Here is a 72089-nt window from a genome sequence, read left to right on the forward strand (position 1 = left end):
ATGCGAATGTAAACATCTATCAAAGAATTAGTACTATTTTACTTGCATGACTGCCTCAGTTCAGTGAGTTTTCAGTTTTGCATTTTCTTCCATAGGCTATTGGTCCATAATAAAACATAGAGAGAAAAATTTGCAAAAGAGAGTTGTCCAAAATTGCTACTATGGATCCAGTCTGCAGAGAACGTACAGCGCTGCTAAGACATGCACATCCTTCTGAACTCTGGTTCTCTATTCATCTTGTGAAGAAAAGGTAAATGTCACCGCTAGAGGAGCCTAGAGGTACCTGTCTGTATTTAATCCCGTCTCCCCGTATGCCCTATCTAACAGCATAAAAGTGAGGAATCTAGCTGTGACTCAGAATCGGGGAAAAAAAAATATCGTAAGACCTATTTGAAGAGCTGAATGGAAAGAATATGTAGTAGTAGGAGGGCAATTCCTCCACATCCCTTTTAGGACTTGAGAAAGAAGTATGCATTACAGATTTGGGAAACATCGACAATGACCCCAAGGTACTTCCCTAGTAGCAGAAGTTTAGATACCCAGAGATAAATAAAAGTTTTGTGAATACAATATAATGTGTTCTACAGCTGCAGTATGACCTGAACCTATTTAAAATGTTTTTTAAAATCTTGCAGAACACGGAGCCCCATGCATGGAGATATGCATGGAGATACATTTCCAAGGCAGACAATTATAATTACCTTTGTGCTGTCTGAGCAGCTCTTCTTACAGGACCAGCACTGGTACTGTTCTCTACTAGTTTTGGTCAGGTGATTTTCCTAATATAAACTTTAAATTCGCTGTAAGGCGTAGAAGAAATCTCTGAATGTGAGTCATGTGACAGTTATATTGAAAAAGCTTTTAGCATTGGTGACGTAGCCACTGTCTCTCCACCCCACTTCCTCATTAATTTGCCATTGCTGTAGCAGGCAAGAGGTGAAGATTTGTTTCCAGCAGCCAAAACAAAGCGTGACAAAAACCTCTGTGTTTTCTGGGCCAAATTCAGTCGTCTGTTTGTTGACAGTTATAACAGTGAAAAGCAGTATGGGAAGTAAGTCTTCAGAAAGACAAATAGTCCAAGGGAAAGGTTTCATTTATTATAATTTTCAAAATTCCCTAATTAAAATATAGACAATCTATTAAAATCATCTAAATGAATAAGGACTTCATTAAAAAAGCACAAATTGGAGTGAATTTGCCAAGATGGCCTTCTTTCAAAAGAGAAGGCAATCAACTGGTCAGCAAGGAGTGGCCATTAGTTACATGGATTTTTTGTGTTGTCAAGGCTTTCAGGCAGTCACGCTGGCTCCATGATGCTAGTTATATGAACTCAAAAACAAAGACTGTGTGTGAGTGGGCTTGTATCTAAACATAAAATGAGAGGTAACAAATGAAGGGGGAGAAATTGTGGGAGGATGAATATAAAGTGAAATGATCATTTAAGTAAGGGTTTTCTTATGTGATTGGATTAATTTGTGTTTTCTATATGTAAAAAGTTATTTGGGCAAACAAAAACAAAGAAAAATGAATACTTCAAGAAGAGAATCACCCTTGTTGAAAATACAGTATTTATTTTTCATTAAAAATACATGCAAAGTGTAAGGAAATTACAAAGTTGATTCTGTTTCATTGCAATTAATTAGGACTCTGAAGAAACTCACTGTGGGGTTTTATATTTAAGAAAAATACTAAGCCTGTCTAGCTGGATGCCAGTGTTTATTTCCTTTAAACAAGAGTCCTATTGCCACCTTTCCACGAGCTCTTTCAGAGTAAAGACTGTTTAAGAACCTTCCTGGTAATTTACTGCTGTAAAATTACTTGTAAAATAACTTTTAACCATTGAATCTCTGAACATTGTTTTAATCTTGCCTATATGATTATAAAACTGCATAGGCATTGATAAATGAAAAATATGAACTTTCAGACAGACTTACCTGCTAAAATATTTTTCCTGAGGCAAAGCCAATAACTAAAACTTTGCCATACAGTTGGCAAATGGGGATGGAGAACAAGTCTGCCAAGCCTGCTTAGCTTTCAAGAAATGAACAAACCACTTATGATTGATTTTTTTTTTTTATAATTGATCTGCTTGTTGGTTTTTTTTTCCCCCTTTGGCTTTATTCAGTGCACAAAGTTATTTTGTACTTTTGGAGTAGTAATGTGTTCCATTTTTTTAATACACAGCTATAAACCTATTACTTAATAGCTATCACTTCTTTTTATTTATTAATGCTCACAGTATTTTTTATTTTATTTTACTGTTAATATTTTACATACTAAAATGGTGCTTATGTAGAATTAAGTTTCAGCCATAACCAGCACCATTAAGATAGCAAGCATAATGTGGATCATTTGCTGCACTGGAAGCTTACTGCTATTCTGGTTCAGGTGCAAAATTCTGTTCAACAGGAGGCTCACAAATATTCCAGGGTAATTTGTTTGTAGCGTGATTTACTGAAATGCTGTTGGACCTTACCTAACAAGACTATTATGCCAAATGAATATTGTGTTTCATTCACCAGTCCCTTGGAAAAAGATGTTGAGTTTTGGTACAGTGTGATGAAGCTGCCACTGACTCATAACTATACAAAGAGTAATGTTATCCACAAAATCCACGTGAGGATTCTTGACTTTAATAAGCTCTTGATATACAAACCATTAATAATTTTTATTGATTATAACAAAATCCTTCTCTAATGCCTGGCTCTGCAAAACCCCAGTTGCAACATAGTCACATTTTCTCATGAAGTTATAGATAGAATTTTAACATTTACATTTCTATTTCTTTGCTTTATTCTACCCTGCCCTTCCTTCCAATACTTTCACATCTTCTAAAACACTAAGTTGGCTTGTGTGAGCATTAACCCTGATTTTTTTTGAACAGCAGTATTTTCTGCAGGGTTTTGTTAATAGTTCCTAGTTTAATAGGCATTTTGTAACACTGGAAAGTAAACTGCTGTAACTGATGAGAACCCGGATATGGGTTAAAGCCTAGCAGGGTGAGGGTGATAGTAATGCCACTTTATTCCATCAGCAGAATTACTAGCCTTTTATATACTCAAATGCTAATCAGCATCAATCTCTTAGATGTCTATTTTCAGATATTGCAAGTCTAGAAACACTGTTCTGAAATCTAGCTTTATTGTACTTGCACCATTACATTTCCTCATTAGCCTGCATTTGTGCTTTTTCCTGGTTAATCAGCATCTGACTGTTGCAGGAAACAAAGGCGTTTGGCACATGCAGATTGCACCTTCATCATTTTTCTTCATGGAAGACTGTAGTAATTTCACATGTCCAAATAGGTTTCTCCTCCCTTCTACAGGGCTGATAGTTCATACAGAGAAGCGTGAGGGATTTCAAGTAGAATGTAAAGGGTATAACATCATGCCACAATTTAAGTCCATGTACAGACAAATTTTAAAACACCTTTTTCAAGCCTCATCATCAATTTTCATAAGACATGCTAAGGAGATAGGTAGATAGAGAAAGAAATTCCAAGTACCAGATCTCCAGCAAAATGATACCGACAAGAATCTAGTTCTGTGACTGCACTTGGGTGGGAGCTTTAAGAAACTGGAAAATAGTATCTAGCAGGTCTTCCATAGAAGCCCACTCCCATCTGTGTAAAAAATGCTAAAAATGCTAAAGATGCAACAGACATTGTAAATGTTTTCTTCATTATTATTGTTTTGCTTGTATATGATCTGTGTTAGGACCAATACAAATTCTGAAGCAAAGATTATTTGTCTGGACTAGCTTCAATATCCATAGGAATGTAACAGGGAGAAGAAAGGCAACAAATTAAACTTACAGGCCATACGTATTCTACAAAATGAAGACACTGGCATAATTTTTACTTCCAGAAGGAAGAGAGATTTCATAAGACTAAGTATTAAGAGAAAATATGGAGCAATTTTTATCAAAGTGTCTAGGTTTCTTTCAACACCTGTGCTGTTAGTAAGGTGTTGGGGAAATTGTGAGCATTACTTTGGCGTATTACATTTTTAAGGACTATTAAAGTACCTAGCATTTGAAATAGAATAGTATACCTCATTAGCAGTATAAACTAGAGGGAAAGAAATACCTGAACAAAAAGAGAAAAGAATACACCTTCTCATGGTTGATTTCTCCTAAAAAGTGGCAACCTTTGTTAGAAAATGTATGGTCAGATTTTTAGCAGCAATTTTGGTTAATTAAATGCTATAGCCAGTGGAGCAAATACCACTTCACAAGAATACAGGTTACATTTTGACTCTCATAAAGTTTCCCAGCTCTGTTTAGTTGTTTGTGTGGATAAGTCCTTAGACATGTAAGATGTACTGTCTGAAGTTTTTCAAAGAGTATATATTTTTAAAATAGAGTTTATCATTTCCCTAAATAGCACACACAACAGATCAGTTTCAATTAAAAATATATATATTTTTGTACCTAAGCCATTTTATAATTTTCTTCAGTGACTACTATTTGACTGCTGTTCTTATGGGAAACACTGAAAAAATAAAAATGGAGCAGATGCATCATGAGAAGTAACTGATCTTTAAGTGATGTTAGGAATATAATAATTCTATAAATTACAATAAAAATTGTAATAAAAATGATAGCTGATTTCTCTAAGGAGTCATTTTTATCTCAATATTTTTTATATTAGGAAAGATGCTGCTTTGAAAACAATCTCTTCAGAAGTCTATACCAGAAGAAAAAAACCTCAAGTTGTAAAATTGGCCCAAACATAATAAGCTGTTATTTATTTCTTCATTATTTCAGTATCACTTAAATAATCCTGCCATTCTGCAGCCAACTAGCAACTTTGAATAATTCAGAGAACTCTACAAATTGCTATTTAAATTCATGTATTCTTGAATTATCTTAGTAGAAAATTAATATGCGTGTTGCAAATTATATGCTTTTTTTTCTTTCTTTTTTTTTTTTCTTTTTGGTAAAATCTTCATACTTTAGTCTTAAGCAAAAGACTTTTTACATTTATTTTGCAAAATGCTCCCCATGAGCATAATACAGGACTTTTAGAGTTCACCGAGATCAGTGATTTATTAAGTTTGACAGTGGCTACAATAGAAATTTCTGAAGAAGATGGAACAAACTATTCTGCAAATATCTCGATTGCTCATGGGAGAACTTTTCCCTTGCCTTCCATCATTGGGTTTTGATATGAAACATAGATCTGATGAAACTAAATGTTCTCTGTAGTCAGCAACCCTAATTTGAAAATTTCTCCTTTGAAGATGCAATTCAAAGACTTGCTTATCAAACTGGAGTCATATTCAAATGTTTCTAATTTCTTTGCAAATCTGATGGGAAAGATGAACAAAGAGAAAGTTAGGGTGTTTGGAAAATATTGAAACTGGAGGATAAGAAGGCTGGTGCTGAAGTGAAAAAGATAGAAATAGACAGGGGAGTTGTGTGTTTCCTCTCTGCAACACAGAAACTTTGTTTCTCTGCCGACTATAAGCTTTGAGATGTGTTTCCATTTTGTGTTGGTTAGGCATGACTATTCAGGTATGATTTCATGTAGAACAGCCCCAAATTCTCTTCTCTGCTCTGTTCTCTCATTTTGCCCCAAAGAGTGTTCAAACTTTTAGTTTGTCTATGTCTCACAACAAAATTCTGGAGGAGATTCTAATTTTGTTCAATTTTCTTTCTTTTACTGAAGCAGTATGAAAAATGGAGACCATGCAAATGTGCTTTCTTCAGATACTGTGCTACTTTCTTTAGTGAGTCCTTGTAGGATAAGGAGATTACCTTAAAAATGAGAAGATATATAGTGTACAATCATTTGTGGTTTAAATTAAAAATATATTATAAAATTTTATATTAATGTGATCATCCCTTGTGTTTTCAAAATCATCAGTGTGGAGATCACGGACATAAGGAAATTTGATCACCTGTGAAAGGTAGTATTCCGTAAATATTGTCTTATAGGACAGGTAGACAGTAAATTTACACTACTAAATTACATTGGGCAGAAAAAAATCCATATTTGTTTGTGTTTTTAACAGATTTATCCAGTTTGTATTGGCTTTATTGTCAGTTATCTGGAGACGTGCTTATTTCAGTCAGCTGACAAGGTTGACAAAGCTGAGATGAGAAAGTTGTTTGAGAATATCGCAAAGGACATGATTTTGAAAATTACTGTTCTTTTCAATGAAAGGACTTCTTTTTTTTCTGAATTACTGTTTAGCTATTTGTCTAAATCAAGAGAAGCTTTTATTCTTGCTAGGTCTCCTCTACTAGTGCAATTTCAATGTACAATTCAGCAAGGACTTGCCTACATTGTTGTTTATGCATGTTTAGGAAATATGACAGGTAATTTTTTTAATATATAAGATACTGCATGAATAAGGAGTACAAAGATTTTAATCCCTTCTGGAAGCCCAAAATGTCAAAAAAAAAAGGAAAAAAAGAGCAATTTGGCGTTGGATTGAATCTTTAATTCTGTTACCTTGGTTCTTGGTCCTGAAAAATGCTGAACATTGAAGTTGGCAGAAGCAGAGCATGTGTTTAGCAGGACTGGGTTTGACTGTTACAGATGTAAACTGAAAAGCAGTGGGTTGACTCAGCCAAGAAATAAAAATTCAATTTTTCAAATAACCTTCATACTAAGCGGGAATGATTCTGTCAACATCTTTTTGTACATGATTAATCTTTCTCCCCCCTTCCTATCAGCAGAATCAACTTGTCTTGCTACAGTCATATAAATCCGTGACGCTAGAATTGCTTGTGTGATGGCAGGGAAAGTTAGCAACCTAGATGCTAGCTCATTAGGATAATAAGTAAGGAACAGTTAGGAAAGCATTAATGTGGTTGAGCTGTGTTCTGAACTTTTATCGTGAATCAGTTGTGAAATATGCTGGATCTCTGCCACAAGAAAAAAAGCAATTTCACTTAAGCCTATAAACCTATTCTGAGTGATGGAGGTTTTTAAATTGTAAAAATCACAATCAGGGAACGATCAATCAGCATGCTTTCAGCAGAAGAGAGAGCACCAAATATAGTTAACTTGACAATTTTTTAAAATAAAATCACTCCTGACCAAAATTTCAAGAAGTACGATGTTTGTTTGCTAGCTAAAGCAGAATTGTTTGGTCACGGTGGTTTCAGAGAAGCTCCAAGTAGTATACTTACAGAACAACACAATTCATTTGCGTTACAATTCGTCGTCAGCAGGACAAATGAAGGAAAGTGAGCTAGGTCTGTCAAACTAAACAGTCAAAAGGGGAGGAAAGTGCCTCCAAAGAGTGATCTATAATGTATCAGAAGAGCTCTACAAATCAGCAGAAGGATCCTCAAAAATCCATAGTAATCAGCAAGCCATCTAAAAGCACAGGTGAGCCTGACCTACTGTCACTCCCTGAAGTACAAGCACTTGTCTCTGGTTAAATAGTAGCCATCTCTATTCACTCAGGATACAGCCTCATGCAATCCAGAATCTAGAGTTTGTGAAATACCTTGTAATTAGAGAACTATCCCAGGAAGGGAAAAAACCTGATTCTTAGGCTCATCTTTACTCAAAAATAGTTAAATACACCTGGCTGACTTTTCAGGAGAAGTCATGCATTCTGAGCTAGCAACCTATTGAAGCAGCTGAACAGAGGCAGTTTATCTTCCTCCTAGTGGTTTTTAGAAGGAAACTGGAATTCATTGCTGCCTCTTTCGAAAGTGCTTACGTGATACTGAGCACATAAGAAATGGTCACAAAGTGTGACAACCCTTCCTCTTTATGATGCAAATACGAAGCTGTGCTGTGAGTAGCAGAAGAGCTAAGTATTTAATGAATGACATTGAAGGTGTCTCACATTAAGATCCTGCTTTTATTTAAGAGGACCTCAGTGTATCTGTGCTTTGGTTGAGTATAGGATAATTTTATATAGTCAGCTAACAGGCTGTTGGCAAGTTCAAGAAATATTTGTGTACTTTGGCAAAGAATATCATAAGACAATGTTATAAAAAAGAATAATTCTGTCTTCATAACAAACTAAATGAAAAAAAAATCTCCATCATTGTGGTAGGGCTTTACCTTGGACATAATGAAGCAAAATTATGGGTACTTGTTAACTGAATTAGTACCAGTCATTCTATGCAATGGATGAAACAGGAAACAATCTAATTAAATACTAGATCGTGGTGAATATTTACAGTCATCTGTATCCGTGCTAATGGTTAGCTTGTGAGTTCTATTTTGCAAAGCTTTATAATCTTTTAATATTTTTGGTAAGTACCCATAATACTTTGAGCTCATATACAATTACTGTCCTACTTTCAGCATATATTTGCAGTGTTAAGGTAAGGTTTTAATTCTTCTAAGTCTGGTTTTGTAGTTGTCCTTAATAAATACCCACTATTGGTGATGAAATTTGAAATTGTCTTGGGATTTTTGTTTGGTTGATCTTATAGCTATAACTCTTTGGTATTTTCCTGGCCGTTCCGTGAATCAAAACTGCTTGAATATAGTCGGAACACAAAATAGAACAAGAATTGAACTAGTGTCCTTTTCCTACTGTAGTTAGGAGGGCCTTATTCTTAGTCTGTAACATTCTCACATCCAAGATTGTTCTAGGTCTATTTCACACTCTGTGAAAGAAATTATTTCTGGAAATTATTTGCTGAAAATCTCTAAAGTAAGATGTATGTCATTTTTACTGATGACTGATAACAGAGATGCCATCTATGAAGCAACAGCACAACTTTTTCAGTCTAAAGGACAATATTTTAACTTAACACATAATCATATCCAGCACTGATGTTGTCAAAACAATAGATGATCTTCACTACAGTGCTCTCTGCAGATAATAGACTACAAATATCAAAATATCTAAGAAGCTATGTAGTTTTGTGATCACCACAGTATCCTAATTGTCTAATGCCTTCAGCTATAAAAAATATTTTGAAGGAAGGATATGCTTATTTTTATTTCAATCTCTAGTTTTCTGCCTTGTTTGCCTGACAAATCTGGTGGCCTTCTACGATGGGGTTACAGCATTGGTGGATAGGGGAAGAGCAACTGACATCTGCCTGGACTTGTGCAAAGCACTTGACACTGTCCCCCATGATATCCTTATCTCTAAATTGGAAAGACATGGATTTGATGGATGGACCACTCAGGGGATGAGTTGGTTCAATGGTCACAATCAAAGAATTGCAGTCAATGTCTCAATATCCAAGTGGAGATCAGTAACGAGTGGAATTCCTCAGGGGTCAGTACTGGGACCAGTGCTGTTTAGCATCTATCTTTGTTGGTGACATGGACACTGAGATTGAGGGCACCCTCAGCAAGTTTGCTGATGACACCAAGCTGTGTGGTGCAGTTGACATGCTGGAGGGAAGGGATGCCATCCAGAGGGACCTTGACAGGCTTGAGAGGTGGGCCTGTGTGAACCTCATTAAGTTCAAAAAGGCCAAGTGCCATTCCTGTATCTGTGCCAGGGCAATCCTAAGCACAAATACGGTCTGGGCAGAGAATGTATTGAAAGTATGAGAAGGACCTGGGGCTGTTGGTTGATGAGAAGCTCAGTATGAGCCAGTAATGTGTGCTTGCAGCCCAGAAAGCCAACTGTATCCTGGGCTGCATCAAAAGTGTGGCCAGCAGGTTGAGGGAGGTGATTATCTCCCTCTACTATGCTCTTGTGAGACCCCACCTGTGTTCAGCTCTGGGGTTCCCAGCAAAAGAAGGACATGGAAGTATTAGAATGAGTACAGCGGAGGTCCATGAAGATGAGCAGGAGGCTGTACTACCTCTCCTATGAGGACAGGCTGAAGGAGTTTGGCTTGTTCAGCCTGGAGAAGAGAAAGCTCCAGGGAGACCTTATAGTGATTTTCCAACACCTAAAGGGGGCCTACAAGAAAACTGGAGAGGGACTCTTTATCAGGGAGTATAGTGGTAGGACAAAGGGAAATGTCTTTAAACTGAAAAAAGGCAGATTTAGATCAGACATTAGAAAGAAATTCTTTACTGTGTGGGTGGTGAGATACTGGAACACGTTGTCTGGAGAAGTTGTGTTTGCCCCATCACTGGAAATGTTAAAAGGCCAGGTTGGATGGGGCTTCGCAAAACCTGGTCTATTGGAAGGTATCCCTGCCTATGACAGTGGGGTTGGGACTAAATGTTCTTTAAGGTCCCTTTCAACCCAAACCATTCTATGGTTCTATGAATCTGAGAAGGTTCTCCCAAAGCCTTCTCTTCTCCAGGCTAAACAATCCAACAATCCCTCCTTTTTTCATCTTCCCCTCATATGAGAGATGCTCCAACCCCTTAATCATTTTTTTTTTTTTTCCTGAGCCTTGCTCCAATATGCCCTTTCCTTTCCTGTACTGGTGATCCCAGCACTAGACACAACACTCTGGATTTGGTCTCACAAGGGTGAAGTAGAGGGGAAGGATCAACTTTCTGGTGATTCTCAGCATTATTCAGCCCAGGAAGCTCACGGCTTTCTTTGCTGCAAGAGCACATTGCTGGCTCACGATCAACTTAGTGTCCACCAGGACAGTAGGTCTGCTTCTGTAAAGTTGCTTTCTAGCCAGTCAGCCCCTAGGTTGTGCTGACATATGGGATTATTCCTCCTTTGATACAAGGCTTCAAATTTCTCTTTGTTGAACTCTATGAGATTGCTGGCAGCTGATCTCCAGCCTGTTGAGGTCCTTCCAGCACAAATATGTGGTGCATCAACCACCCTTCACAGCTTTGTATTATCTATAAACTTTCTGAGGATGCACTTTCTCCCAACTAGATCATTAATAACTTTTTTTTTTTTTTTTGATACCTTTAGTGCTTTCATCTCTCAGACAGGCAGAAGATTAGAACTGCAAAGTCATTCAAAAATACCTGCTGAAACGGCTCTTTTTCAGTTCAATGACTTGAAAGAAAGGAAAGATTTCTCCAGCCTCAATTTTGATAAAAAAAAAAAAATCTGCAATGTGCTATCAGCATAGAAGTCTTTTATATAGTCTCCAAATACTCTATCTGGCAGGCATTTTTGTCTTTCTTTCTAATAATGGCAGGGCAAAATGAAAATTGTGTCAACCACAGAAAAGAAATTTTCTGTGTATCAGCACAATGTTCTTTACTACAGGTGTTTTCATAATGATGATATATTATGAAAATTCATGGTGTTCAATGGCTCTCACACTCATACTTCCACCTCATCAGTCACATGTCACTGTAACACCACTGTGTGCTCTCAGTAATCTTGAAATTATGTTAATAATGCAAAACAACATTCTGAATTCTAATTTCATTTTCTTCACTAAATTTAATTGTATTAGCACATGGAAAATAGTCTTTTTATTAGGTGTCTATAAAACAGGAATTGTTTTTATATCTTCATATATGCTTCAGTGAAATTCCTTCAGTGAGAGTTGTGACAGGACAGCAGTACTCAAAATGATCAGCATCTACAGGCAAGTAGAAGACTTTCAAACAGTATCTCAAGGTAGTTAGTTGTACTTGGATAATCTAAACAAAAGCCAGGTGTCAATAACCTCTTGCAACTGGGATAAATTATCTCAAAATTATTCAAAATAATTTAACTCCTAGCAACTCAACATAGCCTGTGCAACAGAAATTTTCTTCTGGTATGTGCTTCATTTAGTATATTTTTAATATCTCAAGGTTTCTGATTTAAATGATATCAATTCCAGCATTTAATATAGGCCATCATATGAATTTGAACATCAGCAAAAATTGGAAGTCAATTAATATTAATTTTTGTGATCTTCTTGTCAGAGAGGCAGTATTTGTGAGCATTTAGTATATGAGAATATTTTTTTTCCTATCCACAAAATTATTAGCTTATAGCATTGAAGGTCTGATAATTGAGTAATAGCAGTGAACACTTTATGGAAACATATTCATGCCTGTTATTTAACAATATCATTTACAATAGCAATATGACAGCAAAATTTAGGTAACAAATAAAGGCATTAGGTATTTTAAGCCCAAATTTTTCAAACTAAACTCAAAATTTGATCAGTGCATTGTAAGAATCTTTTGTAGCATTTTACTTTGATTGTTCCAATGTTCTGCTTTAAGAACTTGTAAAAGAATTTTTGGTAAATGATTTTAAGTAAGTTTCATTTTTTTTAAAAAAATAAAAATAAAAAAAAAGGAAAAAAAAAGAATTGGAAAGGTGGTCTTAATTTGAGATCACTCACTTCAGGGGCATCCTGGAGAACATCAGAGCTGAATGAAGTAATACGTGACCAGCTGGCTACAAATCATTGTTATCATAATAAGAAAACAGAAAACCTGTCAAACAGTTATACAGAGACTTTTCAATAAGATTGATACTCACATTTATGGTTATTCAAAATGAAGGTAAATGCATTATGTTTAATATGATGCTTACTAGTTTAGGAAACATAATGCAAGATTAGGACTTAAAAATAACAACCTTATAAAAAAGTTGGTTAGTCTAAGAAGACAGTCTTCTGAGCACCAGTCCAAAGTTTGAATAAAATACATAAAGCAAATGACAGTATTGAGAGGATAATCCAAGGCACTTTCATTTTGTAAGAAATGATATATATATATTTAGTGATAAAACTTGTGACCCATTCTTGTATGAATTCTTGTATGACTCTATTTAGTGCTCATCTTCTTGTCCCCTACTTGTACTACTTGTCAACACTATATTTAGTGTTAAAGACGTAAATATTTTGAAGACATACTGATGAATATGAATTAAAATACATACAGAAATACAGTAATTTTCTTCAGTTTGATGGTACTGTTCCTTTTACATTCTGAATACTGATCTTTCATTTCAACAGCAAGTTCTTACAAAATATAATATTAAAAGTAGTAATAATTCAGAAAAAGTTGCCTTTTTCTTTGTTTTTGTTGCTACAGCACAAAAGCTGCTCTGAATTAACTAGAAACTGAAAAGTGCCAACAGACATTGATCAGACCTGGCGCTACCCTAATTAGAGTAACCAGGTTTCTAATGATACGAGCAATAACTAATCTCTTGACATAGAATAGCTAGTCAGTCTTGTATACAGGCCTGTACTCCAACCTGTACAAGGTAATAGAAATCAAATATCCTTTTTCAGATATTTATGAAAATGAAATATAGGTTTGTTTAGTACAAACTGGAAAGATTGACAATACCCACAGATTATTTCTAGAAGTTTCTAAATGCTTTTTGTGTGTGTCTTTCTGTGCCTTTGAGTTGGTCTTTGTGAATGTCTGTCTACAATCATTCAAAAGTATTCTTTTTTTAATGAAAAATAATATCCTTTATTATCACCAGTCTGCATAAGTATTAGATAAAAATACAATAGAAAATATCATAGCTAAGATTCATCAGTGTAGATTACTTCCTAAATATTTTGAGTCCAAAATATAAAACTTAGCTGTAGTTTCAGAAAAATGTGCAGATGATAGCTATGAACTTTTTGTGTTTTCATTGTAATTTAACATCATTCTGCTCTGCTTTTGTTACTCTATTATGTCCCCATGTAAGTTTTAGCTAATACTGCCTGTTTCTCCAGGCTGGGGTCACAGCCTTAAGGTTAGGCACATTTTTCACTTTTCTTTAGATAGGAATCTGGTGAGAATTTAATTCTCTCCTGACTTCTATGAGTGAAAGTGACTGCACAGAAGTGAGTGACTAAAATAAAGTTGTCAAATGAAAGACAGGTTTTTTTGTTGTTGTTGCTTTTGCTATCTATTCAATCTCTTTTTTTTATTTCCATATTTGTCATCATATAGTATATGTAATAAACACAGTTATGCATTTACTTAATGTACGGTACACTACAGGGACTTTTCCAAATGTGTATCTGTATCAAAGGTCTTTTATGCTTATGCTTGGTTTTAAGTTCTGAAGTTTTGTAAGATTTTATCATCGTGATTGAAAAAGTCAAATTCCTCAAGTTCTCTCTGAAATAATTTGTGCAAAATTACTTTTCAATTTTCTGTAGCTATATTACTCTAGAAGAGTGGGAAGAGATGTGATAGCAATCTTCAAAGAAAAAGCAAAAAACTGTCTTTTGTTTTTGTTCAGAATAGAAAGAACAGAAAATGATAACTTTAACTTCCAATAAAGATATTTAGGACTTTGGGAAAATATTTCTATATATAGACAGTTAAACACTGAACTAAATAGTCTGTTTCTTGTTGTAACTTTATCACTAGAATTTTCAAGTACAGCCTAGCTGAACTTCATAATCGTGAAGGGATAGCTAGTCCTGCCTTGGGGAGATGGATGTATGGTTTGAATTCTCAAGCTCCATATAGCCATAACTTTTGATTTCTGGTTGTTCACATTTCCCATAATTTGAGGATTTCAATATTTGAAAATATTCACCTGGTATTTTCTTTTTTGCTTGAACCCAAAGAACTAGTTCTTTATTCTGACAGTACCAGTGTTTTTTTTGTTGTTGTTGTTTTGTTTTGTTTTCTATAGTACATCTGTTATGTAGCCACACACTGACATTCCTTTGTTCTCATATATACAAAGAGGAAACAGTTACATTTATTCAGAATCATGTTTTAGGGTAAAGGAATAAGAAAACAAGGTGGGGAAAAAAAGAAATTCTGCACAAGAGAACACAGACTTTTTGTTAAACTCTGAGAACTTCAGCTTCGTTCTTTACGTTTTGTCAGTCATTTTCAGAGTAGAGTGTAGATTGTGAAACACAATCGTTCTGAGAGGTCAGGTTTTGCTTCTAATTTCCATTAGTCCAAAGCCAAGAGAGAATTATGTCCAAAATGTCTGGAAAACTCTGTAAACATTACAGGTGCCTAGAAATATGAAAAGGCACATATGAAAAGTACACAATATCAAATATACAGTGATTTCATTATATCATAAATGACAAGCAGAAACATTTTATTCAATTTTGTAAAATGGAGGTTTCATAAGAGTGGTAGGAAAGAAGGGTAATTTCAGGTGATTTTTTTAGAAAATGCATCTTAACTAAAAAGCTATGAAAATAATCTGTGACATGCTGTTCTCACAGAAATCACATATTCAGAACTGTATAAAGTAAGTGGTAGTGCATGTTGAACAATGCAGTTTTTAAAGATGTATGACAGATACTTCTTTTCCTTGCCTGAATGTGATAGTTTTGTGACTTTTATAATATATATATATATATATATATATATATATATATATATAATATAAGGGTTGGTGTGGGTCATGGCACACAGAAGGGAATAGCCTCAGAATGTTTCTGTTGATATAATTAATCACTTAATTTCTCACAGGTTTGTTATCTAAAGAGGCCTTGAAGTCTGTGACTTCTGCTCAGGAGATGTAATCTATATTGAAGAATTATTGTAAAAGATTAAGACCCATAGCTGGTGTAACTTGGGTTGATATAAGTTCTATTAGAGAAGTTTCCTAGTGCTTTGGCAATTTCCACGAGCAGAATATAACAGGTGAAAGTATCTAACTTTACTGAAAAAGCTTTCTACATAGTGCCTTAGGAGGTTAGATGAAAGAACCATTTCAGGACTTCCATTGCTGATGTGTTGAGTATATTTTTTCTGATGCAAAAAAGATCTCCTTGTCCAGAGCTTCAAATAGAAGGGAGTTTATGAATATTACTTTCTGAGAAAAAACACACAGCATGTGTTTATATATATATGTGTGTGTGTATGTGTATTAGAACAGAACCTGTCCATTCTGTTACTCTTTACACAAAAGAGGATTTTAAATTTTTCAATATGTAACCACCTAAATTTAAGATATAACAGACAATCATTTTGTTGATAACTGTAATGGATTAAAATGAAGATTTCTTTTTCAGCAGCTGAGCCACAGTAACCAATTATGTGAATGATCTCCATTCATTCCACTGCAAAATTTCACAACATTTGGGCTTTCTCCAGGTCACCACTAGCAGTTGGAATCACTCCTGCTTAAACTTCCCCATTTAAATCTGGAACAGACATCTGTGTATACATGTTTATTAGAAAACAAGTCAAAACAGAGTAACTGTAAAACTGTAAGTTTTCCTTTGAATAATAGAATATATGTACATATATATGTAATAGAGCCTGATCATAAAATAGGCTTATTACACCATATACCTGAGTTTCCAAACTATGTGCATTCTATGAGTAGCCAAACAGAAGTTATATTTGTTATAGTTTTACCAAAATATCTCATGTACACTTCATTATTTTAATGTACAGCTCTCCAAAAAAACAAACAAAAACAGACAAAAACAGAGGGATTAAATGCATATGGTGTCTGGTATTTTACAGCTCAAAACCCTTATGCAAAAACAAAGGCAATAAAATATTTGCAAATAGTTCATTTTCTTGCTATGGTTACCTAGGGCCTTTTATTCATGTTTTGATTTCTGTAAATGTGTAAGAGGAAAAGGGAAATGAAAAACTGAAAAGAAATAACAAATAGAAATCACAAAGCTTGATGTAGGAAGTGGAGGCTACAATGAAATAACCAACTGGGACGGTATCAAATGAAACATTAGTCTTACGTGGTAGGAATCAATTCTTGCAAAAAATGGAACCAGGCACCTTTGTATTCAAAAGCAGTAGGGCTACCTATTGAACTAAAAGATACCTCACTTTTCCTGTCAGCAGGTGTCCTGTTTTTAGTCTGTAAGCAGTCTGGTGTACAAAACATAAACATGTGCTATATGCTGCTTTCCCTTGGCAGTCTCTAGCAACTTTGTCTACTAGGAATTAAACAACTCTAGCAAGTATTGTCTTGTAGAGAAAGGAATTCAAACATATACATGAAACTCCTTTCATTAGGTTTTCTCTGGCAAAATACCAGTGACTTTTATACTTTTCTGAAGCTTTGCCACATCACTGAGGTTTTTAAAGCACACAGAAGAATTTTAAAAAGTCTATTATTATAACCAACCTGACCCTCTCTGACTTTTGAAAACAAAGATGGTCTGATATAGCTCTCTACTTTATGGCTGTGTTCTTTGGTGTACTCAACTAGTATTAGCTTTCCCTATTTGATTAGTGTATCACATCTATCACTAGCGAATATTGATTCTGAAATGCCCATTGCATAGAAATATTTATAAATAGAAGTCCCTCTACAATTGTTACTTTCCTACTTGCTTAATGTCGTTTCATAATATTATAAAAAATATATAAGCATAAAAATTAGAATTTAAAATTTAAGATCTACTTTTTCTAGAACATTTTTATCTAGTTGAATATGAATAGAAGACACGTTCTTTAGAGTATAAATCTTTGACCTACAATACTTACAAGATGGCTTTGTGACAAAGTCATTCAAACTAAAATTACAATTTGTAAAGATTTCCAGTGGACTAGCTACTTCAGAACAGTTGTTTGTCCCTATACTCATCTTCTGTGATAATAAAAAGCAACTTATTTCACTTACAGTGAGGAATTCACAGCCTCTAATTTTGTCTCATTTGCCATGACATAAGAACACACACAGAGTCAGTGCTACTTGTAAAGCCATCCACAGTCTGAATGCCTCATGTTAACTTCTTCATAGCACCATCCCCCTGGTGTTCCAATCTGGCTTCTCTGCTTTCTATACACAGCAGTGTTCCTCCACAATAATTATTTTCACAGTACAACTCGTCTAAAATATACATATTCAAATATCTGTCCTTGATATGTACATCAAAAAATATTTGATGGTTTTGTTCGCTCCAAAACCTCTGTTTTTATGAATTAAGCAGTCGGAAAACTTTAAAAAGCAGCTGAAGGGGGAAATAATTCTTAGAACAGAAACACTTCTAAAATCTTGTTTAAATACATGAATCTGTGATACAGATATATACATGAAGCAAGCCAATGTATACACTGAATATGATATACATATACATAATATGACTACTGAATATACGTGTATGTGATATATACATGAAGCAAGGCAATGTATACATTCCACATTCAAGATTACAAGTCAGCTCTTATTTTTTGAATCTTAATCTTCAGAAGTAAATAAAAACAATGAGATATTACAGTAATATTTTATTTTCTTATTCAGATAACAACGACAACAACAAAGACAGAATAGGACTAAGCATAAATAGTAGAAGCATACTAGCTTTAAAAGGGAAACTATAGCAAAAGTTCGTAGCAAAAACTTTTGAGGTTTAGCAAGAACAATATTAGGCATTAATCACTGCTTTAATATTAAACTTTAAGAATGTGTTATAACCCATCAAGTTCGTGGAACTTATGAATGTGTTTCTAGTTAAACATACGCTAAAGTGTTTTGCTGACTAGGGATGGCTTCCTAAATCAGAACCTGGTATAATAAATTCTCACCTTTTCTGTAAACTAATTAATTTCCTGCTGTTATCTTTTCGTTGTTGTTTCTCAAGTGCACGGTGACATTTTGTCATATTCACCTATTTTAGATGAAAAGATGGTTTCATTTTTAAAATCAATATTGGCTTTTTGGACTTATCTTTGCTTTCATTAATACCTTGCTGTGCAGAATATATGAAGATGGTCACAGCAGAACTCTCTTTAATCCTCACACTGGGTTATGTCTTTGATCATCTATTAACTGAGACTATAGTATATTAACTTTCAGCTGAGTCAAGATAAAAGGTTTCTGTGAGAGGAAAGTTTCCTTCTTTGCTATTCAGCACTCTTGGATATTAATAACAAGCAATATATGAGCTGTCTTTCCTTATAAACAATGTAGACCAGAGAGAACTAACGCTCAAACACATTTTTCTGTATAGACTTATTGTGTTTGATACATTGACAGAGGTTCATATCATATATCTCTTAAAAGAAGAAAGCCCTTGAAAAGGGCAAAAAGAGAAAAAGGAGGCGTAGGCTTTGAAGATGTAAGTAAACTGACGTCATTATAGATTAATATGAAAGAGCAATACTCCACACAATTTTGTGAAGTTTAACTTGAATGAGTAGTTTAAAAGTTACAATTAGTTCTTTTCAACCCTATACCATCTTTAAGACAGTAAGACAAAAGAACATAACTAGTGCCATATTTGAACAGACCAAAAGCCTGTTTAGTCCCTTATCTCTAATTATGGACAGGAGATAATATTTCACCGAATGACTTGGGTAAAATTGGCAGGTAGAATTAAATGTTCATATATTAAGCTTCCAAGTACATTTGTAGTTTACTATCTGTCTCAAAAATGTTAAAGGCATTATCATTGCTTTGACAATTCTGGATCTTCTAAATAAGTATCCTAATTTTTAATTTATTTTTTTTCACAATTCTTTGTATCAGCTACTTTCAATGACACTAAATGCCATAGGTTTATTACAAATTATGATTACAAAGACAAAATTTCTTTGGATTTATCAACTTGAATGTTTCCTTATTCATATTATAGAGGAGGATGTATGTGTGGCAGCTTAGTGCTTGGCTGTTAGCATTTAGTGTTTAGCTAAGATGCCAGAGCAATGTTACCTGTCAGTTGAAACAAGGAATGACTACTTTCCCTCTTTTTTTCCTGGTAATTGAACTTGACATTTGTTCTAATTCTGTGATAAGAAATTTTCTGGACTTCTGTTTCTTTTTTTTTTCTTATGGCTGTAATACTTTCCTCAAAATCTTCTGGTTGTAATAGTGAATTTGAGGAAAAAATGTTGGAAGTGTAGTGGTCAGAAAGTGGAGACTGGGAAAATATTTTTTTCTCTAATACAAAATGTGTTCAAAATGTGTTTTGCATGCATTTAGGGGCTTGATTTTTTAGCATTTGAAGTCTCTTCTCTTGTCATTGACTTAAATTACTGGAGCCATTAATTGTGATGATCGTTCACAGCAATTTTGAAAATTAGTTTTTAAACAAGTGATGTGCTAACCAAATACCGCAGAGTAGTACTTCCTAGCAGGGGAACAAATTGAAACATATGTATGCATTTCTTCAGTGTATTTTATGTTTCTATCAAACAATTTGTAGGGATGTTCAAACTAGGTATTAGGAAAAAATCCATTACTGTGCTGGTGGTCAAACACTGGAACAGGCTTCCTAGCAAGGTGGTTGATGCCCCATGCCCATAAGTGTTCAAAAGACATTTGGATAATGCCCTTAATAATATGCTTTAACTTTTGGTTAGCCCAGAAGTGGTCAAACAATTGGACTTGATGGTCTTTGAATGTCCCTTCCCTCTGTTCTGTTCTGTTCTATGCTAATTTCCTGAAAGTCCAAGAGGCCTCACAATAAGCAGTCAAGGATCAAGGAAGAAAGTATTCACACCAGAAGGAAGCAACAGGAAGATACAGGAAAAGTCTCAGATTTGTTCTCTGTCCTTTTGCTACTTAAAAAGGTGGGAAGAAGGGCAACAACTGTTTTAGCCAATAGAATCAATAGCAGAAAAGCTTTTATGTCACTAGAGAAAGATTCCAACTTAACCTTAAAGAAAGAAGAAGAGGCTAGGGGACATACCAAAGAATGTGAAGATCTTTATTGTTATACATAACCCTAATGTGCTTTGCTTCATATTTTTGTAACAATTCTGCTATCAGGAAGCAGAACGAGTTTTTTGCTAAACATTCTAATCTTAAAATCCCATCTAGTGAGCAAGTTAAGGGAGCTCTCCTGTGGTTAACAGCAGTTTCACAATTTTGGATGTGGAGATCATTAAAAGTAGACTGGGGTCATTAGCAGGTGCTTGCTTGCTTCTCTTGTTCGCGGTATGTAAAGAGTGCCATGTGCCTCCAAATGCACAAAGCAGTTGGAAATCAAAGAACACACAGGTCAGGGGAGACACATTTACATTTTGAAGGGATGTGATAACCAGAGAAGCTATTTTGACAAGCTGCATGTTAAAGGTCGCTGATAGCATCTACTAATATTTTGAGGAACGTTCCTTACCTGAACATTTGTGTCGTTAAGATAAAGATGATCTATCTTGCTCCTTGCTTCATCTGTTTTTGCATCACTATAGCTTATAGAAATAGTGTATGGTTTTTGTTGGCCTGCAAATGCAACTGCGTCATGAAGGGTCTCTTTTGTGCTCCCTCAATCTCTCCACTAGTACGACTATAGTGTTCCAAGGCTCTGCTTTGTGGAAGGGACATTTGTCCTTTCCCCTTCCTTCCCTCTGAATCATCTAGAAAACTTTGGACTCAAGACTTTGGTGTGCAGACAAGTTGGCACAAACTTTTCCATGAAAAGGTATATGGGATTGTAATGTGACGTGACAGGTTTTTGAACAAGATAATAATAAACAAGAAGGAAATAAACAGTCACAACGTAATCATCAGCCACTAAACACAGTATGGTTATACAGTATCTGGTGAAACAGTCACCTTAGGGACCTACAGTAAAGCAGAGGTAGCACTTTGTTAGCACAAACGATTTTGCTAAGTAAGAACATGAGGTTATTTTAATAGTAATTTGAATTTCAAAAGCAGACCAAAACACAAACCTGAGAACAGGCTTCAAGGCAAGGCAAGCTTTTTCTGATTAATATACTCAGTTCTCCATAACCAAAAATCCCTAAATCTCCTACTGGAGATAACTTTAAAAAGCATGCAGAAACATTATAAAAACAACATGTTAGAAAAATGTAACACAGATCACAGACAAATCCTTATTATAAAAAATAAACAAACAAAACAAAACAACAAAAAAAAACAACAACTAGTTTTTGTACTGCTTCCCATGCAAGTCATTTTCCAGGTCTGATTCTAAGTTAAGTACTTTTTTTAGCATATAGATTGTTTGGAAGATAAAGGAATAAAATGATTAATGCACATTTATTTCTTTTTCAATGAGTGTTATATGACTTATCAATTTTGTAAATGCCTTATAACCATGCTGTTGTATATTTTTCAACACTCGTGAAGAGAGCAATTCTCATTATATCCATTCTACAAATTAGGAAGGGTGACACAAAAAGTCTATGTGATTTTTTTGCATGCCATAAAGATAAATGGGAATGTATGGTAACTAGTTGCATCTATACAATTGGAAATTGGCTCTGTTTGAAAGAGTACCACTTATCCTGTAGATGTTCAGGATCTAAATTAATCTCACACAGCTATAACTGTCAAAATATTTACCATCTAGGGTATCTACTAATAAGTACCTCATAGTAGTCATTCATTCTGCTAATTTCACTTTTGATCTTTCAAAATTTTTTGATCCAGAATTTTCTGCGTATATGACTCTATTTTCGATGCCTGACTTCAGAGCAGATTAGTGAGATTCAGCTGTCTCACAGATTCAGCTGTGAGTCTCTAGTGCAACATAGCACTACTACATAGTACTACATTGTACGATTGTTGGAACAATAATATTAACTTTGGGAAACCAGCATACTTGCATGGTAAATATAGTATTTGAACAGTTTCTTAAATCCTTTCAAACTAATATTCAAACATATTCCAAATTGCATTTTCAGCTCAAGGATGTTTTATGTGGCAAACCCATATAGTCACTTTGGCCTTCCCAACACCAATTTGGAGATAGCAGAGCAGCCTACTCCCTTTGAGTCATTAAAAAAGTCCTCTTGAGCATCCTTAAAACATTTTCTATACTTCAGAAATCTTTATAGTGAATCCACGTCCATTTTCTTAGTACACTGATACTGATTTATAGTTTTTCATTTAAATCATGTAGAATGTACGTTGACTTAAGCATAATGGAACTTGGCTGTTGTAAGCTACTATCTCAACTTCTGAACTCAAAGTCAAAGAACAAACTCATGAGGCAATAATCCGAAGTAAATGATGGTAACTTGCTGGTATACTCTGGCCAGATGATTTATCAATCAACCTTGCTGTTTCCTTCCTTCACTGGAATTGTTGAGAACTTTTGGAGCATACCAGCATATCTGGCTCAGTGTTACAAGACACTCTTGGAAATGAAAATACCACATTTTGCAGAGCTTTGTTCTTTGGATTTTATGCTTTGTGTTTCCCTTTCTGCTAGGTACCACCTGTTTTTTCATAAAACAGTTATAGTTTTGTTTTGCTTTGTTTTTTTATTCATGATTTTAAGGAAAGGAATAACATGCTGTTGTTACTCGTTTTACAAGCTGTTCTGTCCTAATGACAGAAATATGATGCACATCATTCAAATACAAGACAATATACTGCCACTACTGCAATTTATTGAAAGGTAGCCAAAATCTATATGATCTAAGATGACTAATGATGCTTATTAAGATTTATAGTCAATGATTATATTTCTCCATCTTAATTTCTTATAATAAACCAATCAGTTTAAATTACTTTGGAAAAGATTTTTTTTTGGCTAATGTTTCTTCAGCTGTCAAACATTATTCTTCTTTACAGTTACGTTAACTGATCGACCTGTCTATCACATTCACTTTCATTAATGATCAATGTAGTCATCCTTCCCTGAAAATTAAAAAAAAAAAAAAAAAAGACAAAATAAAGAAATATTTCCTGTATTTTGGAAACTAAGTTTCTGATGATTGCATGCTGCCAAATCTGCCTGATCTTCTTCATTTTTTTCTGAATACTGGGGGACCTCATACAACCTTGTGGGTGCCTGAGCAGAACACCTAGACAGCTGAAGAGTCAAGATTTCTGAAAACAAACAAGATTTGCTTCACACACTGAATCTGTTTTCTCTTGAGATTTTAGAAGCATAAAGGATTTTAATTTCACACATCGATAAAACGAGAAATGTATTTTGATACAGGCAACTTATAAGGAAGATATTGATTTAACCAAGTCGGTTGTGAATTGTGAGGAATACAGTTGCTTACTGCCTGGACTGAGTTTTTTTGTCATCAAAGAATGTAGAGAACATAGCAGTTGTCTGTAAAATAGGAAAAGGTGTCCTTCATTTCATAGGCACAAAATATTTGACAGTGGTAAGGTCTGTGGAGCCATCTCCAAAAGGTTTGACATTAGAGAAAACAGTTCCAGGAAAAATCTACAATCTATGGAAATAAATGCAGTGCTTTTTTTTTTTGTTGTTTTTTTTTGTTTTTTTTTTTGTGTGTGTGTTTTGTTTTTGCTTTTTAGAGAAAGTATCTTGGATTTTAAACCTTTCTTTGTGTTTTGTGTATTTTATGTAATGGACTTTGTTAACAAAGTCAGTAAAAATAACAGAACAGTACTGTGATTGTTATTTAATATTAAAAATATATATATATTTTATATATTAAATGCATTTGAGTTCAGTCCACCATGAAAAAATATTCAGAAAAAATAATGCTAGCAGAACCTGAAAAACAGTTTGTGCAATGTATAGAGAGAACCTGAAATCTCAGGTCAATAAAATTTCCAAAGCTGACAGAAATATAAGTTGTAGCAAAAATGTGCAGTCGTTTCCAAATCCTCTCTTGAATCATAAAGCTGGTAAAGTAACAGAAGCATATTAATAAACATTCCCCATGGGATTTGGGGCCACTTAATACTCCAGGTAATCCAATTTGTCTTATCATCTTGAGAAGCACAAGTTTATATAGGATATATTCTCCTGGTGTTCCAAGGCCTATTCAATTACTGAAAAAGTTTAGCATTTTTATGACAAGCTGAAAAGGGACTGATTTTCTCTGATTCTTTTCTGCAGTGATCTTTTCTTTGACAAGGTATCAATATTTCTGGTCTTTCCGGAAGACCCAGCTGTTGTTGGTATTACTGGTTTATAAAGTTCATTGACAGAAAAGGAATTGGCAAAAGGCTTTTTTTTAAGAACTACTTGCAACTTAGAACAGATGTGTTCTTGATAGGTTTTCCCTGATTTCTGTGATAAAAAAACTTGCTAATTGGAAAAGTGTGGTAGAGGACAGCAGAGAGAAGTTTGTAACTGAAGCCATAGTTCTGCTGTTTGTGTTTGTATCTCAGGTTGTTATCCTGAGACATGGTGCTAAAAGCTAGAGTAGTATTCTTTTTTAAATGACAGTAAGCAGACTGGAGGATGTCGTACTACAATTTGCTGGGAATCCACTTACCAGTCAGTAAAAGAATGGATTAGAATTTCCAACGAAATGGGAAAAATGTGGGTTGATTTCTATGACAAATGGAAACACTGTTTTAGAGTAAAATCACTGCTGTTTAATGTCTAGAGACCTTCATAATAAGCACTGAAAGATGGGTGGGCTCTGAGAATAATGTAAATGCTAGGATGTAAAATGTATAAGAAAATAAATAAATAAAAAAAGACTTGTATAGTTTGGCTTGGCAGATTAGTCTTAAAATTTTGCACGTTGGCTAAAACCTGTGAATATTAATTAAGCAGTGGGTCAGAAACATTTTGCCAATTTTTTTTTTTTTTTTTTTGTGGCACTAAAAGTTTATGTTCTTCAAAAAGCTTGCTAATTGATGTGGTGCCACCATCTTGGCTTGGGAGAAAGGAAAATAGTGAAGACATAATGGGTAATCACTGTGGCCTAGCAGGGGCTCAGAAAGAAGAAAAATACTGGAGTAATAGGTAAAAACAATAATGACGTTTGCATAAATAGAGAAGTATGAAAGAAAATAGAATTATTTGACTTCTGGAGAATAATGATTATACAACAGACTTGTGTTACAATAAAGCCACGCTAACATGGTAGTGTTTTAATAATTCCTAATTTAAGCACTTGTGCAAGTGATACTGCATGACATATCAGTGATATTTGTATAGATGCGTTACACATGATGTTTCCACTGTGAGTTTCTGTGGCTATGATGCACCGGCAGCTGTACTTGAGTCTCTGAGTCTATGGATTCCGTGTGCATATTGGCTTCTCTGGAGGATGAGTTAAAATGATTTTGTAGTGAATTTCTTCCTACTTTATATTGGCTGATATGGGCCTGTCATATTGAATGATAATATCCCTAGAAAATATAGGCTACTCATATATCAGTAGATTAAATGGTTTCAGTGACAATGTAGCACTCTCAGAAACAGTTCACTAGAATTTTCAAGTATCATTCCTGGTAGGCAGCTTTCCCTCTTTTGGAGGCCAAACTTTTGGTAGCATAGACACCATTCGTGCTGCACCAGTTGGCCTTTGAGGCCAGGAGTGTTCCCAGACACACTTAATTTGCTAGCACAGACCAAGCCATATGGTCCTGACTCTCACAGAAGCCATGGTTGTTAAACATTCCCTCAGAGGTTCTGTTTTGTACTGTCTCATCTGGAGCCTCTTCCCTGTGTTGTGCAGTGGGTTTGGTTACCTGTAGTGTGATAAAGCTTCCTTTCCAGCTTTTAGATTAAACTCTTGACTCTGAAGGAAGCATTAAGTATGTTCTTCTAAGGAGGGAGCTGGTGCCCTGTAGTTTAATGAGACCCCATTCCTCCCAAAGGGAAGATGTGGGTGAGCTCTTGCAGTAGAAAGACTTTTTCCATTGAAGGAATATTTCTGTTGTTACTAGGATGAAGCTGTCCAGCTCTTCTGTTCATTGCGAATCAAGAATGAGTAAGACACTCTGCTCTAAAGTGGTTGTGACGCATATTTTGAGTGGCAGAAGGTAAGACAATATACCTAGTTCTCTTCTGCTTTCATTCTTTTAGATTTGTTTTTTGTACAGTGATTAAAACTCAAGTGGACCTATCTGATTTTTTTTTCTCTGAAGATGATATAAGATCTCAGCAAAGGGCCCTCTTAAGCAACAAGCAGAATAGCTTAATTAATCAGAAGTCAAATATAGCTACTACAAACTTTCCATGGGTCATCTTTATAAAGGATGGAACATAACCACATCCCTGCATTCAGCTATGAAATACTGTCTACTCAGCACAGCCCTGGAGTAATAGATCTAATGAACCTTAACAGTCTTAGGCCTGACTAGTCTAGGTAGTCTCCAGAGCAATAAAAGATGTTTTAGTAGCAGCAGATGACAGACTTGAAATGGTTGCATTGGAACTATCTTTGTTACAGGTGATTTTACTGTAATTTTCAGTAAAATTCAAAAAAGGGTTTGTTTACAAGCACCCAAACACTATATAATTAATTACATCACACTTTTGAGCACAAATCACTTTATTCAGAAGTAACTCAAATTAATCCATAGTGAATTTTAGTGTGACTTTCGATCACAGAAATAGATTTCAATAGACTAACATGCTACTTCGGGTTACAACACAGAACCCAGAATCTATCTATCTATCTGTATATACACATGTATATTTATAAAAAAAAATGGACATTCATAGCCAAATTTGTTTTTGGAATGCCAGTTTAAAATGAGATGGGCCTTAGCAACAGAGGTGTTGAAAACCCCAAACTGCATATTTCAGATATTTCTCACCAACTAAAAATCCATCTCAAAATGACTTAATACCTGAAAAATGAAGTATTTGAAATAATGAGTAACTGACTCATGCATAGTTCACTAGCAGTTATGTTATATTTCTTGATCTAATTAAGTTTAAAACAGTTTTCCTCTTACAAAAAAGTACCTATTTTAAAAAGCTAGCCAAGGCTCACTCAAAAATTCCAAAGTATTTCAACGTTTTAGGTTAAGTACCTCCGTGATACAGACTTATGCCCAATGTATTTCATTTAGAACTAAACTCTTACATGTTTTGTATTGAAGATGGAAAACATTTAAAAAATTAACAACTTTTAACATCTTTATCCTGGTAAGTCTTGTCATAGTAAGGTATGGACTTCAAGTACACCTGGAACAGATTTTGCTTTTAGAAAACTAGATGATAGAATGGTTTACCTATTCCTTTCAATCACATGATTTTTGTAACTGGAAGGCAAAAAGACTATTTCAAAATGAAAGATTGCACCTAGGAACCTGATTTCTTCAAGAACAATTGAAAGCAATTACACTACTCTTACAATGTTGCAATATTTATATGCTTAATTCTCTTCAGGACTGGGATTTATCTTGAAGGTCGTGTAACTGTACAAGTAAACAAGAAAGAACATGCTCTCCACTTCCTGAATACTCTACTGCCATTTATTGCTAAATTCAATGTTCAATACATTTCAAAAACTGGTAACTGAAAACTGTGTAATTGCTAGTTTTTAGTAGAATGAGATACTGATATGAAAGATAGGAAATCCATCACTGACCTTCCTAGATATAAATGAGTATTAGGAAAAAAAATTAGTCTGGAAAATAGAAAAAATAATTTCAATATAGAGAGTCTCAAAGCTGGGTAGGAACTCATGTGTGAACAGGCATAGGATTGTTGTGGTGGGGACTGGGGAATGCTTCAATAGACACACAGCTGGTTCCATAAATGATCTTTCAATCACATCTCCAGGTATCATGACATTATGCAAAAAATAAATAAATTTTATTCTTCTTAAAAGCTAAAACAAAGAGATGAAAGCTTCTAACACAGATTGATAAAGTTTTACAAAGTGACCTGAATTAAGCTAAGCATGTCATGAAGGAGAAGATTAGGTACAAATCCCAAAACAGAAATGAAAAAAAGAGTAAATAACACTTTTTTTTTTTCCTGCTTGTTTTGTAATCTCATGATTCTTTGGGAGTACATAATCATGAATGAGTATGAAGTTGTAAATAAAAGCAGGAAAAATATTTGTTCTGTCAGTTATTAGGTAATACAAATTTCAAAAAGTAAAGCATTTATTGATAAATTATATTAATTGAAGTATCCTGAAATAATTTATTTTAACACAGTAGCTTGAAAAAGAAGGCATTCATCACATAGGTTTATGAAATTATGTATATTTATTTTGCCTTTTAGACATAAATTTGTCAAATAGTGAGCTTGCAGTAAACTTAAACTGAGACACTGGACAGCAGGAAAAATGCTTTTTTTAAAGAAACATTCTTGAGTTAACAACATTTTCAGACATAACTATGGATTTACATACATAACCAGGTATTTAATCATTCTTTTAAAATGGCCACTGCATTTCTTTTGATTATCCATTTCTGTCTGTAAGAATAGAAGCATCCAGAATTTGAAATAAGCATTTTGACCTTTCCTCATTTTTCCTATTAAAAATAAAATCTTTAATTCAAAAGAAACATGTAGAAACTATAGATTCTATTTTCAATGCCTATTGATTTTTAAACAAATAGCTCAGTAAGCATAACTTCAAATGAATGTTCTTAATTATATTAGAAAATACAGAAACAGTAAAAACTAAAATGAACATTTCCATGAATAAAAGCTTCTATTTGTATTGTATTGTAAATTAACCAAATTATCTTGTATTCTTTTCCTTCTACTCTCATACACATATGCTTTATCTTCCTTCCTTCCTTCCTTCCACTTCTAATCCTAGGTCTATAGCCTATTTTCCATAATTCATCAAAATTTTCCTCTTTGTTTGTTCTCTACATCTTAAAAGAAAACATGAGCATGATTTGGTCCAGATTTCTACCTGTAGTGAAAATCAGTGGAATCACAATTATATGTATCCATAGGAAATTTTACTTTTTGTGCTATATTCACAAATACCAAAATGTTCTCATATTGGCTTCTGTGAGCATAGGAGAGTATAAAACCCGCATTTTGAAAGCAAAAAGGGCTTTAAATCCATAGTTAAAAAAAAACCAAACAAATGAAACCTTCAAAATTAAAACCAAAAAGAGCTTTAAACACACACACACACAGGAACTTTAGCGCTATTTCTAAATATTTCTGAAATTTCTTCATGGTCAGTACACTGTAGTAAAAAAACTGGCAAAAAGTGATTACCAAACTTTATTATATGAATTTTAAATTCAAACTCATCCTGAACAAATTTTAACCTGGTCCTGTTTGTTTACTCATGATCTTTGAATATGTTTGTATTCTAAACTAAATAATAAGGCTGACTAAATAAATAAGGCTGACTTTACCAAAAGAAATTCAGTTAATCAAAATGTTAAAATGGAAGATATCATGGTAGACAAATCAAATAAATTGTGAATGTAATAAAAAAAATATCTTGCACTCCCACACATCCAGGTTATTTTATCTCAGCTGTTTTGGTAGTGTAATACACGATGTATGACAGAGTGGTGGGCAAAAACAAACCAGCTGGGAACCATGTTCTGCATAAGCATATAAACAGAAGCCATTACTTCTTCCATTGCTACCAGTAATAACTGTGAATAAATGAGTTTAAGAACAGTTTGTTTAATTTGATGGCAAATCTTGAGATCCTTAAGAGTTGTAAAAGCATATTAAAAAGATGAACATTTAGTCATAACTGGTTAAAAATCTCTTATTTGTTCTGTAATGTACTTGCTTTAAAAAACAGCATGTGACTTTTGGTCAAAGGAACAGGTCAAAAAAAAGAATATACTAATTTTATTAAGGTTACTCTTTATTTTTACTTACATATAGAGTACAGAATAGCAATTTGTGCGAAGATCCCACAGTATATGTGTATAGGCTCAAGTACTGTTGCTGAGTATATACAAAAAAAAAATCACTATGAGGAAATAATCTAACAGATTACATTCAGTCACCTTCTGAGATCTGAGTCAATCAGAACCAATGGCAAAGAAAGGAAATGAAACTGATTTATGTAGCATCAACAGATTGTTTCCAGGACTGATAGCATTCTCCACAGAACAAAGTGCTATTCCATCTTTGGTTACTTTGTATGAAGAGAATATTTGGTAGAACACTGTGTGTTTCTCACTAGTGAGAAGGAAGAAGTTGTGATGAAGTGTTATGTTTTCAGAAAAACTCAGGCAAATTGTTAACTGGCTGATTTAAAGTGGGAGTTTGTTTCTGCTAAAGGGAAATCAGAGACAGAACTGTGTAAAATGAAGAGGTGATGCTTGGATACAGTAAGCATTGCATGGAGATTCTGAAAGTGAATTATTAGTATGTTTTTTAAATACTGATCCCAGCAGTTGAATCAGTTGCACAGAAGTGTTAGAACACTTTTTCACGAGTAACTGTGAAGTCTGGAGTATGTTCCTGTTTTTCTGAAAGTTTGAAGATGCTAAATGACATACTGTTTCGAACTGTCACATCATAAAGGCTGAGCTCCTGTCTCTAAATAAAAATTGCTAGAGGTGAGCAAGAGGGGAAGTATCTATATGTTCATTGAAGTTCAAAGGTGTTTTATGTTACAACTCGGTATGCTTTGTGAGCTTTAAGTACCAGCAACAAAGTGGGAAGTTCCTATGTCACTGTTGGGAGACTTTCAGATTCACAGCTTTTCTTTCTACACTTCTTTGGAGAATGTCAAGCACTACTTCACAATGTGCATGAAATGTGTATTAAATATTATTGTTTTGACGATAAGCCATGCTACATTCTTTTTCAAAAGGTATGAGAACCGCTGCATACTTTTTATTAGGACATTGCAAACAATGGTCCTTGGGTTTATATAATGCTTTTTCAAAGTGCAGAGCTCTAACATGAGTATTGGTCTAAACTTAAGCTGAGCTTCTAGGAAAAAGAAAATGTAATGGTTTATCATATTGCATCAACATCCCTTTGTTTTGTTACATTTGCAGGCTGGCAAGGTTTTCATTTTAGATAATATATGGAAGTATCTTTCTATATTGAAAGACCACATATGCCTAAGGACTGTATCACATAGAATGTACTTTATATTGTAGTCTCATACATCTTTTCCGTCATTTTGAAGGATCAAGGAAAAAAATCTGTACAGAAGGATGAGGGGATGATTTGTTTCCCATCTTGACTAAGATGTATAGATTTCTCTTCTCTCCTGTACACTAGTTGTCTGCCTAAAAGTGTCTGACAATTTTCCTAGTATTCTAGTGATAAGATTTATTATTATTATTTTTCTCATTTCAAATATGAAAGTTTTGATTTACTCATAATAGAACACAGCTATCTGAAAAGAGAGGAATTTTTCAAGGTGGGAGTGATCTTCTCTTAAGATGACTTAATTTCTAGTTTCACTGAAACTGCTATTTTATATGTAAATGAATGCAACAATTGGAAAAGAAATTGTCTTCCTTGAAAATGGTAACCAAAATTTTGTTCCCTCCCTCTGCAGATAACTCTTGATTTTTTCTTTTAATGTAATCCAAATAAAGTCTGCATCCATTCTAAAGAACTGCTGTTAATGGTAGTAAGAAAAAAATGTACACTATAAACTGGCAAAAACTTATAAAATGTGATAATGAATGTAGTCACAAATAAAAGCCAAAAGATTTGTTAGAGGCCTAGATTCATAGATAATTAAAAAGGATTGGAACTTGCCAACATTTGTTTCACTTCCTGTAAGAGAATATCAACTAGTCAATAAGACACATAGCCCATGCAAGTCTGCATTCTAGTTATGTTTTGAGCAAGTTATGTTTTGATTTCATTGGCATGCTCACAGAATGGTCAGAGGAACATGCAGTGTTTTTTGGTAATCTAACAGAACTGCACATAGCCTTTGCATCCCAGACAGCAGGTACCTGCCATATATAAACATATATAAGTATTGCAGAAGTTAAACCTCTCTCTATCAGACAAAATTTAGGTTATTTCCTGATGGCTACACTTTCTGTTCATAGATGTCTGGAGTTCTGCATTAAATTTCCCTGGTGCTTTGAAGATCTTTCCTTCCCTATGATGCCTGCAAGTGGATTACATATAGTGTGGCCAAGAACCTTGGACCTCAAATCTAAATCCTGTAAAGCATTTCCCCAACTGTCTTGCTTTTATGGCACTCTTTGTGGACTGGGGAGATGCATTAAAATTGTCTGAAGCAGAATAAAAAACAGAATCTCAATTCATCCACTGAAACTGAATACACTCTGGATGACAAGTGTAGGGAGTGTAAGGTAGAGAGGACTGACAGCTTCTACCTTGGTTGTGACTTTTAACAAAGGGCTGCTTTAACTTTAGGATATATTGATGGTCTATAAACATAGATTGAAGCTAGGCCTGCTTTGCAACCTCAAGTAAGGGAACTAAGTCATTGAAAGCAATGACTTAGCTCTATCTTTGATAGTTCCTGTTAGACGACTTACATGGCACTCTCTCAGCATACTGCTCTTGTGTGCCCTTACCCTAAATATTTCAGCTCCTAAGCTATGGAACAGGATAAAACTTGATGAAGTGGACAATGTTTATACAATCTGTGGTTGCACTAAATAATGATAAATGGAAAACACCGTGGAATGGAATGATAAGTGATTTCGCTTACGTGATTTTAATGAATCTGGAGAACTTGCTAAAAAAAAAAAAAAAGAAACTGCAAAGATTAGGCTAAATACTACTAATGATAACGCTATATGTATCAAAATGCTACAACTATGAAAAAAATCAAATTGCAGAGGTAAAGTGGGAAACAACTAAAAAGGCAGCAGTACTAGACAAGAAGATATAGTAAAGCACTTAATTTTAGTCAATTTTATTTTGCAGTTGTAAGAGAGGGACATTTCACGCTGAAATGTATGTTAATGTAGAAATAGAGTAGACTCCACTCTGAGGTCTTTACTGAAATACTACCTGATTTGGAGCTGAGAGGCAGACAAGCCAAAGGGATTCCACCAGAGAAGTGTAACATTAATTTTATTTAAAAAAAAAAAAGAGTTATGAAGAAATAATTTTTTTATTTTTATTTATATATTTATTTTTTCGTCACCTTAAAGGTTAGGTCTGGGGAGGAATATGTGATAACTCGCCTTGACTCCTATTGTACTGGGAAGGCTGATTAACTGTTTTTCCTACAAACAAAATGAGAGGAAGTCAATTTGATCCTTGTTTGTTTTGTTTGTTTTTCTAGTAAAAAAAATCATTACGTTTGGTAATAAGAAAAAAATCATAATGTCTTTCAAAGAAGGTGAAAGAATGTCTTTCACCACTGATTTTTAAAAGGAATTTAGCAAACATCTTTGACAGATACATTTGATCCAACATAATAGATGGAATAGATAATCTCCTGCAGTTAGCTTCTAGAGATTTTTCTGTCTCCTTTTTGCATAAGAACAGTAGATTAACAATCAATTTATCACTAATATTCATGGTAAAACTAATCTCTAGGCAATAGTTTCTATTGATCACAAGTCCCGGTCTAAGCACTGGGGCAGGACTTTCATTGGGCTTTGTTTAGAAAAGTATTCATTAATCTGTGTCATTTCATAATTTAACAAATTAGGCAAAAATAGGAAATAAATAGCAGTATATCTTCTCTATAATACATGGGATTTTACTGGTGGTGGAAATCACTATATTTTGAGGGACCTTGAAAGCAAGATACTTACACAAAGTAATATATAAACTGGAATAGCTTTCAGGAAAATGGCATACTTGTTTTACTGTTATTTTGAAACAACGAAATTTCAGTGTCAGGTATTTCAATAACATCTGTGTGCTGTTTGGATAGTCTTAGCCATGCTTAGTCTATAGCAGTGAATTTTGTGCAGGACTATCTCTCACTGAATATGTGAAGTGACAGTTCAAGAAGCTGAGTATATCCACACCAGAGATGGACTATCAATTCTGATTGACCATGACAGGATATACAAGAAAATGCAGTTTGCTTGCAAACAGGATGTAGTTTGGATGTAAGCCTGGAAATTCTTTGTCCTTGGATCTATGATCAAATAAATATCAAATAGCTCGGCATTTCTTCAAGCAAGCCCAAAGGAAACAGATACCTGAATGATCAGTGTTATCAAATTTTACTGATACAGCAGTTGGATGAATGAAAAGTTATGTGTAAGAAGGCTAACAGAAACACAGGACTTGTAAAAGGGTGGTGAAGAAGTAGTGTGGGTGGGAAGGATGTTGTCACTGAGTAATCATTTGGACAAGAAGATTGAAGAGTGAAACACCAGAGGAGAAAACAGCTTTAAATGAAAAAATAAAAATAAAAACCGGAGGCGGGGGGGGGGACGGGGACGGAAATACAAGCACAGCAGACCTCCATATAATTCGGTGGCTGAGTAAACACTCAGTTGAGATGATTGTCAATTAATTACTTTACACTGCATCAAAGAATTTGTTTTAGTGTAGGTACTTTTCTTCAGACTCTTTGAGTGACTTTATAGTCCCGGTCATTATCAGCCCTTACTGCACACGGCTTATGGCATTGCTTTACTTAAAGATCCTTAGTACAATAAGGGACAAAGTTCACCATTCTAAAAAATACACTTATTTCAGCTGAGTAAGCTGCTTGCACTTAAAACAATACCGAATTTTCCTCCTTTGCTGATTTTGCTGCTATTCTTGCTGAGAAGAGCAAGGAATATCTTGACTATTTTAGGCAATTTCAGATAAACATTTGGATGACAATCCATCACACACACATATATATTCAGTAAGGGGTTTAGGTCTTTTTTGGAACAGTGATTTTTTTTTGCCCCATCTATGGTTCAGATTTTTTTTTTTTTTTTTTAATTCGGCATGCAGAAGTCATACAGGCAGCTTTTATGTACAAAAATAGCAACTTACATGTTTCTTCAATGTTTCTTTAGAATCATAATCCTGAGAATCACAAGAACAAACATCCCAATGGGAAAATAGAGTAACTTTGTATTATTTTTTCCTTAAATTTCTTTCACTAGTCTTCTACCACTGACAGCAATAACAAGTGTCTCAGAACCTTTCTTACTTTCTTTTGTCTAAACAAAATTTTGGGCAGAAAAAGGGGTTGGGGTGGGGGAAGAAAAATGATACATATGCATCCAGAACATAGAATCATAGAATATCTGAGTTGGAAGGGACCCACAAGGATCACTGAGTCCAACTCCTGGGTCCCCAAAGGACCATCTTATTTCCTCCCCTTATGTCTTTGAGGAGGGGGAGTGAGAGGTTGTGGTGGAGTTCAGCTGTCCAGCAGGGTAAAACCACCACACGTGGCTTCAGTGTACCATTGATGCACGTATGTGTGATGCTCAAAATGTGTGTACACAATGCTGTAACAATGTTACATCAACTGTTCCATCAACTTCCGTGTTTATTCCTGTGAACCGTAGTCCCTATGTTTTGGTATATCAGATATATGTTTGTGTGTGTATATATACATATATGTATATATTTAAGTATTGCAGCATCTGTGTTGGAAAATCAATGATTTGGAGTTGTTTGGGGTCAGGCACCACGTCTCACTGCAGTATTTGCTATTATTTATCGTCCTACTTATGTCCTTACCTATCTGTCGATTTATCTTTATTTGCTGGCCTTCATATGAAAGATTTTTTAGTAAATATAGACAGAACAGGATGGCAGAAAGCAGACTGAAAGAAATCTGAATTGTTTCCTTTTTCTTTCCATCAGCACTTTGATTTTGGAAGCATTTTGGTGTGGATCTTTTCTAATTCAGTCTTCTTACATAAGACAAAAATAATCCATATCCAGTGCTCTGGACATGGATAGTGCATGCTTTTCCTGTGGCATCTTAGTCTCATGGACACTACAGGGATGCTCCTGAAGTCGAACTAGTCAATTTAAACAATGGTGCAGTCTCTTGCTGGCATTTTAAACCAAGTGACAATTTTGTGTTATCCTCCTTACTTTTCATCTTCCTATTCAGTGTCAGCAGTGTCCTAGCTTTCCATCTTCTGAGTTTTTCATTTGTCTGCTGACAATTTGCCAAGTAATGATGTTCTTCCAAAGAACAATCTTTGCCCCCTCATGGAGAATTTTTACCTACTCTTACAAATGTTTACTTTGAAGTAAGGAAGCTGTGATCTGAAATATCACTGATGTAGCTGCAGGCTGAAACAGTGCTGAAAAGTTCAAAACAGAATTATAATGAGATCTCCAAAAGTAAATGATGATTAGTTTTAGCACTTTGGTTAATAAGATTGCATGTGAAGACAAATATACTTTACTCTTATACATCATGAAAATTATTGGCTAAAAGGAAATAAAGAAGAAAAATTGGATTGGACAACTATTATCAATAGTGCATTACTGCAACCTAAGTCTGAATAAACTGCTCTTAAGGAAAAAAACAAAAACAAAACAAAACCTGACATGCTGTGTCCATTTTTAACAATCGATAGAGTGTCTAATCATGTGGAGCACAGAATGGAGTCCACAGCTAGGATCTTTATTTGCTTTTAAGCACATTGAAATGTGAACTTTCCTTAAATGTAAACAGAACCATATTTGAAAGCATAGATATTCTAGTAAAATATATTTTGAAGCTGAGAAGTTAGTAGTTAGTTATCAGCATTTGAGTATATTTGACATTCACGTGCGCTCTTGTTTTACAGAATTGTTTTCATCAACAGATTGCTCTTGATATAATTTTTAAGCAAATGTTGGAGATATTCCTATATACAGCATAATCATATCTGATACTTTTCTTGATATAATATTTTTCTTACTGGAAGATTTTTCTATATTTATGGTGTAGAAAATGTTTTAACATTTTTATCACTTAATGATCCCCAAACCGTTTGGTGTTGGATAAAGTATTTAAAAATTCAGAGGAATAGAATCCTATGCTATAACAATATATGCTAATATTTTGATTTCAGTACCTGGTGAAAGAGGACAAAGATTGATTTAGGGACCATTTAAGAAAACTGGGCATACACAAGACCATGGATGGAATGGGACCAGGTGGCATGCATTCCAGATTCGAGGCATGCCACCAAAGTCTTGTAGCTGGTTTTTTTTTTTTTCCTTTTTTTTTTTTTTTCTTGAAATTGGTTGGGAACAGAAGTGCTGAGGTACTAGCAGGCCAACTCCTGTTCTCACCCCTGCCATCAGAGTGGTTCCAGATTGTTTATGAATATGGTGGTAGGTGCTTTATATATATAAAGATCTAGGGAACTACAGGCTTTATCAGCTTCACCTCAGTCTCAAGGAGGTCTGGTTCTGTAAACAAAGGGAGAGCAATGGATATTGCTTGCTGTGTGTATAGCCAGATAACATTCTAGCAGTCAAACTGTGAGGAGGTGGTTTCGATAGGTGGACCATGAGGGGGTGGAAAATTGACAACATCACTGGGCCTAGGGACTGACTAACAGTTATGTGTAACCGGTGGTTAGACATTCCTTAGGGATATTAAATATGTCAATAAAAACTGCGGACAGAGGAAGAAGATGGAGGAAAGAGGATCTGTCTGACATGGTATCCATTGCTCAGGGACTGGCTGACCATTGTGCTGCTTGTGGGAAGTGGTCAGTGATTGCCTTTGTATCACTTTTTTTTTTTTTTTCTCTCTCTTTGCCTCACTTATTGTCTTTTTCTTTAACCACGAATTTTCTCACTTTTGCTCTTCCAGTTCTCTACTCATCTCTCTGAGGACGGGGAGTGAATGTGTGGCTGTGGGGGTGCATAGCTACTGGCTGGAATCACCCCACAACAAGAACCTTGATAAGCTGGAGGAATGGACTTAGGAAGTTCAGCAAAAGCTAATGCTACCCTAAATGTCCTGGCATGTGAATAAAATTGAAGAAGGAGGCATAAATAACATACTGAAATTAAAAATTTGCAGTGTACCTTTATTATAAATTAACAGGGATGATAATTATAAATTATCAGGGAAAAGCTAACAGGAAGGTGACTGATGTCACCTTTTAGGTGTTAGTTTTGGAATAGACTTTTAGAGTATAGTGGCTCAACATAGCTAATACTGTTGACTGTTGAATCATATTTGAACTGTATGTTTTTACCACCTTACAGATTTGTGACTTGCTCACACCTTAAAGACAGTATACTATTCTTTCCCTTTATTTTGGGGAGTATATGACAGAGTTTGAAAAGACTGATGACCCAAGGGAGATTCTAAAATAATGGAGCAATTTTCATACAAGGACTGATAGAGTATGCTAAGAGACTGCAACGTGGGATACTTAGTGGGTATCATGGCAGTCTAAAATATCAAGAGTATTAAGGAGATAGAGGCTAGAGAGCAACCATTCACTGCAGCTTTCAGTACAAGTACTGGAGTCCAGCATATTAATACACAAAACTAGCAAGAGGAGGTGGTTTATCACCAAGGACATGAGAGCTGTACAGAACTTCTTGACAAAGAATGCTGAGGATGTAAAACATTTACCTGGATTTAAACAAGATGCATCAAGAGTTAATTAAAAAACAGCATCAAATACAGAAAATCTGATCTGGCAATCATTGGAAGCAGAATTAAGGAAGAGGTACAACATATAAATGGAAGTAGTATATTTATGGAATATATGAAGAAGAAATTGTTACTCTTCCTTAGGACTGCTGTTAAAGACAGAGCACTGAACTCCTGAAAGCTTTAACTGTTGAGCTGTCTTAAAGACTATGAGAATATTTGCACCTACTTCTGTTAAAACTTGAATGTAAATTGATCATTTAAACCAATGAAGAAGTTAGCATGGTTTCTCTGGTTCAGGGATGAATTTACTCTATTCTAGTTTGGTTTAAACTGACAGAGACAGATTTAAGCCACCTTCAAGAAAGAGCTTAGCAACTATAACTGATACCTAAATTCCTATAAGATATATATGTTATATACGATTCTATGATTCTATATATGTTATATTCATTTAGCTAGTTAAGTTTTGAAATATAGGTATGTAACTCAAGCTCAAACTAGACAGGATATTAAGAAAGCTGTTATTTCTGAAGCTTAGTTAATCAGCTATGGCCTGAATAATTGGGAGGGAACAAAGGCAAGCACAGTGCTCTGGAGGTTAGTGTTGTTGTAGAAGATGAGAACCTAAGTAATGACATGCAAAATAAAGGCACAATGAATTGCACCTAATTCTTACACAAATTCTAGTAGAAAACAATAGGTCACAAAAGGGACTGCTCATTAAATTTCAACAAACTTTGCTCTTAATTAGATGAAATTAAAAAACAAAAACAAAAAAAACCCAACAACTTGTACCTTACTATATGTATAAAAATAGCCATTTGATACATAAAGTGCAAACTATAAATGCCAAGGTAAACAGAGATGTGGTAAAGTTTTGTGGTGTCTTTATTTACTCAGAACAGCCTCATCATCAGAAGGAACATGTAGAAAAGTAGTAAAAGTCAATTTTAAACTTAACAGAAGCAATAGAAGTGACAAATGATAGCCAGCAGGACTCTATGCTGCTGCAGCTTTCTGAACCAGATGTCCAAGAGATTTCCAAAACATTGAGAATAGAAACATAATTTTTTACCTGAAAGTTACCATGGATCATCTAGATAGCTATTTTATATTCAAAAACACAATGGTATTTGAGAAGCTCTAGTTTTTTGTAAGCAAGACAGTTGGAGTCAAAATCTATATATTGTTTCATAAAAAGCTCAGCTGTAGCACACTCAAAAATGCTACTGTGTTATAGCACTTCTGCAAAATGAGGTTGTCAAAACTTACCCTATTGACAATTACAGGAACAGCAGACTTGGGGAATATTGACATAGACCAAGCCTGACATTTGATAAACTGCTAGTCAGTGCTGTAGCAAGAAAGCTTTGCTTGGTGCCATGCATAAAACATAGAAGAAACTATTCCAGAAGCACCACAGTGAATTCTATCAAGCACAAAAGCGGCAAAGTTAGTGAACATGGTGGTAGCCTTAGGGGCCATCTGAACAAGAGATAACTGGTGCTGAAGAGGCCCACCTAGGTCTTTTTTGCTGGAAGACTGAACTTTGTAGGAACAAAGTATATGGCTGGATATGTCTGCCTTCTCCAAGACAAGCAAACAAAACATCTTTAAAAAGAGACAAAAAATGCTGATATGCAAAGTAAAAATAAGATCATGTGATAGGGAGGGATTAGAAAGAATACTTATAAGTAATCTCCAGGAAAAGTTAGATGCATAAATCTCTCTGGGCTTCATTCACCATACTCTTTTAAAGACATGAATAAAGAACTTTCACAGACTGAAATGTCTGAAATTTCATAGTATGCAATGTTCATGGCAGATGTAATTATCTATACCATAAGAATAGTTCCCTAAATAGGAAGTAAGTTAAATGGCTTAATATTATTTTTCATATCTGAACAACAGGAGCTGTAGGAGTTGAGATGTTGAAGCCTCCTGCTTCATTGTTCTGGGCTTGTTATACCAGATTGCAACAATCTACAGTCAAACTTTTCTTCTACTACTTTCCTAAAACCAAATATTTTTTTTAATTAAGTAGTGTCTGAGATGTTATTTTAGTGTCATTAATAGTTGGCATTCATAGGTAGGTCACATCTGGATCAGAAAGAAAGGATGGAATTTGGAAAAAAAAATCTTTGTTAAATAATCAAAGTACTGCCCTGTGAAAAATGCCAGGTAATCTCAGTCTTCAGAATGTTCTTCTCTACCCTCAGCTAGTTCTAAACTGTCCTTTTTCCTTCTCATGCTTGGAAAACAAGCCAGAAAATCCAACTACCTTTAAATTAAACAGACATTCACTTTTTCCTTTCTTTGTCAGCCAAGTTTGCCTATCATACTCCATTGCCCATTTTTGACTTTTTCACAATCTTTGGTTAAGACGTTCAGAAAACCATTTTAATGCTATATGCAGTGCTCTCAGTTTCTACCTGATGAACTAAACTAAAAAAATGAGTCACATGATCTAGACAGAAAAATCATATCCATTTTGCACACAGAAATATGAGGGCAGTACATGGGAGCTGTCTTATTTCAATACTGCTCAAGAAAGATATGGCAGTATTCAGAATGGAATTGTGTCTGAATCCTGGTTTTATTCGTTTACCAATCTTAGCTTTTTCTAGGAGACTGAACTTCAGTCCTTGTTACAGGCTGATGTTCTCTTGCTTCTTGTCCATATGTTTTGAGGGAAGTGAAAGAAATTGAGGAAATGAACTACTTATTGTTGAAACTACAGGGTTTTGCCACCATTTTTTAAAATTCCTTACATAATGAGTGTAAATAGAATTATCCCTTTTATAACAATGTGTCCAAAGCCAAGAAAGAAACAAAGCAATGATAAAAATGAGCATGTTAGCCAGGGCTTGGCCAAGGGGATAAAGATAGGAGCAGATAATAATAAAGAAATGACAACAGTGCTTGTGCAGCTTGAAGGTCAAGGAAAAAATAGGAGAGCAGCTGAGCCTATGACTAATGCTGTTATATGAGAATATAGGGCATAAAGAGTCAAGAACAGTAGTAGTTGTGTTGCAGAAGTGTGTATATAAAAGGAAATCCATCACTTGTATTATTTCTCCTGTTCTGTATTTTCATTTTATGTCAGATAATCTAGAAAAAGCTGAGCTTAATTAAACTACATAATTTTGTCATGCTTTTCTTGTATAAAAGTATTTACCTGTATTTTGAAATATTTTTATTCTTTAAAAGTCTATCACATCTTCTAAAAGAATACTTTTCAGTTAAAAAATAATCTCTGACATGACAGTAAACCCATTGTTGTTCCTGTGCTGGATAGAAAGCATAGGATGGAAAATATTGATTGATCATTGTACTTAAAATTATTGGTAAAGTATTTCTCTACATCATCATATACTTATGATTCCACTGAAAATATGATAGACATTGTCGAAAATGCAGTAGGTGACAGTCTTACATTTTTCATTTTAATAGTTAGTGATGATAGAAGACACAGCTAGTCGTTAGACTCATAGTTACGTTTATTACTTTAAATGCTGTTACATTCTTGTTCTTTTCTTGGCTCACCTACAACTCTGTGATGCATTTACAGTTCTATAATCTAGTGGATTCGAGATATGTGTGTCACTTCAAGAACATTTAAAAGGTAGTAAATGGTGATTTAATTTCAGTTACTTGTTTAGCTATATGTTCAATAATGTTTAAGCATGTCTTAAAATTCAATGGCAAAGTGACCTCTTGGCCATTGTTAGTATTTTGGGTCCTTCCTTTGAGCACTGCTCTGAGTTCTGGCTAAGGTCTACATCACATGAATTACGGAGTTCAAAAGAGCAAAGTAGTAGGGGTGTGAGTGAAGGTGAGGTATGTAGGCTTGAAAAACTATATATCAATGAGTGAAATCCCAGAAGAATTTAAGGGAAAGAGAAAGTGACCACCCTAGCAGAATGAGCAGGATGTACACAAAAGAACGCATTTATAAAATTTATCAATTGTCCTGCTGAACAGAGATAGTAGCAGGACTGGCAATGTAAGTTTACAATGTTATTTGACCCAAGACTGACTCCATGCATCTGCTTTTATTATGTTTTTTCTTACTCTGAGACCCCATTGCTTCTTCTTTTACTTGTACAACAAAATGTACTAGATACTATTGTTATAGAAAATTTGCATATTATCTAGTAGTTGACAAGCTCATTAATCTTTGTGCTGAGAGGGGAAAAAACTTTATTTCCGTATTGTTACTTCTCATACTTCAGGCATTTCAGAGAAAGTGCTATTCAAATAGAAACATAAACAATGGAGTGCTCCGATTAGGACAAGAAATAAATATATTTATGCACATATTTTTCCCTTGGAGTTTACTAACATGGTGCAAAGTGTAGACATGGTTAAATATACATGTAGACATTGCAATTTATACATATGTATGGCACTGAACAAATCAAGATCAAGAAAGACCATATTTGTTTATTATTACTTCATAGCGTGGATTTTTTAAAGATCCACTTATCATTCTTTCCACTGAAGTGACTCTTATGTCCTGACTTGTTTTGTTCAGTTATAAGACTTTAACTTAGCTAACTTACTATGCCTATGTCTTGTATAATTAATGGAAAGAGGCTGGAATATACAGAAAACAGCTATGCCTGCCTGTAGATCTCTATTGTTAGAGGTATGTACCCGTTTCCAATAAAAAGGGGGAGGGAGATGATGATGTCGTTTATTCCTAATCTAGGTGCCTTGGATGTCTAGGGAGGATGAATTAATCACTTATTTACTTTCAAGACAAGAAAATAGATAGGCCTGAACTGAGGGAATCCACCTCTTAGTGGATACACACACTCAGCTACCACATCATGCAGAAATGCAGTTATTTAAATCCATGGACAAATATTACTTCAGTCCATGGACAGATTTTCTAATACTTTTGGTAGCTGAGGTTTGTTACTTGTTTGAAATGTCTCTGAAACATCTGTCTCCTACTTGGAGGGGGCAATATATATGTTTTTTTTCTTATTAATACAGGTTCTGACTCTCCCTACCTTCAGATAAGGTCGTTAAAAAAAGTTAAAGTGGTTTAACGTTGAGAGCTATGGAAATTAGATTTTTATCTTCTGTTTAGTGATAAGTTTGTAGTCTCTGGGTCCATGCTAAATAAGGTCTCATTCTGTGCATTCGTATAGGGCTTGACTTCTCACTGCAAGTAAGGACAATTATACATCTCTGATAAGGCAAGCATGTTTTAAATATGTATAAAGCTTAATTTTTAAGCATTTTCATGTATGCTTTCAATAACCAAGTAATTGAAGTGACGTGTGTAAATAAGAATAAGGATGATGAGTTAGAAGAAAGTATTTACGGAATAACATTCAGCTGAGAGTGGGTGAGGTTTTAATATATAGTCTATAGATGATTATCACCTATCAATCAAGAATAAGGTTATCTAGATTTTTTTTTTTTCCTGGTAAACATGACAATGGTTTTTGTTTCAGCTGTACATTAGAATGAAACCTTTCTTTCCTGTCTGAGTAACTACCTCATCCATTCCTCTGCTTTCTTTTACCAAAATTCCCATATTTCAACAGCCAGTAATTTCAATTAGGTCTCATCTGGGATGTGAAAAAACACAAATTCAAATCCTTGTTCATGTGTATAAACTCTTTTGTTAGACCCGCTTGACCTTGTATAAATATCAGCTGGGTCATAGGTAAGAAGTTTATAACTTACAAAATTACCATAGTTTGTTCCTGCTATTGAAACCTTTAAACAATAATTAAAAGAAGATATACAGCAATTCTTGCAGATAGATATCCATACATCATAGATATCATATTGATAATAGAAGAGAGAAGGAAGGTATGTAGTGATGAAGACCCCTCTAATTTAAGAACTCTGTACTTTCAAGTCTTCTAATTGTCAGGAACTCTCAACCTGACCAAAAGCTTTGTATTTTTGGATGCAAGTATATTCATACATACATACACAGGCATGCATGTACACGCACATGTATGCACACAGATATGCACATACTGAGATAGTCTCATGGCCCTTCTGGAGTTTCACACTTGCAAAGAGGCATTAGGGAGCTGCTTAATGTTAGCTTATTTTTGGCCATAGCGTTAGTGAGAAAGGTGAAATAAAATAAGCAGACTATTACAGCTTTCAGTCAGGAGTTTTAATTGGCGTTAATTAAATTGGCTTCCAAAGGGCACATTTTGTAGGGGACTTCCCCATTTAAATAATTAGTCCATGTTTGTCAAGCACATTAGTTCTGGTAGAAAGCCAAATTCAGAATGAGGAGATACAGACCAGGTAAGTGTTAACCTTAAGTGCTTCCTAATTGTTTTGTACTAATTATTGGGAGCTTTTAATATGTAACTGTTAATAGTATTGGAGCTTTCTTCAGTAAGAAGCACCTGCATCCAACATGCATCCTGACTGAATGCATCTTTTCCACTTAAAAATCTCCTGGTGAAAGCATGACAAATATGTAGGAGTGTTCAGAAATTGTGTGGAGTCAATAACTCTCTCTCTTCCTATACTACTCTGAAGTAAATGAATTCTGGCTTAGTAAAGCCAGAAAGTAATTTTGTTAAAGCCTTGTTTTGTATAGCATGGCAACAATAAAATTTTGTGTATATTTTTATTTCAGGGTTTAGTAAAATATTACACTGAAACTGTAAAACATGCAGGCTCTGTGTATTCTGCCTAACAGAATAATGCTTCCCATAATGGACCTCCCTTCTTATACATCTTATACATCCTGAGGGAGAGAGAGAGAAAGAGACCCTAGCATTTTTGTTTGTTTGTTTGCAAAGCTTCATTTCTTAGACAAAAAGTTTAGGGAATACAAAATAATTCAAAATATATATATATATTTTTTTACTAAGAACATTCCCTCTACCTTGCTGTCCTATTCATCAGACATTGCAAAATCTGCATTCAAGCATCTTTTAAGTGCACTAAAAGGATATGCCTTCCTACCCAGTTTTTCATTCAGGATTCCTCCTTAAAGAGCGCTTTAGATTTAGGATTAAAATAATAGAACTGGAATTGTTAGATGCATGAAGATCTTTGTATCTCATCCAGAGATAAGCAGTGAAAACATTTAATCAATGTTATCTGAGTGTTAAGATGTGGTAGGGTTTGTTGAATCCTTTGGCCTAGGATATTTTTTTTCAGCAATCTAGGGAATGGAATTCTTTGGGGAGACATGAAGAAAGAGGTTTATTTTAGTTTTTTTTCTTTAAATTACCTGTGTGTGCTGATGTTTCAGAAGTAATTAGACATTTAAAATACAGTAGAACCCTCTCTCATCTAATGAGCTGAAACTGTCATTACCTATCAAAACAAAGCTATGTCTCAGCAAAGAGCTTGGTACCAAGAACAGAATACACAATCTCTATTAAGATCACAGAGGACAGTGATAAAACAAGTTCACTATTTTTTTTAAATGTAATTTGAATGAGTGATACCTAAATTAGTTGAAGATCAAGGTTCAGGGATTTTCCATATTTAATCCAAGAGAGGAAAACATAGCAGCCTGATGACTAGTCAGTATCCAGAGGGACTCACTTTCAAGAGTGCAGTAAAGGATGTTAGGAATTCAAGTATTTAAATCATGCTTAAGTCAACACAGAATTATTATGATATTTTTCCTTTCTGGCAAAACTCATAGCATCTAGCAGACATGCTTTAATCTGTTTAGCTTGTATTTATATTGATTTTTTTTTCCTTTATATCCTTTCTCCAATAAGTCTTGATTTAAGACAATAAGGATTGGTAATTTCACAGAGGAAAATCACTGTATAACACTGCACAGCTGCAGAAAAGCTACCAAAGCATGACCATCCATAAAGTTCCATTATTTGGCTTCTGAAGCATCTAGCTTTCAGCCCAAAGAACCCAGGCTGCAACCCTTCTCTATCAGCTCTGCAGCCCTTCCTATCAAGAAACTTTTCTCTAGGCACCTAATTTAGTCCACTGCATGCAAAGAGGCACTGTACAAGGAGGATATACATGGCATAAAACACACACCAGTTTGTGTGGCTAATACATATAGTAGATAGGTATGGTACCAGCGTAAACATCAGTGTTCTCATCAGCTCTGAGACTCCTGAATAACCTCTGCTGACCTGTAAGTGAGTGAAGTGTCACCTCCCCTAATTCTGGAAAAGGTCTTACCTTTGATCTTGCTGATTTGTCATGTTCAAGTTGCCTGGCTTCCTTACAGTGTTATATCTTCCACGTCTGTGTTTTTCCTTTTGATTCCCTGAGCTGCCAACTGTTGTCACTGCAACAACTTTTCTTCTGCCTGTGTGGCTTGCTTACTTTGTGTGGCTCCCGTTCATGTATTCTCATATCTTAACAATAATCTTCTCAGTAAGGCTGAGCCAAGGTCACACAGCTGTGCTGCACCAAATTAGACCTGGGGTCAGAAAGCTCAACTCAGGGCCTGTGGGTTATGCTCTGTCTATAGTTATTCCACTGCTTGCATTATAAAATCAGATTTTATGTAGCTTATGACTTAGCATTCATGATTCAAAACTTCTGTAAATATTTCATTCTGTATTCTTTATCAGACAGGATAAAGAATGTTATTTACTGGATATAGTGCTGAACCATTATCTTGTCTCTGAGAAGGAGGTAGAGGAAAACCCTTACAATATCTGGTGTATTTATATATGTATTTATTTTTGCAAATCTTCCTTTGAAAGCATGCAGCTTCAGATTTCGGAGGAGGGATTCAGATATTTTCCAGCATCTTCTCCTGATGCCAACAGCAACAGAAAAAGACATGCTGTTAACACAGTTTAAATATAAGCATGTTTTCTGGCTCTTGGGAGTGGGTGTGAGAGAGATGATTCTGTAAAATTGATGTATTTCCTGAGCGTTTTGAGCTTTGTGGAGGGGGATTGGGAGGCACAATGCGCTTATTGCATTTGTTAACAATACCTGTTCTTTTCTAATGTTCATCACTAGGCCAATCTCTCCCTCATAACAGGGGGAAAATTCCTGGTAAGAACTGGGAAGGGAACCAACTATTTTATACCCTTTTGGTCAGCAGATAGGCAAAATGCAAGTGCCCAAGAGAAAGTATGAAATGGAAGAGAATAAGGTTTTGGAAATACATGGCAGTGGGGAGAGGTTTGGGCAAGGATATCAGCATGTGCTGGAGAATGAAAAAAATTGAGAGAGGGATCAGCTTTAAACAGAGCGTGAAAGGCATTACTAAAACAGAAACAATCAGTGTTTATATGATGAGAGCATGCTAGTTTCCATAACCAGAAAAGTTGTATGTACTCTTATCACTTCAAAAAATTGGACGTAAACCACTGTGTTGATATACTTTTTCTTCTGAGGTTAAAAGAAGAGATTTCTATGACATAATTCTTCGGTGAGATTTAGCACGTATCAGGCAATGATTACGTATGCTTGTTTGTTTTCAGCGAACATGAAAGTTCCAGCCAAAGTTTTAATCTGAAAATAAACCAGGGTTTCTGTGACATTGGTGTGACTCTGGCACTTGTATCCACTCTGTCATAACAGTCTGCACAGATTTCCATTTCAGCCCTTGGCAAAAGAATCTGTGTGCCCAGTTCTCACTGATCTGCATGAGGCATTTAGTGATGCTTCATGGGCTGAGAAAAATGAGAATGTCAGATTTGTTTCTTTCCTTTTTGAATAGTCTTTTCCTTTTGTGTCTGTAATGAACTTTGTATTGTTTTTAGGCAGGGGGCAATTGGAACTCTAAGTTGGTACTGATTAACTCATTCTACTTACATAATGTACAACTAGCACACAACAAAAATGTCTTTGTGAATGAGGAGGAAGGATGGCTGTGTTAGTGGGAAGGATGCATCTCTAGTGCTCAGAGAGCTCTTCTCAAGTAGATTTCCTGATTTTTCTCACTTTCTGTGATTTGATTTACATTATGGTATGGTCTTGAAATTTATAAACTGGATTTGTCTGGATGAAACTGTACTGGATTGTGCTTCAGAGGTACATGGCATGCTAGTTGCAAATGGGCTGGCAGTCACTGGGACCAGACTAGAGCTTAAAGTTTAAATAAATGAATAAATGAAGCGCAGCAGCAACCAAGCAGAATCCTGAAATATTTCCAGTATGTTTCTCTACATCACCACCATCACTGGTCTGCACACCCTTATGTGTATGGTTTCAGACTCACAACACATACCAATGAACTATGTCAAAGTACTTTGTTTTAGTTCTTCCCAAGCCTCTAAAGGGACAGTTGCCCTGGGTAGCTGAATTTTTTATCTAGCTTGAGAACACAGCAGGCTTAAAATGCTCTGTCTTTTGTATTTGTCTTCAAGACAAATGCATGAACTTCCTTTTGTCACAGTTCATGAGCTGAGCCACATATGCTGTGGTGCAAGAAGCAGCATGTATCAATAATGTAGGGCCTAGTAGTGGCTGGGTCCTGACTCGAGTCCAAAAAGAGCAACCGATGAACTCAAAGCAGGCCAACTTATACTGGTAGCCCATGACCATGAAACATATTGTGATGCTGTTAATTCAGACGTGTTCTCATCAGATCACCCTATAAGATTTGAAATGTAAAGTAGGGGGCTGTCTGTTCATTTATCAGACACCTAAGTTCACTTGTTCATAAGTATTGTAAAGATTAATTCTGTTAACAATACTCATGCTGTACTTCCTGACTGCTGTAACCATTTAATAACTTCTTTCTGAAAATCTAATGAAAAGATTAGGACACCTTCCCCACTATCTCTTTAAATCAAAGATTGCACTCTTCTTTAGATTTTAATAAATCATTTCGAATAAAGGCCCTGTAAAACTAATAAAATAAAAACCATACGCTGATATTGTTTCTAAAATGAAATTGTATACAACAAAAACTAGCATATTTTCCCCAGAGTATTTTTAAACCATTTCCTTAATGAAAAGAAGAACCTTAATTTATAATCTTTGTATTCAGGAGTAGTTTCATTATTAATTTAAGAGGCCAGCATTATTTTTATTAACATTTCAAAAAAAAAGTTACAATAACCTTTCTATGTTTACTCTTCTCAGATTCTGCCCAGCTCAAGTAATAAAAATCTATTATGAAAAAAAAAATACGAATGACTTTTGAAATTCTTCACAAAAATTAGGAGTAAATGGGGTAGAGGAGGAAATGAGGGCTGAGTTTTTTCCATGAAACAGAAATAACTCCCATGTCTTAAATTTAGGGTGGAAAACAGAGTAGTTTTTATATTCTTTTTTTTTTTTTTCTTTTTCAGGTGATGAGATCTTGTTGTATGAGGGGAAAAATAAAATTAATATATGATAATATATATTTATAAAATAGAAAATTACAACCACCTGACACCTTTTTAATCCTTTGTCTGTAGGTAGTAATATAAGAATGTTTTTTATGGGTGGCTGTGGAGCTGGTTTTCAGCTCTATGACTTCAACTTGTGACTCATCATTCATGAATGAATATATTTATTAATCCAATTATAGATCACGGAGACCTGAAGCTAAGCAACTCCAAAAAATTTATTTGCTCCTTGCAGATATGTAGGTATGAGATAAATACATAATGTTCATGTGGATCTATAGAGGATTATGCAGAATTATTGCTCTGTTAAAGATACTTGATAGTCATAGATTTTTCATATTCAGAATATTGTAGTTTTCTTATTCTCTCCAAATTTTTTCCTGGGTTACAAGTCCCACTAGAATCTGCCTGTAGTTTGCCCAAAGCTTCCTCCCGTCCATGACTACCTGCTGTTTATTCCTCATTTGTTTTGTTTATAGGACACAGGTTAGGGAAATGTTTTTGTGTTGAATTACACAAAATGCAGTAATTTGCATGTAAGGAGATCACCCTTGTTGGTGAAGGAAGATTTTATCTTGGTAATATCAATTCTTTATAATAAGTACTCATTGTTTTAAGAGAATCATTTGTTGACATCACTGAATACCTCACATGGCTATTGTATATTCTGACCTTGGGAAACCTGTTATACCCACTAAATAGATTCCCACAGTGCTATTAAGAGCTTGTTCTTCTGAAAGTTCAAACAGAAAACCACTTTGAAAGCCTGATTTTAATAAGCAAATGAACAAACAAACCTCCCTGTAAGTCAACGTTTTTTTTTTTTTAAAGCTCTTTATTACTTTTATGAAATCCAAAGAAGGTTAAGAATCCTGATGACACATGAATTTCTTATTTTCTCAAAAATTTGGATTCAAACATCAAGTTCCTCTTTCACCTGGAATGCCAGCTTGTAAGTGGGTCTTTCAGTTCTGTCCAACTGACATCCTTTTGGTTTGTTGCAGTTGGGAATTCTTTTATCATCAAGGCTCTTATTGCATTATTGAACAAAAGTATTGGAGCCTCAAGGTAGGGGGATGTGAAATTCAACTCAAAACTGTTTCCTTAAACTCTTATTTGACAGAGTTACTTCTGAACAACCTGGTAAAGTCCATTAAAGAGAAATATTTGGGCATCATATAGCTGTGTGACAACTTCCACAATTTTGTGTGTCTTCAGGCCTCCAAGGCTTGGCTTACTGCAAGCCTTGTGTGCTACTGATGAGCAAATCTAAGGCAGAAGTACAGAAAAAGGAATTCTGACTCTTCTTTCTGCCATGTCCCATGTTCCCAGAGTTCTTTTTGCGTGTGAGCCCGGGACAATCAGTCTTGCAACTGCTCTCTGTGTCTGAGAGGTCTCAGTCAGCCCTTTAGGGTGAATGCACCTGCCAACTTGATACTCACAACCATCATATCCAAAACTTAGCTAAGCGCAGAAAAAAAACAAAATGCTGAATGATGGTAATATTACGAATTCACAACAAGAAGTCATAGACTTTCATTGCAGTAAAAGAAAATTAATTGTAAAATACTTCATGTCTATTTGACTTTAGTATTAACTATAGAAGTAGAGATGTCAAAGTTCACAAAATGTTTAGGTATATGTGTGTTTTAGATGTTGGCTAAAATGTCGTATCTGCTAAAATGAAAAAGGGCAGCGTATTCTTAATATATGTCTTTTTTAAGGTGTTGGTATCTCTATGAGAAAACAGTATACTTTTAAGAGGCAATTGAAAGCAGACAGGCTGAGGTGTCAGAAAATAATTACTTTATAGGACTAATGTTTATCTCTCAAAGGTCACAGTTTTTCATAAAAAGAGAGCCTTCCATGCTTGTTACAGGGGACTTCATCTTTTCAGTTTTGCTTTAAGTGCAAATGAAAGTATTCGGTATACTATACCTTCCACCTATAAGAAAGTATCAAAAGAGTTAGAAAAAATAAAGGCATTGTATTTTTCCTAAAGAATTTACAGGTAAGATCACTTGAAATCTTTACACTGAATTAACACGAGGCTGAGTTGCTATTATAATATATATTTCTGGGATTTGCTTCAATAATGCATAGTTCTGATAAAAACTGTGAGGAAAATAAGTAAGAGAAACTGCATTAGAAGATGAAGTATTTGAGCTATTTAAGAAGCACTATAAAGACTAAGGTCAGATAAGTATGTCCTGCTATGGTGATTCTCAAATATATTAGAAAGTACTGGGTTTTGGTATTTTGCTTTGTTTTGTTTAATTGCTGTTGTTTATATGTATAGAATGCGATTCATGCCTCGTTATAGAAAGGAATGATTATCTGATCTGGATAAACATTTGGTGGTAATAGTTATATTCAGTTTATCCAGGGAATGAATGACCATGTAGATGCATCAGTCAGACCTCTGGAGAACCAGTTCAACTTGTCCTGCTCCAAGCCAGAATTTTGGTTCTGAAATTTAGTGCTAAGCTCATTGCCTGAGGTTCCAGTTTGCTTTCATTGTTTTTACGGGTGCAACTGCTTTAAACTTGGAATGGATAGTAATTATCGCATCAGAATATTATTGTAGCCTGTTAGGTTTTGAGAACTGTCACTAATGAAAAAAGCAATTGAAACTGACTGGGCAGAACAGTTCTCACGGTTTAAAAGTGACTGGATAATACTGTCTGCGCAGCTTGATGGCAATCTTTAAGTGAATATTTTAGCAGTTATTTTAAAAATCTTTTTCCGGAGTTTGGTAGGCTTTAAAAATCCTCAACAGCTGACTTCACTGAAATTAAAGCAGTGTGACATTGCTAAAATCACTATTTAACTGAACATAAACAAGAACGAAATTAGGTAAGTATCACAGAAACATTAGGTGAGTATCTCTAGAAAAAAAACAGGTGTAACAAGCCGTAAGAAAGGTGACACTGACACCAGAACAATTGCTAAAACACCCCAAACCAAAATACTCCTTTTTAATCTTATATTTTGAATCAGAAGCAGATGAAGCTTACCACAGGTTTATTGGTCAAAGGTTTTATCTTTTTTTTTTTTTAATCAAATAATGCAATGAAATTATAATGACATGAAATAATTAAATTGCAGCAAAATCTGTTGGAGTCTAATTTTAAAAATAGCAAAGGATAAAACACCTGATTGTTCTGAGTAAAAAGTATGATTGGATTTATATCTAGTAGTGTGCTATATGTAACTGTCTCTAATTAACACCTCATATCAAACATGGACAAGATGGCAAATGTGATAATTTAGGACTGATATTAGGTCCACTCAAAAAGCTGTCTATCATGGTAAGTAAGTATAGGGATGAAGAGAAAAGGAAAACTACTTAAACTGAGATTTGCCAAACCAGTGAAGTCTTTACAATTGAATCAGCAACTGGGATTAAAAAAAAAAAAAAAGTAGATAGACTACAAAAATGAACACATTTGTTTTCTAGTCATAAAGCAGATAGAGTACTAGATGATCTGCAGAGTATTTAATTGCTGTTGTGGTGAGCATCTATCACACATTAGCGCTGTTACGGATGTTGCTTAAGGTTTCATGTTAGTCAAATTGTATAGCTCTACTTGTATGAGCTGTACTGAAATAGATGACATTACTCACCTGACTAAGCTTAGCAATATTTGACCCATTAGCTCTTAATTTGTGGGTTAAATTTCTTTTCATAAATAGTTTATAGGCATCATGTTGCTTATTGCACATTCATTTCCTTTTTCAGAAACTCATCTTTGAGTCTTGGTTTATACTGAAAGCAAATGGCCATTATTATTATTATATTTTGCCTTCATGAAAAAATAACTAAGTAGCACTAAATCTGTTTTCCATGGTTAGAGTTTGTCAATAAATTATTAATATAAGAATGACTGACCTTGGGGAAAAATGAGTTAATGAAAAATTACAGGCTTTTTGAAAATCATTTTGAACCATTTATGATTAACATTTCTTTAGATAGCTTGAAAGCCTTAAGTTGGTTTTCATATTAGATGATTATTTTTTTTAATCTCACATGCATATATTTTCTTTAATAATCAAATATTTTTGCTAGTATTGTGAGTCAAGCTCCACTATGTATTTTTCCTCTCTGCCACCGTTCTTTTTTTCTTTTTTTTTTTTTTTTTTGCTTTTGGTAGCTCATGTTTTCTCCTAAAATAAAATAGATCACAACCTGTTGTATTCTAAAATAAATAATTTAAATCACTTTTTGCCTTGATTATTCAGACAGGTGTGTTCTATATAATTCTCTTTGGTATGTTTCTGCATATGTCCTGCAGAATGACAGAATGCAGACTTTGAGTGACACAAAATGTCTTATCTTCCTTTTAAATAAGTATTTAGATTAAAATTTCCAAAACTTCCATAATGCATACTGACTGTGTGGTTGCACAAGAATCATTGTCCTGACTTCAAACGTTTTGTTCCTTTATTGAGACATACGGTCTATATCATAGAACTAGTCCTATTAATTTAAGTGAAATTATGATGCAAGTGCATGTGCATGATGTGTTTCTGAGTTGCATTCTCTTCTGCCTTGACTAGGTACTTGAGATACCAGCTTGTCAAATGACTAAAAAGAACAATTTTTTTTTTCAGGTATAAATAAGATCCTCCTGGTACAGATAAGGAGAATGTTGAATTTTCTATCTGATTGTAATACTGGTTTAGAACACCTAATAACAGCCTCAAAAATCTTCCTGTTTGTTTTTTTGATCAAATGCTTTTTCAAGTGGTTGAATATGAGCTATACTATTCTCCAAAGGCCTTCACATCATTTGTTTTTAACTCCTGTAAAGATTCTTCCCTTTCGTTCCTTGCTTGCTTTCATTTACCAGCCATTTAAGCAGCGTGGTTCATTTAGCTTATGTGATGGCACTTGTTTATCCATGACAGCTCATGTTATTAACTTCACATAGCACATTTACCATTCTGAAGAAAAAACTGCCAAAAAGCAGGAGCTGTAATCAAATACTTCATACAAAAATGAGTTATTTCTCTGAATACCATAAAGAAGGATGTTTTCAGCACCCAAAATACTTTAATCATTTGTTCTGTTTTATCATGTAGATGACCTCCAGATGTCCCTTCTAACCTCAACCATTCTGTGATTGTGTTGATAACAAATTATTATCTAACAGAGATCTTTTACAAATCAAATGCAAGTTCTGACCAGTGAGTTTTTTAACCATGTTAGTAAAACCAAAAAATAAAATCCCAAACACCCACCAGTATTTATTTTCAGGTATTGTATTTTCAAAAGTATTTTCATACTTTTCCATAGCAAACCTCATAGTTTAGCCATTCCTTTATGTATAAATTCTATTGCTTTTCCTTAGAAAATACACATGATATATAAATTATAGTTTCACCAAAGGAAGATCCTCTGTGTATGTGGGACTAACTTTTTCCAGTAGTTCAAGCACCACACTGTCCATTTTCCTTGTCAAAGTTTTGACCCAGTTTCAAGGAAGTTCATCAAGAATATTCAGTTTTAATTATGCGCATATTGCTGAAGTAATGGGACATGCACAACTGGTAATAGTATACATTCCAGCGGACACTCTTGTCAACTGAGACCTTTATTTTCAATTCTGTTTGGTTTTAAGCAAGTCATTCATTTTTTGTTTTTCCTCATTTTGCTCATGTAACATAGGGAGAATTTTTTTTTGCTGCTTCTCAGTGTAGTCTGTCTTAAGTACACAGGTGTATATGAGTCTATGTGTGTATACATGTGCAAAGCAGAGGTCTAGATATTTTTAAAAGCACTTGGGGTACTACCTACATTTGAAGGAAGAAGCTGTAAATGAATTCAGAGTAGAGGAAGAAGGCGGCAAATGTTGAAGACAAAATGTCCAGCCAGCTGTGCTGCAAGGTGTGTAGCTTCCAAAGTAGTGTTTTAGAAAGGAGAAGTAAGGGCATTGTGAAGGACTGATTTTAAAATAAAGAGCTGACTATTAAAAGAGAGCAGAAAACTCACTAATTCATCTTGGTTTCCTAGGACCTAGATGCTATTATCCTTTGCAACTGCATTATAACTCCTGATACTGTCCTTCAGTCAATGCAATTCCTGCTCATCTCCTTAGTGAGCATAGACACACAACAGTTCTTTAAAGTTGTCATTGTATTTTGTCAAAATACAAAGACACAATATAAACCTATCTGCTATTGTTAAATTTAAATTGTATACTAGTCTTGTGCATTTAATTTCCAGCGTTATAGAATTATTCTGTAAGTTCTCTATACTTTGTCATGTGCAGTTGCAAGATAGCAGATTTTAGAGATAAGAGTGCTTCTATATTCCTGCTGATACAATTCTATATAAGAAAATATCTTCATGAAATCATACAGCAGTGAACACTGATTTGGTAAAGAACACCACAAAGTTCAAGGCATCCTGTTTAGCTAGAGCCAAGTAAAGCTTCATTCATACTTATGTGAATACATTTTTATCACAGCTAGAGCTGCATTTAGTTTGACCTTTATATGTTAAACCTAATTATTTTTTTTTTTTAGCCTTTATATCTTGGTGAATTATCCAGGATTGTGTTTATACTTGCCAATTAGTATTGCTGTTGTCTTAAACTTGGGCCCACACTCCCTTACTCCCTTTAACCAACACTGGAGTCCCACACTGAGATTACACTTCCTTTTTTTGCCATAAGAAAGAAGATGAATATATTGCTGTGTACACACTGACTGAATTAGACTGCATCGTCTTTTTGCACAGCTCTTATTCTGCATGTTTTAGAGGTGTTGATATAACCTTTGCAAAGAAGTATCTAGCACTAATTTTTATTTTTTAGTTTTAAAATCATCATGAATGATTTAAACCAAAGTTCTCTTGGATTGGCAGAACAGCGATGTATTATATATAGATGGTACGGAGAGGTGTGATAGGTTTCATAGATAAAAGAAGTAGTTCTGTTAGGTTTGAAGGAGTTAGTTTGGTAAATATAATGTTTGATAGCAGACTTCTTTGCATAAGTTAGGGCAGGGTTTATTATCAGATAAATAGATTTCAGGCATTTCAGAGGGAGGATATGATTTTGACAACCCACAAACATTAAACAATCCAGAATGTGGCAACAATTATTTAATGGGTATTTTCCCTGTGTTTTTTTTTTTTAATGATGAATGTGAAAAGCCAATGTTATTCATATATTTAGTAAAGATGCTTCTTAATTCTGTTTCTGTGCCCACATGTACCAAAAAGGCATCACTTACAAACAGCAAGGACACCGCTGTTCTGAGTTCCTACCTGGGCTCTGATCACCCTGTGTTGGTAAAATGTCATCAGGAGACAAGCAGAGAAAGTCAGTTTGGTGGGTTTACTGTGATGGTATGTTCAAGGGCATATATGAAATATCGATGTTATAATCAATCATTCATCTGTTATAATTCTATGTGCCAGTGCATTCAGTCAGTTCAGAGTTATATCCTGTCCTGAAAAATCAACTTTATTACACTTTTTTTTTTTTTCTTTCATAAAACCAAAATTCTTCACATTCAGTTGCAGTTGCATTTCTGAGTGTAATGCAATATAGCATTAGGTGAGACTTTGGAAGTGAGAGACAGCTCCTATGGAGAGTGGGCTGCTGGCATTTGTCTTCTTCTTACTGTTATCTCCTTTGCTGTGAGCAACCGTTGCTATTTTGACAAGTACATAAGTGTCGCCTTGTAACTCAGGGCACCTTGAGGTGCAGTTCTAACAGGCTTACAGGATTTGTGTTAAGCTAACAGCACAGGCTTCAAACCCACCAGGACTTGTCTTGAGTTTGGGGCTGTGTTATAACTTGTAATAGCAACGATCTAATGGTCAAGTGATTATTACAGACTTGGTATAACTTTGTGGTATTATGTCTTGTAATATATATTTTGTAACAAACAGACAGTAATAGCAAGCTTTTACTCTGTGTAAAAAGAACTCTCTATGATGTTATAACACAATACAGCATTGAGGAGGACAGGCATGGGGTGATTGCAGGGGTTTTAAAAGTACAGGCTCCAGCTAATACTGGAGGCCGCATCAGTGGGCCTTACTGATCATGAAAGAAATGCAATGTTATGAACTGTGTAAATCCAAGTTCAGTTGAAAAGTCATTTAGGGAGTGAGGGAAAAAAAAAGGAAACAGAAAAAGAAAAAAAAAAAAAAAAGAAAACAAGGTATCCAAATAGGTAAAACACACCACATATATTAAATTCAGATAAAACATGGACTTGCAGAGCAAAGAAGAGTAAGGTGTCGAGCATGTTAGGAAAGTGACACCAAACAAGCCCAGAGTGAGGAAGGAGATACCATAAACATGATACTCCTCCAGGTGAAGGGATATTCATAGCTCACTATACACTCCTTCCCTGACCATCAGCTTTAAGACTCAGGAAAACAATGGAAGGGTGAGCGCCAGAGAAATCTACACAGGGATTTCATATCCTTTTATATATACTGAAATACCTTCCAGATTTAAATAAACATGGAGTGCACTAGCTTATTCCATTAAATGTTTGTGGTTCCCAATATTTCCAGACTAAGTTTTCTTGAAGTTTAAAGCATTCTATGTACCATTCTGTCGTTGCTGCTCTTTGCTCAAGTTAGAGACCCAGTATTTCTGTATATATTCAAATTGTGTTTGAACTTCTGTTAAACTAGCATAGTCTCATTTGCTTTCCCATTCAGACTAATTTCTAACGTTATCCTTAAGTAGTTGCCATTCTATCTTGAAGAATATCAGATTTTTAGAAAATTTCTTTTATATCTTTCATGAATTTTTTTTCTCTCTGATTTAGGACTTGCAAAGGCTAGCCAGGAACTTCTTCCACATGTGAAAATCAGTGCTTGTAGTAAAAAAATAAATAAATGCTTTCTGTAGCTTTGTATTTATACTTTAGTATATTTGGTTATTGATTCCCATTGAAATGGCTGTATAAATTATTAATTTTGTATGGAAAGTTTTCTAAGATGGGAGCAGAAAATGAAATTGTTTTAAGTCTTTCCATTTCTCTTTTTTTATAAAATATCTTATTGCACATGCCGTGTATCTATCTATATATGGAACATACAGTGGGAATGTAATTCTTTTTTTTTCAGAATAAAACAATTTTGAGAATGTATCATGTCATTACATAGAGGTCTTTTCTATTTCCATCTCATCACTGTGCTCAGTGGTGTAGCAAGCACTTGTCTTACAAAATGTACACTGACAGAACAGGAACGATGAGGAAAGACGTAAAACATTCAAACAAACCTTCTTACATAAAGATGTTATTTCTGATGGCTTGAAATCACACGCTTTCCAGTTTATTCTAGGTATTCCTCTCCCAAATGTGTTACACACTACTCCAACATAGTCCAATCACCCCCCATTTTCTACATGCTCTTTTCTGTGCATCTGCAAAAATACTGAGTTTCTGCTTTGGTGATGATAAATGTAGGCATTTAAAACAAACATGTCCTTCCTGGGAATTCCACCCTATTCCTGATGCATTATTTTATAATACTTCACCATCTTGAATGCAAGTTCAGTTAAATTCCAATGCCTTCAGGCTCTCAGAATTGCTAAGTTTTATTCTGCTGCGTGGTACAGATTTTACTTGTCTGTGTAATCTTTGTACCTTTTTCCTGTTGTCACCTTCCTGTCATTTTCTACAGAGACCTTTAAATGTGAATCCTGTAACGAAATTGCCCTTTATGTCTTGAAGTCTGTCACTTAAACTCACTTTTTTTTTTTCATGAATTCTTTTCACTTGTTTAATTTTACAAACGCAAACCTGTACAAAAAAATAAAGAGAAAATTGGGCAGTAAAAAATAGAACTTTCTCATATTGAAGAGATGCATACTTCTTAAATAGTCTGTTCAGTGATATTCCCCCCTACTTTTATCTTGTCTGCTTATTTTTATTCATATCGTAAACTGTACAAGAAAGTGGTTTTGCAGGCTTAGCTTATTTGTGCAATATGAGAGCAATTAATTGCTTGTACTGCACTCATTAACAAGTGTGTTATTTTTTAGTATGAATAAAATAATTTTGACACTATAGGTATGGCTGTAACTTCTGACAAAAATGTTACTACTTTAACTGTCAGCATTAGTCAGCATTCCATTATTAAACCTCTGATAATTTATTATAGTGTAATATTGGGGGAAGTACACTTTTAGAATGATAGCTTAGCCAGTGTACATCCTGTTTCAAAGAATTGTTTGCATTTCTTTCATTGCCATCACACACACACACAAAAAAAAAAAACAACAAAAAAAAACAAGCAAAATACAAGAATTCTAATTAGAAGAAAAACTGAAACTACTTCTGTCTTGAAGAATTAAGGGGCTGGCAGACTTTTAAACCAGATGCACAGTCCATTAAAAGTAAAACAAGCTTTTATTATCAGTATTTTTCAAAACCAGCTGCAGTTAAGAGAAGTGTTATTTCCAACTGAAACTTATGAAGAATACTGAAAGCTGCCTTTGCGTGTACGTTCAAACAGAAGAAGCACTTTCTAAATATCAGCAGTGTTTGAAATACTGTGAAAGTTTTGACAACAAACAGACTGTATAGAAGAATCCACTGGCATAAATATTGTTAATATATTTAGGCCGTACTGAGTTTACTTGGTACTGACTTTGAACACTTGCAGTACATAGCTTGTATTTCTAGGAAGTTTTCTTGAGCTAAGCAAATTGAGTTGTTGGTAGACTGAAACATGAGTCTATTATTCAGAAAAGTTATTATCTGCTTACTAGAAATGAAACACAAGATATTTTTCTGAAGTTGGAGTTTTGGCTTGTTAGACTTAATTAGTAAAGAATTACAAAGTTCAGTTGCAATATCATGAACTGTATAATATATTGAATGTAGAACAAGTTAATTTAATTGGATATTTAATTTTTGTAATAAAAATGGGAAGTAATTACATAGATAAAAGTCATAATTAGCTCTTAAGAACTAGAGACATAGGAAAATTTTGAAGTACCAACAGAGTCTGTCAGAATCCTGGGAAACAGGCATAAATTGAATTGTGTATTATATCTATTGCAAATGAAGTACTAAAAGCTTAAAGAAAAAAAGAGAGAGAATAGGTAAAGAAAAAAAACTTGCCAGCTGCACTTCTTCCTCAAAGCCAAGTTGCCATGTATGTTTGCTGTGTATACTTCTGCTTCCTCATCAGGGTTGTTTAGGCAGAAGATATTCAACAAGTTTCTGTTTCTGTTGCAATAAAAGTCCAAAACAGTTTAACCTCACAAAATTCTCCATAGTTTCCATTGTAGACCTCCATCCTCTCCTACCTAATTAAAAAGTCATAATGATGTTACTGCACATTGCAAAATGCTGTGTGCAGGATGAGTAATTTTCATCAAATATCATGAATGACATTAACAACACAGAAGTCTTTTTGAATTTAATGGAAAAATCATTCAGATTTCTAGCATCATTCAGAATGTATATTCAAAAGCATTTTCATTTATTTATTTCCTGGACTTCATTGTATTCTGGACATCTTCTGCAAACTTTCTTACTTAATAACCATAATCGTACTTCTTTTGAAAAAATGCTATATTGTATGCTTTTAAATTACTGGTAATGCAGCTTCTGGATCATGACAGTCTTTTGTCAGTTTGAATTATTTTTATTTAAAAACCATATTTTCCTGAAAAGTGGGACCATAATAAAATAAGAAATTTACAATGGGTTTAGTACTGTATTTGTCATAGAGGGAGTTCATTTTGAGTAGTCCTTGTAAGAGAAACCAGTCCTTATACCATGCAGAATTTATTTTCAGCAATCAGCAAGAATAATGTTGCAGTGAATTTTATCTCCCACATGCAACTAACATTTTGTTCTTTTCATTAAACTGCTTCATTTTATAAGGTTTTCTCAAACAGTCTTTACAATCTGTTTATAATTACTTCACCAGTGGAAAATGTGATTTACTTCAGTATGTTGATTCCAGGTGGTTGCCAGTGAAACATGTGCAGCTATGAATTTTGTACAATCTTTTATATTGATGCAGTCAGCACCCTCCTGTATGCATCTTCTTTAAAGCTATGAAATCCTAGAAAATCCTAGAAACATTCAGAACATCTCGAACATTATGATCTATGTGTTAGATTTAAAGCCATAGGTATTAGGTATAATATAGCCATAATTATTGGTGTGGAGCAATTTTGTTAATGTAACAGATTACCAAAACGATGAGATTTTGGTAGCAAGTGCTTAGGGATATCGCTGTGTTTGTCTGTACGTGCATGTTTTATGTATGTGTATCTTCTGGTACACTGACTTTGGTATAGGGAACTGCTAATGACTTCAGAGAATGGATGCGTATATGAAGAAATGCAATTAAAAGAATAGTGATATTGAACTACTATGTTGAAACTACAGTTTGAAAGCTGTTGATGAAAACCAGGGGTTTGTAAGCAGACTCTCCAGAAGTACAAACACAAAAGGGTCATAGAAAATGCAAGTGCAAGCGCAGGGTGGTGTCAGAGGCCCCAGAGCTATAAATAACTAAAAAAATGGTCACTACTGGGTCATTAAAGAAAATCAGCCTTGGGAGCTGGATGTAAATGTTTTTTGAGATAATGAAGAGTATAAGAAAATGCAAAACGCACAACATACAGAAAATTCAGATACAAAATGTAATTACAAACTACTGAATTAAAAGCAAGTATGCTGTATTAGCAACTACAAAACTATGACTCTAAGTGAGACCGAGTCCAAGAGTGAGAATGAAGAAACCGTTCACATAAACTCCATATTCCTCTAAAGAGGAAAACAGGAGGAAGAGGCCACCCTGGCTGTAGTTAACTCCTCCTAGGGAAGAGCTCAGGACTTTAACATGTTGTAGCACTCCTTGTGCCCCTGCGAGCACTCCTAGGACCCAGGAGGGTGGGAAGTGTGAGCATAGCAATGGAGAAAGGGTTCAATATTAGAAAGTTTGTGTGTATCAGTCTTCACTGTGCTGCTGTTAGGAATGAACTGAATAATTGGCTAATCTGAACTGTGAATGTTAATATCATTGTAACAAAGCTGCTCATGGCTCTCTGATTAGCAGCTCTCTTATTAATTTAGACTAACAGTAAATTCTTGACTTTGTTTAAAATTGCCAGAGTGGTAATTGCTGGTATTGGTGGTCTGGAGGGCAGGCTGTTAACCTGAATGCAATGTTGCTTTCCTGACAGGGATAGTATTTCTAGCAGGCAGCTCATATATCTGTAAGGGAGAAGGTAAGGTGTGGCCTTCTGGAATTAGACAGCATAATTTTGCAACAATAGTGGTGATTTCCAGGCTCAAGCTGCTCTCAAAGATTTTATTAGCAAGAAATCATCCCTTTCTTAGTTATGAATAAATCTTGCTAAAACCTGATAAATACCAAGACCTACACAGAAATAACATATATATGTTTGAACATGAAGGGATTGCTGCAATGTACATTTTTCTCATTCAATCCCTAATACTGCAAACAACCAGTTTAAGAGATTATACTTTGTGGTACAACAGTATGATTTGTTTGTCTTCTCTGAAAAGTCTACAATACTAGTTATTTCTCCCAAATTATCATAGTTTGTTAATTTCAAATTATCATAGTTAATTCACAATATACTAAAGAACAGAGGGTTTCCTGCTTGTTTGTTTGTTTACTTGTTTAATAATGCTGAATTTGTAGGCAGTGGTCACACAAATCCCTGGCAGATCAGGAAAAAGCTATATAATAACTTCTTGCAGTGTTATGGTGGAAGTATGGAGTTCCTCCTCCTGTTTTGAAGTAGTTGGTGATAACTAGCACTCCCAAGTGCTACATATTATTAAAACCATAATAATAATATAGTGCCTAGTGCTAGAGAACTACCAAGATGGAGCTCGGTGCTTGCTGCTAGTGTTTCAGCTCCACAGGGAATGTGACAGATGAAGTGAGGAGCACAATCTTATGAAAAATCTCAGTAGAATTAGACCAGCTGTTTTCTATAAATATTCAATAGCATCCAATAAAAATAACTTCAGAATTTTACATAGAGAGATAGTATGTAGAATTAAAGAGCAGAGTATATCTCTAGCAGACAGTATATCCCTGTACTGTCTTAAGGGAGCACTAATAGCTACCTCAGGAAGACACAGCGGGTAGGGTTCCTCTTACCTCTCTTTTGACCTCTGTGGGTAGCAAATTAGCTTAGGCTTCCATTATAGTTAATTGAATAAAATAGACTTCTTAAGTGACTAATCTGATTCTGAAATAGGTATTTAAAATCACGTGTACTACAGAATTATCTCCTCTTCTAACTGAAAAAGGATGAATAGCAGAAAAACAGTAGTACTCTGTGATTTTTGTACTTCTCATTTGCTCAAGGTGTCAAGAAATCGAATACTCCTGAAAGGTCTGCATGTTTTCATGAATGCATGAAAATGCTATCTGAGAAAGTCATTTCCTCTTTGTAAGACTTTTCAGTTAGCAGTTTTTAACAAACTTCATGTTTTTAATGTTCTGGAAATGCTACACAGTGCTTGTTTTTTAATCAGAATGCTATTAAGTGCATTGCTGAATTCCCAGTCTATTTTATATTTCTGCACCTATTTTAACAAGTTAACTTTGCAATCTTCTTTAAAAAAAACAACAACTATTAGCTTTGCTTCATATCACATCTTTTCCAAAATACCTTGTTGAATGAGATTAAATATATTGCTATCCTTAAATCTTTGTTAATTGAATCTAAGATCAGCTTTTTCATTGTTTTACCTCAGACTTGATGGAAGGGTAACAGCCTGCAGCTACTTTCCTGCATCACTTTCCTTCTTTTTTAAGTTGTTTTATCATATTATTCCAGCAGTCTTCAGTCTGCTGGAAATTCCATGGTATTCCAAGATTTATTAGAAATTTATATCATCATTAAATGTTTACAACATGTAGATATTGTTTTATACCTCTTTGCTTACTAATGGACTGGAAAGTACTTTATCTTGCTTGTGTGATAAGAGGATTCATCATGCTGTTTCCTTCTGAGTAAAGAATAAGTATAGATCCAATTCTTCTATTTTCCTCCATCATTAACTGCATTACAATCACATTCTAGTAATTAGTCTTTGTTAGTATGTTTCTGCTGTCATATTTTTCACACATTTGTCTCTGTTTTTGTTAGACTTGCAATTCTCCATCAATTTTCTGAAGTCATAACAACATCCTCTTTTGTAAGTGTTGTATATTTAATTGTCGTATTTACCTTCCACAGAAACAGGCTAGGTATTTAGATAAATCATATGACAGGATAAGCAAGATATCTTTTTAAAATGTACATGTGTCGTAAATGTTAAAAAAAAAAAAAGAATGTTCTGCAGCTAGTAAAATATTAATATTTTATTTTCCTGTGCCTGTATGGGCATGGGAATAGAGTGAATATTCAGGAGTATGGGATCAGTTATTTCCAGCTGAAGATGTATCTAGCAAATTCATTGCCTCCATTTAGAATACCATTTGAATTTGCTTTTGTGGGGCTGCAAAGTACTGAGGATGTAAAACTGTAGTTTTGGGCTTTCTGCGCTTGTAAATGCGTAGATTAATTTAGAGTGAAGGGAAAAGGATTGACTGCTTGCATGTTATGTGCAAAATGTATTAAAACACAGACTGCTTTCCCTATTTCTTTTGTAAAGTCCCAGAATGTAGTGAATATACAGCCAACATGGCAATCTTCCCTCGTACTTTATTGAGTGAGATTCTGGTATTGTATGCAGGATAAAAGGAACAACTTCTAATTAAATCATGGGCAGTTAAAATTCTATTTAGTATTGATCAGGCATTTAACAGCAAAGACTCCAAGATACCAGATCACTATCTATTGACATCCTGGCCCCTTGAGAGGTAATTAATGATGAAGCCAGCGGTATCGGATTAAACATTTTGCTTGTGGTTTATTCTCTGTGTAGGATTTTCTTCTGGCCTTCTTTACAATGATCGCACATGGGAATAAACCTACAGTTTTAAGTTAAGGTGCCATAACTCCTATATCAAATAAAAAAAGACTGTCATTTCTTTTTGCAATGATTAAATAATTTTGAAAATTTAAAAGGCTCTTTGAAAATATTTTCAACTAAGTTTGTGCAAAGTATGTTGATTCGTCCATTTGCATGACTTATAAATATTTACTTCGAGAATAACCTGAATGGGAATAAACTCTGTTTTTATTTATTAAATTTTTTAGCATTATCTTTTTTTTTTGACAATCAAAAAGCATAATTTTACAGTAGCACTTCACAGTTAATTACTAAATATTAAATGATATGTTTGTTTATTTTTCTTTAAATAAGTGATGCTCAACTCTAGTGTTAACAAGAAACAGTATAGTCTTGTGATGTCATGTAAATAAATTTTTATTGGTGTTTATTTATTTTTACCTGATTAATTGAAATATATTATGGACAAAAAGGGAGGAAATAGTAGAAAAGTGAGAAAATACTTGCTACATGGCAGCAAATTGACATACAATTTAAAAAGCTTTAATTAGTTCTTTAATATATTTAAAATAAAGAATTTATTAGGAACATTGACTTTTTTTCTTGAACCTCACATAGAATAGTTTGCTATTCAAGCACTGAAACTTGAAAGCATAGGCTTGGTTCTTAATAGTAGCCAAAATGCTGATATAATGTTAAAGCTTGAAGAAAATGGAGAATAGAACATAGTACACTTTCAGCTTGACTAATGTGTGCCATATTCAAAGACGAAGCTGAAATAATAACAGAATCAAACAAAAAGCAATCGAACAATCACTGGAAAAGTACAGAGAAAAAAAAATCAAAGATAGAGGGATTCCTGTGAGGAGTGAATAAATAGGTTTAAAGTCTTAAATATGATGAAATGTGTGACTCATGGAAGAGCATGATAGAGAACTAGAAAATCAAGAAAGCCATGGAAAAGGAGAACAGGAAAGTACTGTTTATTGACTCTTCAACACAGGGACTGGGTGGCACATAATGCAATTAGCAACATGAAGAAGTGTTTCACAAAACATGTAATTGAGCTTTAAAACAGTTTCATGTGGATACTACAAGGCTTAAAATTATAGAAGAAGAATCTATCAAGAAAAAAAAAGCATGATGTTGTTCAGAATCACTGAACTGCAGATTGCTGAGGGAATATTCTGGGGAAATATTACATTATTACATGTTTGTCCTGCTATAACTTTTCCTAGGTATTACCCATTGGCCAACATGGTATTATGGACCAGGTAACCTTCTAGTCTGATGTGGGCATTCGTGTCCTTTTATATTTGAAGAATCTACTGATAAGAGATATAATTATCACTTGAAGTATTTGTAAGGCAATGGTTATCAGTGACTGATGAAAATTCTGCCAAAGTCCTTAAAAAAAGTCAAGCAACGAACTTTTAATTGTCTTCCTACGGGATCTTATCTGTTTGTAAAACTCATGGTAAATTGTTTTAGTTTGCTTCCTTTTCCTTTTCCAAAAAAGGCTCATAAAACTTAAAAAAACATCAACTCCTTGCCATTTTTTTTTAAAGAAGCTGTGAATCAAAATAATGTAAACCTTCTAAGTATTGCATTGCCTTCCTGATTATATTCCATTGACCTGACTTCAGAAAATGTTTCTCCACTCAAGAAGTTGTGAGATTTAGTCTCGTGCTTCTTTGGATCTCTGCTTCACCTTCATCATGACTTCTGACTGTTTTCTCTTCTGAAGACAAAAGCTAATATACACATTAAAGAATACGTAATTATTGAAGAAGGAGCAAAATATTGGTGAGAAAAACATAAATGTTCCAGATCATCCAAAAATCTCCCTAACACTGTTTTGTTTCTCAGTGGAAAGAGAGGAATTAAGAAGAATCTGAACACAGAATGTGGAAAGTCTACTCGAGTTACATATTTAAATGACTGAATTACCATATCTTAAAACAGTTCAAAATAATTTGGAATAGAGATTGTTTCATTGAAAACCAAGTCCACAGCTTCTGGATATATTTATTTCTGCCTCTCCATTTCAAATGTGTCACTTATCTGGTGCTTTATAAAATAGCTATTAGCATTTCCTTGCATCACAAAAATGTTATGATTTTGAAAAATGTTATATATTTGAAATTTTAAGCTTGTATGTATTCTGGTGATCAGAGGGAGAATTTTTCCGGATGTCAGTTTAATGGCTTAATATGACTCAGGAGTTCTGTTTGTTTCTTCCATGCTTTCTGTGGAAATGGTTGATGCTTTCCATTTTCCACCAACTATCCAGATGTTTTCAGAAATGGGAGTCCACTTATACCAGTCCTGAACTACCCTTGAGAAAATCCAGAGGAGGCCCTTGGCTTCAGTAGAGTTTCTGTATGTATAGTAGATCATGAAGCAACACTGAATTTTATTTTATTATTTTTTTTAATAGAAAATGTACTTCTTGAAAACTGAGGTCAACATAGAAAAGGAAATGAATAATTATGGATTACATCACTTTTGACATTCGTTGACATTCGTATCTGAGAAGTTTTATTGGCTTCCAGAGCAAAAATCTTCCTTGTTTAAATAAACTAAATATTGGTTGGCTCAATCTAGCACCTATGAATTTTTTTTTTTTTTTTCCCTTGGAGAGAAACATTGAAATAAAATTTTTAAGACATTAACACAAAAGGGAGGATGTTCTAAATAAAGACTTCCTATTGAGATTGAATTCCATTGTTCTGTGACATTGTAGCACATATCTCTTTCTACTGAGATTCCAGTCTCCCTCCTACTGCATTTTCTAATTGAAATCTTTTTGTGGAAAAAATGACAATTCTGTATTATGCTTGTAATTTTAAATGTCAGCAAATTATGTCAGTAAGTAACCGTCAGAAGGGAGTTTGCAATAATAATTGTGAATTTCCTAAAAATTGAGTGATGTGTAAGTATTCCTCTGTAACTCCTTTGGATTATCAGCCATGGCATTTCATGGGTTCTCAGAACACGAGGAGAGTTGGTCAGGAAACAGCTGATGAAATTTTCCAGTTAGACATTTTTGGGCTGTGACTGCTTGTTAACCAAGACCTTATTTGGGGCCTGATGTTCACAGTAATGTCAGTGGCCACCTCAAGAGTTTTTTTGTTAAAACCCAACCAAACAGAAGCCCACTCCTAGTGTAGCTGAGTGCAAAATCATATTCCATGCACAAAAATGTCGGTCCTACTTTCAGAGAAGAAGGCAACATACGTAAACTGAAAGTAGGGGTTAGTGAGGACACCAAACATTTTGTGTGTCACATTGCATTGGTATGGCCTATGCAATCCTTGGATGTATAAACAGGGAACAGCAGTAGGAAGTCAATTACCTGGTTTTACCTCTAAATATTTATACATAAATATTTACTATATATTGGCTTACTATATATATGTAGTATAGATCAGGCCAATATTGAAATCTATTTACGATGATTACCGTTAAAAGAATGAATAAGGTAATAAGGAGACATACGGACATCAGTTTGATGGATTTGGAGAGACTGAAAGCACCCCATTTATTTATCTTGTCAAAATGAAGAGGTGATTTGATTACAGTCCATAAATATTTTCACAGGGTGAAAATAAAAGATTCATTAATTTAGCAGGAAAGGGCATAACAAAGACAGCTGGCAGGAAGATGAACCCCCACAAATTCAAATAGAAAGTTAGAACTTACTGGAGAAAATAGCTGATTTTCTATTGGAATACATGGAGAAGCAGTACCTCCTATAGCTCTCATGTTTCAGATGAGAACAGTACCTCTCATAAAGATAGATTTTTATTACCATGTTTTGTGGAGCTCAGTTCCCTGCAGTTCCAAATGTTTTTAAATATTCATTTGAAACTAACTCATAATAATAATAATAATAATAATTGTAATTATTATTATTATTTGGTTTTCTTACTAAAATAATGTTTGCAGCTGAAGGAAATATTTCATAGAGCCCACTCAGATTTTCATATTTAGGATCACTAGATCATTTCGATTTTTATATTTTCACTTCTCAGAAATAGTACTGATAATAATATCAAAATTAATTATTTTACCTTTTAAAGATTATGGAAAAAATAATATATATTTATTTCATTCAAGAATGCCAAGAAATTTTTATTTTCTTTTTCTTTCCACTTCCTTGCTCAGTTCCTGTGGTGGTCTTACCCTGCTGGGCAGCTGAGCTCCACCAGAAATGCTCTTTCACTCCCCCTCCTCAAAGGCTCTGCTCACAGAAGCCACCCCTACAACCCCCTGCTACCAAAAGCTTGCCATGTAAACCCAATACACTTCCACATCAAACATTCCTGAAAACCGCTACAAAATTATGATGATTCAGCAGCATTGAAATGTGTTTTTTCTTCTAAGAAAATGATTTGACCAAAACAAAACATTTTTAATAGTTTGAATTTACTAAAGTTATCATTTAATCTGTGAGTTCTTAGGCTCAAACTAGAAATAAATTTAATAGCAAGATGTTAGGTTAGATACTTTAAGTCTCCTTTGAAAAGTGGAAGAGTTTCCTTCTGTCTGACCAGAGGTATTATTAAAATCAAAAGAGTGTGTGATCCCATTTCCAGAGATGACAAGTTGTTTTGCTGAATGGTGTAGCTTGCTTTTCCTCCTCTGTTACTGTCAAGGTTGAAAAAGGTTAAAACTCTGCTTGTGGAAAGACTCAGGGTGTTAGAATCCAAGTAATACTTCTCCAATAGTTACCAAACTCTCTCTTTTACCTTTTTACTAGAAATCTCAGATAAGTTCGCCTCTCTTTTCCCCTCTTCTGAGTTTCAGATCAATACAGCTGAGGGCTTTGTTTATGAAGCTACTTGTCAAATGGACTCCAGATGATGCTAAGGCACTAATGCCTTTTTAAAATTCTGTTGTGTTATATTTAGTTAATACACTTGTTTAGTTTACAATCAATACAGATGAAGGACTGTTTGTTGATGGTTGCTAAGTGTTATTAAAAAAAGATGCTGAGTGAGACAGAGGAATAGATATTTGGTACTAGTGCCTTCCAGAAAAACCATGGGCCAAAGTAACTTCTGTCTGTAGAGATATATGTATCATTTCTCTTTCATTATAATGAGCCAAATTAAGACAACGATAAATCTTGAGAATAAAAATGAAGCCTACAGCTTTCTTGTGAAGAGCTCTCTATTTTTTCTAAGCAGTCTCAATGGAAGAAATATTTGCACAGTGTTTGAAAAGAGGCACAGAACAGAGAAAGTTATAGGAAAGAAAGATAATTAGGCTTCACAAAAGGTTTATTTATGGAAGAAACAAAACTCTTGTTTTCAGTGGAGTAGCTATATTCTCCTCCATCCATATTCAGCTGGGCCTCTTCCCCTGTTCTTTGATCACAGAATGGTCAAAATTTGATTTTACATGAAAGAGAGCTAAGACTGACTGCATGAGAATTCTGTAAGTAGACAGGTGAAAACATTAACAAAAATTATAAGTGCATATAATAGACTTCAGCAAGTATTAGTTATTAAATTGACAGGTCAATCAAGGTCTTCCAGGTTTATGCCAACATAACTGCACACAGTCCTGAGAAGATAATTTGGGCCATTAATATATCATCTTAGATCATTCCTTAATGCAAACATGTAAATCGCTAACACCAAACCACATTAATTAAACTACATCTTATTAATTACTTTTGGACTTCTAAAAAGGAAGTCAAATGTTGAAGATACCAGTTTACAGCCTTTAGTGATGCCCTGTTATAGGAGTTCCTATTATACTGCCATGATATCCTTTATAAATTGGCTGGTCAATTTAGTCTGCACAACAGTATTAGAAATTCTGTGTATGCTGTTCTGGATTTCTGTTCTTTAGAAACTTTGTATAGCTCAAAGGAGCATTCATGATAGAAAATCTTTTTGACTTGAGGAGGATTCTGTATCACAAAAACAAAGTTGTCATGGCAGTGTTTCAGCTCACTGTATTTAAGCCTACAGAGTTTTGCCACCCTGTTCCTTACTGCGTTGTAAAAGAATCTTAGAGTACCCAAACTAAAAAGTTCATGTTAG

The 72089-nt window shown here is 34.5% G+C and overlaps 1 long non-coding RNA gene across 2 annotated transcripts; it reads left to right on the plus strand.

The window, feature by feature from the left end:
- The first annotated feature begins 11551 nt into the window (after positions 1-11551).
- LOC121069922 lies at positions 11552-37340 on the plus strand. 2 transcript variants are annotated; one of them, XR_005819758.1, is made up of 3 exons: positions 11552-11586; positions 26271-26366; positions 37239-37340. It is a non-coding gene; the product is annotated as an uncharacterized LOC121069922 (long non-coding RNA). The 2 variants fall into 2 exon arrangements; XR_005819757.1 differs by lacking the exon at positions 37239-37340 and adding an exon at positions 32316-32907.
- The last annotated feature ends 34749 nt before the right edge of the window (positions 37341-72089 follow it).

The sequence above is a fragment of the Cygnus olor genome, chromosome 4 (genome assembly GCF_009769625.2).
Source record: "Cygnus olor isolate bCygOlo1 chromosome 4, bCygOlo1.pri.v2, whole genome shotgun sequence".
NCBI lineage: Eukaryota > Metazoa > Chordata > Aves > Anseriformes > Anatidae > Cygnus > Cygnus olor.